The 66,799-nt window shown below is 35.3% G+C and overlaps 12 protein-coding genes and 4 pseudogenes across 14 annotated transcripts in view; 8 read left to right on the top strand and 8 right to left on the bottom strand.

Moving 5' to 3' along the window:
- Window positions 1-664, bottom strand: part of LOC108846002 (uncharacterized) — a 1,455-nt gene extending 791 nt beyond the window's left edge. Inside the window, exons 1-3 of one of the 2 annotated variants that reach the window (XM_056995943.1) lie at window positions 464-664; window positions 186-225; window positions 1-84 (exon numbers count right to left, since the gene is read on the bottom strand). The exon at window positions 1-84 is cut by the window's left edge and continues 23 nt beyond it. In XM_056995943.1, the coding sequence (XP_056851923.1) occupies window positions 1-84; window positions 186-188 (87 nt within the window). In that variant the 5' untranslated portion in view covers window positions 189-225; window positions 464-664. Of the gene's footprint in view, window positions 85-185; window positions 226-457 lie in introns of both variants that reach the window. The other variant, XM_018619208.2, reaches the window with a different exon arrangement.
- Window positions 665-844: 180 nt separating this feature from the next.
- Window positions 845-3,889, bottom strand: LOC108847913 (mediator of RNA polymerase II transcription subunit 17). Its single transcript, XM_018621282.2, has 7 exons — window positions 3,502-3,889; window positions 3,305-3,418; window positions 3,111-3,196; window positions 2,216-2,597; window positions 1,709-2,140; window positions 1,302-1,616; window positions 845-1,212 (listed from the first exon to the last, which is right to left on the bottom strand). Exons 1-7 carry the CDS (start codon window positions 3,796-3,798, stop codon window positions 901-903), a joined length of 1,938 nt encoding a protein of 645 aa, XP_018476784.1. The 5' UTR covers window positions 3,799-3,889; the 3' UTR covers window positions 845-900.
- An 87-nt stretch (window positions 3,890-3,976) lies between these two features.
- Window positions 3,977-5,003, top strand: LOC108847914 (uncharacterized). Its single transcript, XM_018621283.2, has 3 exons — window positions 3,977-4,072; window positions 4,262-4,435; window positions 4,686-5,003. The coding sequence occupies exons 2-3, from the start codon at window positions 4,281-4,283 to the stop codon at window positions 4,840-4,842; spliced, it is 312 nt and encodes a 103-aa protein (XP_018476785.1). The 5' UTR covers window positions 3,977-4,072; window positions 4,262-4,280; the 3' UTR covers window positions 4,843-5,003.
- A 2,615-nt stretch (window positions 5,004-7,618) lies between these two features.
- Window positions 7,619-8,924, top strand: LOC108844038 (uncharacterized). The gene is made up of 3 exons (XM_018617232.2): window positions 7,619-8,210; window positions 8,297-8,469; window positions 8,562-8,924. Exons 1-3 carry the CDS (start codon window positions 7,686-7,688, stop codon window positions 8,710-8,712), a joined length of 849 nt encoding a protein of 282 aa, XP_018472734.1. The 5' UTR covers window positions 7,619-7,685; the 3' UTR covers window positions 8,713-8,924.
- Window positions 8,925-10,613: 1,689 nt separating this feature from the next.
- On the bottom strand, window positions 10,614-12,337 carry LOC130501054 (protein ALP1-like). The gene has a single exon (XM_056995945.1). It carries the CDS (start codon window positions 12,254-12,256, stop codon window positions 10,934-10,936), a length of 1,323 nt encoding a protein of 440 aa, XP_056851925.1. The 5' UTR covers window positions 12,257-12,337; the 3' UTR covers window positions 10,614-10,933.
- A 441-nt stretch (window positions 12,338-12,778) lies between these two features.
- On the top strand, window positions 12,779-14,080 carry LOC130501055 (uncharacterized; annotated as a pseudogene).
- A 709-nt stretch (window positions 14,081-14,789) lies between these two features.
- LOC108846946 (F-box protein At5g65850-like) lies at window positions 14,790-18,371 on the top strand (annotated as a pseudogene).
- Window positions 18,372-21,824: 3,453 nt separating this feature from the next.
- On the top strand, window positions 21,825-24,280 carry LOC108845916 (floral homeotic protein PISTILLATA). The gene is made up of 6 exons (XM_018619116.2): window positions 21,825-22,313; window positions 23,290-23,351; window positions 23,478-23,577; window positions 23,660-23,689; window positions 23,786-23,830; window positions 23,951-24,280. Exons 1-6 carry the CDS (start codon window positions 22,059-22,061, stop codon window positions 24,083-24,085), a joined length of 627 nt encoding a protein of 208 aa, XP_018474618.1. The 5' UTR covers window positions 21,825-22,058; the 3' UTR covers window positions 24,086-24,280.
- A 138-nt stretch (window positions 24,281-24,418) lies between these two features.
- On the bottom strand, window positions 24,419-28,103 carry LOC108846454 (probable glycosyltransferase At5g20260). Its single transcript, XM_018619682.2, has 4 exons — window positions 27,879-28,103; window positions 27,643-27,794; window positions 25,675-26,029; window positions 24,419-25,283 (listed from the first exon to the last, which is right to left on the bottom strand). The coding sequence occupies exons 1-4, from the start codon at window positions 28,101-28,103 to the stop codon at window positions 24,618-24,620; spliced, it is 1,398 nt and encodes a 465-aa protein (XP_018475184.1). The 3' UTR covers window positions 24,419-24,617.
- A 1,070-nt stretch (window positions 28,104-29,173) lies between these two features.
- LOC108844593 (heptahelical transmembrane protein 1) lies at window positions 29,174-31,150 on the bottom strand. The gene is made up of 3 exons (XM_018617873.2): window positions 30,672-31,150; window positions 30,504-30,579; window positions 29,174-29,912 (listed from the first exon to the last, which is right to left on the bottom strand). Exons 1-3 carry the CDS (start codon window positions 30,944-30,946, stop codon window positions 29,292-29,294), a joined length of 972 nt encoding a protein of 323 aa, XP_018473375.1. The 5' UTR covers window positions 30,947-31,150; the 3' UTR covers window positions 29,174-29,291.
- Window positions 31,151-37,455: 6,305 nt separating this feature from the next.
- On the bottom strand, window positions 37,456-38,968 carry LOC130501051 (40S ribosomal protein S8-1). Its single transcript, XM_056995942.1, has 5 exons — window positions 38,866-38,968; window positions 38,671-38,743; window positions 38,009-38,348; window positions 37,754-37,932; window positions 37,456-37,669 (listed from the first exon to the last, which is right to left on the bottom strand). The coding sequence occupies exons 1-5, from the start codon at window positions 38,867-38,869 to the stop codon at window positions 37,594-37,596; spliced, it is 672 nt and encodes a 223-aa protein (XP_056851922.1). The 5' UTR covers window positions 38,870-38,968; the 3' UTR covers window positions 37,456-37,593.
- Window positions 38,969-41,302: 2,334 nt separating this feature from the next.
- Window positions 41,303-42,662, top strand: LOC108845574 (U-box domain-containing protein 51-like). The gene is made up of 3 exons (XM_018618764.2): window positions 41,303-41,548; window positions 41,630-41,751; window positions 41,846-42,662. The coding sequence occupies exons 1-3, from the start codon at window positions 41,303-41,305 to the stop codon at window positions 42,660-42,662; spliced, it is 1,185 nt and encodes a 394-aa protein (XP_018474266.2).
- A 1,246-nt stretch (window positions 42,663-43,908) lies between these two features.
- Window positions 43,909-45,197, bottom strand: LOC130501052 (F-box/FBD/LRR-repeat protein At1g51370-like; annotated as a pseudogene).
- Window positions 45,198-47,115: 1,918 nt separating this feature from the next.
- Window positions 47,116-51,598, top strand: LOC130494232 (protein S-acyltransferase 24-like). The gene is made up of 13 exons (XM_056995944.1): window positions 47,116-47,613; window positions 47,711-47,851; window positions 47,974-48,086; window positions 48,529-48,608; window positions 48,723-48,886; window positions 49,211-49,349; window positions 49,455-49,554; window positions 49,695-49,752; window positions 49,882-49,959; window positions 50,059-50,157; window positions 50,503-50,581; window positions 50,694-50,842; window positions 51,037-51,598. Exons 1-13 carry the CDS (start codon window positions 47,353-47,355, stop codon window positions 51,367-51,369), a joined length of 1,794 nt encoding a protein of 597 aa, XP_056851924.1. The 5' UTR covers window positions 47,116-47,352; the 3' UTR covers window positions 51,370-51,598.
- A 153-nt stretch (window positions 51,599-51,751) lies between these two features.
- On the bottom strand, window positions 51,752-54,823 carry LOC108847442 (protein PHOX3). Of its 2 annotated transcripts, none has more exons than XM_018620685.2 (3): window positions 52,607-54,823; window positions 52,324-52,525; window positions 51,752-52,049 (listed from the first exon to the last, which is right to left on the bottom strand). In XM_018620685.2, exons 1-2 carry the CDS (start codon window positions 54,363-54,365, stop codon window positions 52,371-52,373), a joined length of 1,914 nt encoding a protein of 637 aa, XP_018476187.1. In that variant the 5' UTR covers window positions 54,366-54,823; the 3' UTR covers window positions 51,752-52,049; window positions 52,324-52,370. The 2 variants fall into 2 exon arrangements, with proteins under 2 accessions (XP_018476187.1, XP_018476185.1); XM_018620683.2 differs by having other exon boundaries at window positions 51,752-52,006.
- Window positions 54,824-62,421: 7,598 nt separating this feature from the next.
- Window positions 62,422-66,660, top strand: LOC130501053 (codeine O-demethylase-like; annotated as a pseudogene).
- Window positions 66,661-66,799: the final 139 nt, after the last annotated feature.

The following is a 66,799-nucleotide window of genomic DNA, read 5'->3' as shown; positions in this document are numbered from 1 at the left end:
AGGGAACTGCATCTTCAGATATGTGCACGTGCAGATCACAAGCAACACCACCGTCAAAAATGAATGGAAATTGAACAAAGCTGACTGTACATATCAAAGATAAACAGCTCTTATTAGCTCAAACCACACTATTAGAGAAACAAAAAAGAAGAAAAGAATAGATCTGAGAAGGCAATTATCAATACCATTGTATCTGATGATCACTGAAGAACTCCTCGGATCTGAAATTTAAACAGATCAAACAGATGAATAATGACCAGAATCATAGTTAAATCGATTGGAAGACACAATAATGAAACCTATCGTTGTACAGCATCGAGATTTGTAGAAGAAAAATCACGGGGAATGCTCAACCATTTGTGAATTTTAGTTCTAATTCAAACTCCAAATCATGGGAGAACAAATCAGAAAATCAAAGAGGAAAACATGGAGAAACATCAGAAAAAGGAATAGAAACCTGATTTTTTGAGCTAATAACGATGGTGGTGGGTAAATAAATTAGGATTTTGAAGCTTGAATCTTGCAACCGATCAGCGTCGTGAAGGGAGGGAGGGATCGGTTCGAGTGACAACGAAGGAAGAAACGTTTGAGATAGATTATGTTTTTCCCTGTTCTACCCCTCTCTCCCTTAATATCACTTAACTTTAGACAAACGGGGAAAAAGAGATTATTATCAAAATGAACGTAGAACTTATAAATTAACCAAAATCACACAAGCATCTCCAGAAACTGATTATACCAAAAAATAACACTAATTTGAAGTAGAAAAACATTATTATAGTATAGTATAATCTTTATATATATAGTTTATGCTTAATTGAAGAGTCTTGTTAGACACTGAAAATTATAGAATCGTTATAAAAACACCAAATTAAAGAGTCATGTCTTGTTCTTTTACAATCAGTCTAAAGCATTCCGACCACTACCACATAAGTTGATCAAATCCATAAGAACAGAGTACAACACATCCAGAGACAAATGCCCCAACGACTTCCTACTCTCCGACACCCCTTTCCTCTCCTCAGTGCACCCATTCTCCATCACAAGCCACCACGAGATGCATCCCTTTGCGTCTTCCGGGTTTACTTGCCCCACAAGGCTCACTCTCTCCCCTTCCACTATCTCTAACGACAGAGACAGAAAATCACGGCTCGCTTTTGTCCCTACCGTCCTTGCTTCCTCCAGCAGCCAACACACTATCTGGCTCGCCACCTTCCCAAACAATATTTCCCCATCAATAAGCCACGTGTTTAGAGGAACTATTGCTATAAACATGATTAACATGACAGTTTGAACATTACCTGTTGGAGAATTATCACGGGGAGGTCAGCCAAGTCGCACTCGTATTTGTTCATGGAGAATAAATTGCAGGAAGTGCTTTTCAGTAAGCCAACCACATTGGGTGTGCATTCCGCTTCTATACTGATACAATCATCCTTCACTACCACCTTTGTCCGGAACTGCGTCTTAAGCTTCCTCTTACCATCTGGAGACTGACTTTCAGAACTTCCTTGAGGGATGATTGAAGGAGGAACAGTCATTAAGACAGTCCATGAAGATGTCCGAGAATTCCATGTAGGATGAGATATCAAATGAAGGTACGGGACCTTGCAAACCTGTTCGACAAAGAAGCAGCAAATACTTTTAAGAAAAAAAAGGAAGGATCTAAAGATGACAACAAGTTTCTTAATGCAGCAGGGGAACATACCACGCTTTCTAGTTGCACGAGAACTCTAGCTGAGAAGATTCTATGAGCCAAAGATAAGCAGAAATGGTCAAGAAGCCCCGAGTTGTTGTCTTTTGCGGTTTGATTGGATGATCTGTTGCTTTTTGACTTGGGCTGATCTTTCGTTTTGCCAAAGGCATGCTCGTGAAAAATCTGTTGCAAGTATATTTCATAGCTGGCACGACTAGGGAACCCTAGCTTGTTCACACGATAGTCTCCTTCCGCTGGTTCTGTTTCAATGAGCATGTTCGCAGATTCCGACTTCTTGATGCTTGCGTTTTTGCCCGATGGGTAGAGAGATACAAACAAAGAAGCTCCTTGTCCGATGTTCATTTCCATGAAGTTTTCTCGTATTCCACTGATGCTGAACCCCACACCTTCACTGAAGGCTTCGCGATTTAGCATGTCAAACAACTGGTAAGAAGACCAAAGAAGTGAGACAAAAGCCAATGTAAAGATACCATAGTAGGACGAGATAAATGACCCAACCTGCTCAGCAAAAATAGATTTATGCACCTCCCTAAGTAGCGAATGAGTTTCTCTAACAGACTCGTCGTCACTTAGAGACTCCTTCTCTGATATTAGATCCTCACCGGTAGTGGAGTTTATGTGCGCGTTAGACTCGTTCGGGTTATCAATCGAATTCAAGCCAACAAACCCAAACCGGAGGGAGTACCATGAATCCTGGGGTAGATTAATGGCCAGCATACCAGCTGAATCATGTTCTACGCGAATAGTGGAGAGTGTAGATGGGCGAAAACCAGAAGCGGGATCATATACTGAACCGTCGGAAAGATCAAATGTGAAGCCCTCATTGCTGGCGTTTGAAGCAAGTACACGCTGTCGCTTGACTTTCCAGTTCCGCTGCAACCTATAATAAGCTTGTCAGCATTGCAAAAAAAAAAATTACCATTTGCAAGTTAAAAAAAATCTCTATTCTGGAATATAAAGTCATCTTATCAATTTTCTGAAAATTATAAACAACGTCAACGGAGCTAACCATAGTCCTAAGAAGACCCTACACAACAAGCTGAATGTTCCTGAAGTACTGTATTATGCAGGGTTTAGCAACGAAGACGATGCAGAAATCCAAATATAGGATTCTTAAACACATTGATTAAAGTCACAACATATAACATAACCTATGAGCATAATCGTCCTAGTTGCAAAAAAAGACATCACTTATCTGAGGACAAGAAAAATAGCTATGACATTGTAGTAAGCAACTTAAAACTAGCATAAACAATGCAAAAAAGGAACATCCTCAGAGTTGCAAAAATGCCATTAAAGAAACTAAAGGTTTCCCTAAAGCTTCTTGTTCACAGAAACAGAGCTAACATATAATATAATAATAAAAAAAAAAGTTATTAGCAAATGCACGAACCTGATAAGAGCACCATAAAACCTCGCTTCGCGATTCACTTTCTGCTCTAAAGCTTTTGCTGATTGCTTGAAGTATTTTCCTAAATGCTGCCGAGGAAACAAGTATCCAAAGATGAGACTAATAAGCATCTAACTAACAAAATTACCAGACTACAAGTTTAGCACATTAAGAAAGTAAGCTACTTAGTTATATACCCTGTAGCTCTGCAACTTGGTAGCAGTAGACACAGCAAGATCCGAGAGAATCTCATTAGGCATAGGCTTAGGTCTAGTCATCCCAGCCACCGTTACCGCATCATTAGCTTCCACCTAACAAAAAAAAATCAATTCCATTACTTAAAACACAACCATTCATATTCGTTTAAGCACATTAGTCTCACAAACAAACTCACGGTATTGATAAGGTCTATGATGACGGAGAGCTCCTGATGAGCCAGCTGCAGATTCTCCACCATACCTTTCCATTGCCACTGCTCAGAGATCTCTTTGGACGTCTTCTTCTTCTTCTTCTTGCTATTCAGGTCGTCTTCCTCCTCCAACGCCCACGCGAAGTCTATTCTACGAATCAACGAGACTCTCTTGTCGTCGTAATTAACATCGGAAGGGAAACGCTCCGCGCCATTCTCCTCGATGGATTCTAGTCGTTTTATCGGAAGCCTGTCGAGAGAGATCTCCATGTCACTGTCCATCTCCGTCGTCACAGAGAAAACCCTTTAGATTTTCGACGGTGACGCGGTAAGTGAAAGCGCTTCGCCGCTCCTAATCGGTTTTATTTTAGATCTAACAAACTCCGGGTTGGTTCTTCGTTTCGGGTTAATTCTAAGTAAAATTATAATGGCCCATTTAAAGCCCATTAAAGTCCATAAAAGCCCATAAAGCTCCACACACTCTAAAACCCTTTCCTTTTGCGATTTGGATTATCGATCGTGGGGTTCATCTTCGTAGTCGCCTTCGAATTCGCAGGTAACTTCTTGACTTGATGGGTTCTTATTGATTTGAGTTCTCTCACCGTTCGATTTCGTGTGTGGATCTATCGCGATGTAGTTAAGAGATCGATCTTCAGATTCGTATTCGAACAAGTTTCTGAGTAGACAAGTAGAAATGAGATATGTAGTGTTAGTACAGTTTTTTAATGGTTTTTTTGGATTGCAGAGAGAGAGAGAGAGGAAGAATGAAGGTGAGATCATCTGTGAAGAAGTTGTGTGAGTTTTGTAAGACGGTGAAGCGCCGTCGACGTGTCTATGTTATTTGTTCGTCCAATCCTAAGCACAAGCAAAGGCAAGGATTCTGCTCCATTGCTCATGATGGAATCATTCCTCCTCCCTTGTAAGTCATCTTTGTGTTGCTCATTTTGTGTTTTTTTTTATAAATATACTAAAGAAACCAAAAAGTCTCTGCTTTCATTTGACCATTGTAGATCATTGTCTTTCTGGCATTAATCAGAACCTATTGAACAGTCACTACTATATGTAACCTCTCAAAGCAGAACTGCTGTGCAGAATGAGTGGGGGCTCTTGTTTTCTCTTTGCAGAGTTAATACTGATAAGAAACAAATGTTTTGTGATTATAAATACAGGTTTTCGGAGTCGGTTGCTAATCAGGAGGTGGTGAGGATGCCTGGCCAGGGAGTATCAGCTGGTCTCGCATCGCTCTTACACAAAAGGCCTGAGCCAGCAGCGGTTTTCGGATGGAGGTCAGGTCTTGCATCCGTTCTCTTCAAGCAAGGGAATTAGCAAAGTTAAAACCAGCATTTAATCTATTTGGATTTTCCCAAGTTGTAATCCAAAGTTTGGTTCTCAACACATTTACTTTGGTCAGTTGTAGGCTCTTCTAGACCCCGTTTGATTTGCTTGCACCTTATATGACTTGAATAAAGATATAATATTAAACTTGAGTTTTTTACTTTTTTTAGATTTTCCAGTGAAACATATGTTGCCTTTGTACATTTTATTTTAAACTGTTTTGCTAACATCGGTCGGGTGTCATTTCCGAAAATTATTAAAATGCGGCTGCACAATGCACACCCACTAAAATGCGAATCAAATACAAAGGAGTGGAGAGATACATAGAAGACGAAGACCTTAACGACAAAGACCCCTTCTCTTTCTCCACCGTTGAGCTCTTCGTACGTTGGCCCCGCAGGTGAAGGTCACAGGAAGCCTACCCCAGATGAGCATATCCCTGGGCCCCAACCTTTGGACACTTCTACCTTTGGAATAATGCTTCTTCATTGCTTTTGTATTAGTTTTCCTCCCCCAGTCAAATCGTGAACAACTTGATTTCAAAAGACCACCTTCATCAATAATTGACGCACACCTTTTTTCTTGTAATTTCCACATTTCTTCAGTCATTTCAACCAATTGATATCGAGGAAGGGATGAATGAGAGCTGTATTTCTTTCATACCTAACAACAAAACACTACACGGATAATTATTCATTTTACTTTGTAGACAATTCGAACATGATCATTTTTCAAAGGCTATTTTCTGTATTGGCTGCCAATGAAAATTAACATGATATTGATAGTGGACCTTATTATGCATGGTTGTCTATATAAAAGGTGTCCATTGATAGTTTGATTAATGTTGACGGCATTTTAGTTTATCATAAATTCATAATTGTTAATATTGAATTATATATTTTTCGATTTATAACTTTTATATTCTGTAATATATTTCAAATGGTACTGTAATCTGTAATGTATACATCTTTATATAAAAAGTCTTGCACTTTAATCTATAGCATAGTAAAGGTTACATTCTTCTCCAGGTAATATGTTATATATTTTTTTTTTGGTGAACATATGTTATATATTTAAATACCAATATGAATATTTCTTACCTAAAAAGGGAAAAAGAAACTTCTCACCTCCTACAGTTAAAGCATAAATATATTTTTTTTTATCAAGTAAAAGTATAAATCAATTCTGAATTTTTCATCTTGTATCTATGTGCCCTGATGAGGGTATAAAACTGTAAATCAAATCAAGGTTTGCAGGCATATATGTTGTCAACTTAATTTACACTAATTGTACTATAAAAGTCAGTATCAAAGACAAGGCCATGTTATCAACTTACAATGAGACAAACGAAAAAATATATAAATTGTTATGGAAGTCGATTACAACGTGAGCCTTAATGCACATGGAATCGTGACCCACTCGTACATAAAGAGATTCATGATGATTTGTTTTGATACTCATATAATTAATATTCATTTTGTTTAAAAACAATTAGCATGTTTTGCACGCATCGCATCTAGTATTTTAGTTTCATTACATTGTGGAAAAATGAATAATATGACAATGCATGCATTTATATGCAACGGTTCCACGTGTGATCTGTAGAGAGACACTGGCCGTGGACGGTAGACCATATTTAGTTAGTCGCTGCCGTCCTCTTGCAATTTCGTGACCTTCGGGAACTAACATATTAAAATCAATGACGTAGATGTCGCGTTCGTCACTAGATTTTTTATTTCAGTTTAGCTTTTCTATTAAGCTGAATTTGAATGAACAATTAAAGTGTTAATATGCTTCATTTCTATATTTCTTTGATTTCACATTGTAAAAATGTCTATGCAGATTGTTTGGTGCAAGGGATACGCGTACGATATTTTGTTGTTTTGGTATAAATAACTTGGTGTCAAAGGCTTCTAGCTACTTTGTTCACCAGATCGATATTTAATCAAACGTGTATTTTCTGCAACAAAGAAAAATAAACATTAAAAGTCTAATATAAAGGTTGATATACACATTTTTTTTTTGATTAACCACCTGACGATGCCGATATTTTTTAATCCCCGGAGGCAAAACGGGAATCGTGATCATACTAAATGATCAGGTAGGTTTTCATATCCTAAAAGTATTATTCGTGAATAAAGAGATTCATGATGACTTGTCTTTGAAAATTACTGGTAACAGAAAGATCCTCTTAGTGGTAAACTCATTGCTGGAGGAAGACAAAACAAAGTTTATGTTATAGAGAGGTCTTCTAACACTGAAACCAGCAGGTAAACCAGATGACTGGTTGGAGGAGTTGTTAAGCAAATTTCTAAAAAAAAAAACACAACAACAAGTCAACAACTAGTTTTAACTTTTAACCGAGCTAAAAAACAACAATATGTAGTCCATTTTATGTTTTCCAGCTGGCTATTGTAGAAGTTAAGAACAAATGGTATTCCATGAACTTTCAGTAAATTGAAAGAAAATTAAACTAAGCATTCCTATATGTATACTAACGAACAAAGCAGAGAAATGCGCAAACAACTCTTTTTTTTTGTAACACTCGCAAACAACTCATATATATGAAAAGTCAAAATTAAAAATGATTTTGGTACACAAATTGGAGAACCAAACAAAAAAAAATATCTTGGAGAATAAATAAATAAAAAAATAATTAAAAGTTTCACGTGATGAAAAAGCAAATCGACGGGTGAGATTGTTTCTCCTCCACCTTCCTCTAATCAAATCACTTCACCAGTATATATATAACACGCACCGTCTTTCACTTCTCTCACACACACACACACACACAGCTCATAGGATACAGCGACAGACCTGAAAAAAAAAAAACGATGCTTTTACGAAGCGCGTCGACTCCAATTCTCACCTCGTTGGTCCACGTCTCGAGCCCAATCGAGCCCGAATCTCTTCATCAGATCCAACGGCCCAGATCTCTCACACTCTCTTCCTCCTCATCCTCCTGCTGCTGTTACAGCCCGATGTCTGTGCATTCCAGCGACGGGAAGATCAAAAGAACGGCGTCGGAGAGCGATCTCAAACATCTGACATCGACTAATAAGCCGCCGTCGAGCAAGTTCCTCACCGGCGCTCTTATGGAGGACGTGGAGGAAGGAATCGGATTCGGAATCATACGCGCGTCTTCTTACGACAACAGAGCGTTGAGCTGGGCGTTGGAGGATGAAACCGAGGTCGGAGGCGGCGGTGGCGGCGGAGGAGGGAAGAGAAGGAGCGGCGGAAGATCCGACGGTGGTGGTGATGATGGAGAGGATAGCACAGACGTTCATTATCGTGAGATGATTGAAGCTAATCCTGGAAACGGGATTTTTCTCAGCAATTACGCTAAGTTTTTGAAAGAGGTTAACACTTTCTTCTTTCTAGATCTGAAAGTTTGAAACTTTCGATTGGATTGTGTTTTTTTTCTTAATTATTAAATTTGAAACAGGTTCGGGGAGATTACTTGAAAGCGGAGGAGTATTGCGGGAGAGCGGTTCTGGTGAGTCCTTACGATGGGAATGTTCTCGCCATGTACGCGGAGCTTGTGTGGATGATCCATAAGGATTCGTCTCGTGCTGAGTCTTACTTCAATCGAGCTGTTGCAGCTGCTCCTGATGACTGGTAAGAAAAAGATTCTTAAATTGTCAAGCTCTCTCTCTCTCTCCTAGTACTTGTATGGCTTTTTGTTGCTTATGTATACTTGTTTGCTGCAGTTATGTACAAGCTTCATATGCGCGGTTTCTTTGGGATGCTGAAGAGGAGGAAGAAGATGAAGATGAAGAGAGACACGGAGAAGTACTTGAGCCTCAAACTTCTCGGATTGATTTCTTTACCGGACCTTACCCAATTACGGCCATGTCTTAACTCCTTGTCTTGGCATCTTATAGATTTAGTTAAATAATGTTACTTCTATGATCTATCTAACCCTTTTGTTTTAATGTGAATTCTTTTAATGTTGCCTCCCTTTCATAATATATATGGGTGTTTTCAGTTTTAGAATTTGTCTCAGTTGTAGACTTGTAGTAATATACCACCGGAAGGAAAATAAGTATTGGAATAAAAAGTTTTGCTCTTAATGGATGTAATAACTAGAGGCTGGTGATATGTTCTTTGACACAAATAGCTGTGTGAATCTATGTCTGAGGTTTTCTTTAATAACAGTGAGACACTATAACAATGGAGAACAACAATGAAGATGAATTGCTACTTTGATATCCTTCTGGTGGATGTAACTAGGAACAACGATGAAGATATTCTTCAAAAAAAAAAATCGTCTTAAGGTGCAGTTGTTAAGTGTAAATCATATTAAATTAGGATCGCCTCTATCTTACGGTAGGTTTTTAGTGATTGCAAGGGAGGGGGAAGAAACACATCCTTAGAAAGATGGGATAATTGGCGTCTATGACCATAAACGACCCCTTAATTAGCAGACTACACTTGAAGTGATTGGTGCATTTTAGATGACGATTTTAACCCTACTCCCACCACTCTATCCTATCTGTCTCATTTGGGCTGTGTCAGAAAGACTGTCGGTTCTATGTGATTCATTTCTTTTTCTTCTATGTGGTTCTCTCATCTTTTTTTTTCTTTTTTTTAGCAACACTCATCTTCTTTTCTAACTACTCCATTTTCATTCTCTTATGTTTTTGTTTCTTAATCTACATCTCTTTTTAATCAAAAAAACGCTATCTACCAAACTAAATCTCAATCGATAATCTGTGTCTCCCATTGAATTATTTTATGGGTTTTTTCTTAGTCTCCTAAATTTTTTTTTTATTTTCTTGAGTTGGATCTTTACATTTGTGTGTACAAATTAAAATAGTGGGTACAAGTCACGCAAGCTCATGAATATGCTTCTATTACTGGTATTAGCAAAACAGATAAGTTTCAAACTCATGACTATATTTTTACTACCGGTAAGTTTTGATTTTGTTTTTTTTATTTTACTTTTTTTTTTGCTTGAACGTGTCCTTAATTTGGTCATGAGTGAATATTAATTTACAGTGATTATGTTATAAGTTTGATGTTATTTTTCATTTTTATTGTCTAAACTTGAAATTGATCTAAGATTTATTATATGGTATATCGTTTTATAAATCGTTTATTATCTAGCAATTGATTTTGATATATGTTACATATTGTGTTAGTTGATTCAAAATATGTTGTCATTTAATTGATACATGATTTGTGTACATGATATTTTTGATAGCTTGTACATTGCTTATACTTGGTTTGTAGCTGTGAAATGGTTTCATACATGATTTGTGAGTTAAAACGTTATTTGATACCAAAATATTGTTAAATGTTTTATATCTGATACATGATTTTTATGCGGTTTAGTTTTGTTAAATGATTTGATATCTGATACATGATTTGTTATACGCTATATCTTTTGTTAGGTGACACGTAATTTGATATCAATGAATGAGTAAAGGAGAAGATTCAAAAATGATAGTTATGCCTAAGATAAAAAAAGAGGAGGAATGTGAATCGAAAAAGAGGAAAGAGAATGTAAGAGTGCAAAAGAAAAAGAGTGTATCAATGTGTGAGAGTTAACAAAATATTTACCAGCTAAGAGTGTACTAAACAATATATCAATTATGAAACTATCTAACAAAAAATGTATCAGTTAACAAAATATTTACCAGCTAACAAATTATGTATCTATAAGGCCATCTCCAACCACTACGCTATTTTAGTGTTGAAACTACACCATTTTAGTGTAGTTTTAGCACCAAATTTCTTTTCATCTCCAACCACAACACCAAATATCACACTAAAAAGAATATTCTCTATTATTATATTATTAAAAAAAGATTCTCTTAACTATTTAATATTTTAATACTCATTATTCTTATAACATATACAAGTAACTATTTTTAATAAGAACAAGATTAACAAATTTAAAACAATAATTATAATTATAGAATAATACTTTAGAAATACATATGAAATTAAAATAAAAAAAAACATACAAGCGAAATTAAAATAACTAAAAACATACAAATGAGAATACATATGAAATTAAAACAACTAAAACATACAAACGAAATTACATTGCATAAAAAAAATATGATACATCTTACTAATTATTAGAATTGCCATATTCACCCCACAAATGTTCGATTAGTGCATCTCGAAGTTCAAAATGAGCATCTCGGTCTTTGATTCTATAGTGCCGAGATAAGAATTCTTGAAATTGAGCATCATCACCACTTGTCATCTCAACTTCTGCATTTGGAACTTCACCTTGTTCTTCAATTGTTGCATTGATATCACGTTCATCCTCTATGATCATATTATGCATTATGATACAAGTTGTCATTATATCATGTAATACCTTTTTATTCCACATTCGTGATGGTCCTGCCACGATTGCAAATCTTGACTGCAATACTCCAAATGCACGTTCAACGTCTTTCCTACACGATTCTTGTTTCATTGCGAATAATTTTTTTTTAGGACCACGGGGATCGTGAATTGTTTGGACAAGAGTGGACCATTTTGGATATATACCATCAGCTAGATAATAACCCATGTTATAATGTTTTCCATTAATAACATAATTAGCCGGTGGAGCAGTTCCTTCTGCTAAATTAGCAAAAAGATGAGATGCCTCTAAAACATTGATATCGTTATTAGATCCCGGCAGACCAAAATATGCATGCCAAATCCAAAGATCATAATCAGCTACAGCCTCTAAAATGATGGTGGGAGAACCACTACGACCGGCATATTGTCCTCCCCAAGCTGTTGGGCAGTTTTTCCATTTCCAATGCATACAATCTAAACTACCCAACATACCTGGAAATCCTCGGTGTTCACCGATATGGAGTAGTCGTGCAACATCATTAGCGTCAGGTGATCGGAGATAGCGGCTTCCAAAAACCTCGACAACAGCACGACAAAAGCGCTTCAAACTTTCTAGGGCAGTTGACTCTCCGATTTTGATGTACTCATCAGTTGAATCCGCTGGTAGACCATACGCCAACATCCGAAATGCAGCAGTCATCTTTTGCAAACCAGACAACCCAAGTTTCCCGGCACCATCTCTCCTTTGGACAAAATATTTGTCATGTCTTTGTATCGCATCATAAATACGAAGAAACAAAGGACGCCCCATCCGAAATCGCCGCCGGAACATCGCCTCAGAGAATAAAGGATTCTCTGCAAAATAGTCGTTGAAAAGATTGCGAGAAGCATTCTCCCGATCACGATCAATAACTCTATGACCATGAATCGATCCACCATGGTGTCTCTCGTTAAGTAGGTGTTGAGTGATGAAAAAATTATTGTTTGCAGTAATTTGGCATGCTACTTGCTTTTCAATATCATCATAATACTCATTATCTGAAGAAGAAGAAGAAGAAGATGATACATGAGATGAGCTACCAAAGTTATAATTCATCTTTGATAAAAAGAAATAGAAGATGATGGTCTTATTGTTCAAACATGATACACATTTTATAGGCAAATCATGCCATATTCCATTATCACATTATTAGAAAAAAACGAATCAATCTTAACCGTTCAATTTCTTTGACGATATCTAACCGTTGCTTTGATTAGTCATTTCATGTCATATTTCCACTATCACATTTTCAGAAAAATCAATCTTAACCATTCAATTTCTTTGACTAAAATCTATCCGTTGCTTTGATTAGTCATTTCATGTCATATTTCCACTATCACATTTTCAAAAAAAAACGAATCAATATAAACTCTTGCATTGATTAGTCACTTCTTGTCATATTCCATTATCACATACCAGAAAAAAATAAATCAATATAAACCGTTCGATTTATTTGACCAAGATCTAACCGTTGCATTGATTAGTCACTTCATGTCACATTCACATTATCATATTATCACAAAAATACGAATCACTTCTCTATATAAACATATACTTCTCTTTCAATGATCACACATCTCCAACTTATTTCTTACCACTACTATCTTTCTCAAAAATGACTTCAAGTCGTTCTTTATCATATTCCATTGATGAAGATATGCACTTATGTCATGTGTATCTTGATGTTTCTCAAAATCCAATCATAGGAATAAACCAGTCAAAAGATCAATTTTGGGCAAGAGTTGAAACTGAATACCAAAAGTCTGAGATTTCCAACCAGCAACCAAGACCAAGGAGATCTTTACAAACTCGAATGACTACAATTCTTTCAGCTGTCTCCAAGTTGAGGGGATGCGTTAATCAAATTGAAAACAAGAATCCTAGCGGTGCTTCTGAACAAGACATTGTGAGTATATGTGATTTTCTATTTACTATATTTCATAATTTTATTGTATATATTAACTTATTTAATCTTTGCTCATTATTTAATTAGTTGAACCAAGCAAAGATGTTATTAGCCCAAGATGTCAAATATAAAAGAGGCTTCAAATTCGACCACGTCTGGCCTATCCTCAAAGGCATGGAAAATTTACAAATAACAACGGTAATGCACCTAGTGCATTCCACGAAGAAGGTCGTAATATTTCATCATCCCCATCATTTTCAGTTGATCCTGAGTCATCACCATCCCCCGGTATGAATTCATTTGATCTAAATATAAATTCTGACGAAGGCACTTCTAATTTATCTTCAAGACCTATGGGTGTGAAGAAAGCTAAGAGAAAATTACAATCTGAAGAACAATTTAAACAATTGATGGAGCAAAATGATAAACTTCTCAAAGCTATAACTAAAGGTAATTCGGAACGAAATGAAATTCAAAGGCAAAAGGTCGAGGTAGCAAAAATGAAAGAAGAGAATAAAATATTATTCGCAGATTTGAATTCTATAACTGATCCTGCATCTCGTGCTTATATCGAAAATCGGAAACAAGAAATTATAAGAAAACGAGCTCAAACCAGTCAATCTAACGAACAAGGAGAAGATGTCCAATACCAATATCATGGATCACAATATCGAACATCACAATATCAAGGAGATCAAGCTGAAGGACAACCATCTCATAGAGAACAAGTTCAAGGTGAAAACCAAATGTCACCAAATGATCAAGAAGATTATACCCCGTATTATAATTATCTTGATGGAGCTGATAATAATTTTCCGGGTTTTTAGATTATTATGTTAGTCAATCTAATGTTTTCCAGTTTTTTTTTTTTGGCAAATTTATGTATTTTTTTTATTTCTGCAAATCTATTTTCTTGTATGCACTTTTTATGTTTGGTTGGTGTTTATTTGGGTAATTTTATGTATTTTAAATGATTTTTATGTATTTTAATCCCATTTTAAATGTTTTATTAATTAATAATTTATATTAACTAAAATTTAGAAATCACATTAAGATTTATTAAAAAATAAATTTAATATCACATTACATATTAATGAATTTTATTTGCTATTTTGTAAAAGTAAATATAATGAATTAAGTTATGTAAACAATAAAAGAAAATCAAAAAAAAAAAAAAAAAACTTATCCCGTCGCTACAGTACCTACACTATATTTAGTGTGATACTGTATCAAAAATGACGAAGACACTATAATAGCGTTGCATATAGCGTCTTGTTGGAGATGAAAAGTGAAATTTTGACGGCAAAATGGCGTTATGCCGTCTACGTTGGAGTTGCCCTAACAAACAAAGTTATTTCATAAGTGTAGATTCTAACAAATAAGTTAACCGCTAGTTATTAATTTAACACTAATATTTACATTAGAACGAATTATAGATTTTAGAAATGTTAAGATTTTGCAATCAATTGTAGTCTCTGTTGTCCTTCCTATCAACTAATAAATTAACACTAAAGTATTCTCTTTTTGATACACAATTATATACACATATAAGACCTTAACACTACTTATATACACATAAGTTTTTCAATTTTTTTTCATTGATTGGCTTTACATCACATAATGAATGGATGAGAATATATAGGATTTTGCTTTATTATTAACAATAATCTAAAATGTAAATGAAAACATAAGGTTGTCTACAAAAAAAAAACAGAAAGTCTCAAAATAATAGAGAAAGAAAGAACGTGAAAGAAGCTGAGAATAGAAGAAAAAAATAAATAGAAGAAAAAGAATAAAGTTGAAAGAGAGAGGGTGTCAGAAGCTGCAAAGAGAGTGTCAGGAACGTGCCGAAGAAAGAGAGTGAAAGAGGGGCAAAGTTGTCCAATTCAAAACACAATTGCAGTGAAATTTGTTTTAATGTCAATCGATCGGTAATTCCCTAATATGGACCTCAATTATGGGTAGTTCACTAAATCTCCCTAGAAAGATAGGTAAATAGAATGAAATATACATTTTTATTTTAGTTAGTAAATACTTGTTTTCAAACTGCTTAACAGGCCTCTCTTGACTTCGTTTAGAGGCAGCAAAGACAATCTCAACAGGAAGAATCACTAAGTTATCACTTACAAGGGTACTAATGAGGCACTGCAGTACTGCACTCTCCATGAGAGTGAGCTCTTGAATGTAAGTTCATCTTTTACTTGTTGAAATGGTGTTAGGAATCTGAGTAAGATGATATTAGGCCCAATAGTAGTTTATACAAACCTTTTTGTAAACACTTTGAGATACTGTGCCGAATGGGTTAGTTGATATTAGGCCCAGTAGTAGTCCAAGATTGAGATCGTTCCTTAAATAAATCTAGTTGAAAACTTGAGAATCAAGAAAAAAAACACTTTGCCTCTGTCCCTAACCTAAAAGAGACTCTATCTAAGGTTTAACGCTCTGATCATGAAAAAACTGAAACAGCTCGTACCAGAAGAGGATAACCTAACCATCGTGTCAAGTTTGGAGGAAACCTAATAGTATAATAGTTTCTCTCATCTTATTAACTTAGCCAATAGACTTATTTATACAAATTACATAACTTGTCTAGCAAGTTCTTTACATAATAGAATAGGAAACCTAACTTATACATTAATGATATATTTCCTAATAGTTACATCCAAATATATTCGGGGCGATCTCGTAATCCCCGAGATCTCCCAATACCCTCCCGCAAGCTCATACGTGGTAACACGTATGAGATTGGACAATCATCAAATCATCTTCATGGTGTTTATACCCCACCATAAGGCCATCAGTAGCGTTTATACCTCGCCACGGTCATCAATAGCGTTTATACCTCGCCACGGTCATCGATTTAATGAAGAATACTGTAGTAGTTGTGTATCTTCATCTTCTCATGCCACCATGTGAACTGAACGAACCCATCTGATCCATGCTCAAAGTCCACAGCAACATCATCAAATAATCACTCCACTGGATCCGTATATACCCGTTGGAGTCATCATCTTCGTGACTATATCGAAGTTGTAGTTGATAAATAGCCACATGAAGATCATGATAAAAGAATATTACACAAGTGAAATATGAACGAATCCATCCATGGTCCATGCTCATAATCCGTAGTAATAATAATCAAATCGAACGTCGTCCTCTTTGTAGTATAAGACAACGTCTTTTTTTTTTTTTTTAAATAGTAGCAAAACCAAAAGAAAATAAATCAAAGAAGATAACATAACTGAAACAATCAAAACTCGCTGCGAAGTAAAATAAGTAGTTGGTAAAAAGCAAGAAAAAAATAATAAAACCATAACCCATAGGATTTGGATCTATGGCTCTGATACCATGTCAAGTTTGGAGGAAACCTAAGTAGTATAATAGTTTCTCTCATCTTATTAACTTAGCCAATAGACTTATTTATACAAATTACATAACTTGTCTAGCAAGTTCTTTACATAATAGAATAGGAAACCTAACTTATACATTAATGATATATTTCCTAATAGTTACATCCAAATATATTCGGGGCGATCTCGTAATCCCCGAGATCTCCCAATACATCGCAGAAAGAGAATACACAAAACCAATAATCCCAGTTGATCTTCTTATCGATATATTCTCTAGACTACCATCGTCGAAGTATGTAGCAAGGTTTCGTTGCCTTTCGAAATCATGGGCATCCATACTCGGCCGTCCATATTTCACCGAACTGTTCCTGACCAAATCCTCGTATCGTCCACAGCTCTTGTTCACCGTTTTTGGTTACGGAAAGTTATTGTTCTTTTCTACACCTCAGACTTACAACTCTTCTGTAGTAGCCACATATTATAAAACGCATTCCTCTCATCATTATCATGAAGTAACTTCAACGCTCCACGGACGACTAGTATGTTTTACAGATGGGAAAAGTGACCAGTATTTAAAGCCGGTGATCTGCAATCCCGCCACTGGAGAGTTTCTTACAATACCTGAACCGAATTCATATTTAAGTTATCCAGTAACTTATTGCGGGTATGATCCGACCAAAAATAAATTCAAATTGTTGTGTACAGCTGCGCACTTGAACACCAACCGGGCTTGGGTTCTGACGTTGGAGACTGGAAAACTTCTATGGAGACTGATCGAATGCGAATACCATTATGTTTTGTACCGTCTTCCTATCTGCAATCGAGGTCATATGATTTGCATAGATGGGGTTTTTATTGGAGAGAAGATCCCACATCGGATATATGATGGGGACATAAGTAATATATAAGGGACTTGGGTCATACCACTAATTGCCAATTGGTTTTAAGTGGAAGCCCAAGAAACTTATCATGGTATCAGAGCCGGCCCAATACCCTGACCCTTTAATCCGGTCCAGACAGTGGCCCGATCAACCCATTAGCTGATGGCCCAGAGAAGGTTCAGTTCTTCGAGATAGCTAGAAAAGAGCAATATCTCGGAAAGGTATGATGGATTCTGCGAGATTAATGGTTATACGCACCATTATCTCGAGGGAGGGTATTGGAGAAAAGATCCCACATCGGATATATGATGGGGACATAAGTAATATATAAGTGACTTGGGTCACACCACTAATTGCCAATTGGTTTTAAGTGGAAGCCCAAGAAACTTATCAGTTTTGTATTACCTCGCTTGCACTGGTATCTGCCAGTCAAATAAGTGTCTGGTAGTTTGGTTTGATGTTAAATCTGAGAAGTTCAGCTTTATTAATATAGATGATGAAAATATGTATATAGAAGGTTCTACTTTTTTTTTTTTTTTTAGAAGGTTCTACTTTGATAAACTACAAGGGTAGATTAGGCGTGGTTCGGTTTACAGATAAGAATCAAAGAATTCTCCGCTTGTGGTTGCTAGAAGATGATGCAGCTGGATGATAAATAAATGGTCGATGAATATCTATGAACTCCCTCTTTCGTGGAAGCATCCGTGTACCAAAATATTTCAAATTGTTGGAATGACTCGTACGTGTGATCTTGTCTTGGCGCCATGGAGGTTCTCAGACCCTTTTTATGTTTTTTACTACAATGTTGAGAGGAAGACTTTGGTGGCAAGATCTGAAATACAAGGGTTACAAGAGTTGAAGTATCACGGTCGTCCAGTTTATATCTTTCCAGATTATGTAGAGGATGTGAAGCTTATGAAAAGTCTTTATTAAGGCATTTTTAATGTATTTCCTCTTCTTTTCTATTTGGTTTTGAAGATTGTGTATAACGCAATCTTATGCAGCTAATTATATTTTGAACACTTTTGACTCGACACATTATAATGTTGATCATCTAGGTCTTGTTATTAACATTTTGCAAATCTTGGTTTATTAATTAAACTCATTACTATGCTCTGCCTTTTTGAATCATTCTTGGTTTCCTTGTATTTGCTAAAATCCTATTTCGTCTGTTGAAACGTGATCAATCACTTTCTAATGTAGCCTAGCTCAAACTTAGCAAGGGAAGTGATGGCGGATTTGTTTTGGAGCCAGCAGAAGATCTCGCCAGAGAGCCATCATGTCTTCTTATTCACAGAGTAACCTGTCTTTGTCGCTGGCAAGAACGTATGGTAAGCATATAGTGTTATCAACTAACAAAGTTCTACTGCAAGAACTGCGGACAGGAAGGCCATATACGCCATTACTGTCCAGAGCTGGACGAACGAATGCAGACAGAAGATTTAGATGCAGGGCTTGTGGGAGAGAAAGGCAATAACCAAAGAGTCTTTAAGTCGAAACCAATGGTCACTAAAGACATTTCCACTAGGTACCATCGATGTGGAATATGCGGTGAGAGTGGTCACAATAGTAGAACATGCTGGAAGCTGGTCAGAGTGAAACCCAGTGAGGGTGGTGCTGAAGATGGTGTTGGTGTTGGTGTTGGTGAGAGAGCATATGCTTGTGGTTATGCAAGAAAAAGGGACGACATAATGTAACAACACGTCCAAGTAAACGAGCTTCTGACAGTGGTTAATTTTTGTTTAGAGCTATAAATCCTAGACGCCTAATATGACAACTTGTTACTTGTTTAACCATTAATACATTTACAAAGGTGTACATAAACGCTATGAATACGAAACACCTAATAGTATAACGACCTTACACAGTGACATTTGATATTTTGGTCAGCGCCACATTAACGGTCTCTACCACACAAGTTGTACTACATAGGACCACAAACTTCCAACAAGACTTCGACACGTGGCCTGTTGAAATTAATCAGAAAACCATAAACTTGTTTTGTTTTCCACAACCAGGTACATTTCTCCCTTACTAATTTTAGCATGATAACTCCAAAATCCCAATGGTTATAGCAAAGTCTTTGGTAATTTCACTGCTTCTTTCCTTTTGTTTCTTTCTTTCATATCAATCTGGATTTAACTAAACTATATTTATTTCACTCACTTCCTTGTCAACATAATATCTTCATTTTTAATAATTTCAAAAGTTGATTAATATGGGGTAGCTACACTACTAGAAAACTGCCGGATTCTGAGGGAAATTCCGAGGGACTATGTGTCCGTCGGAATATTCCCACGAAATTCCGAGGAAATTCCGAGGAAACACAATTTTCGTGTTTCCTCGGAATTTCCTCGGAATTTTCCGAGGAAATTCCGACGGACTGGTAGATCCCTCGGAAATTTCCGAGGAAATTCCGAGGGATAATAGAGCCGTTGATTATTCCGAGGAAATTCCGACGGCAACGGCTAGTTGGTCGGAATTTCCTGGGAATGTCGTGGGAAATATCGGCAGATTTAATCTATAAATGCAAGCACCCCTCATCCTCTTCATTCACTACATATCTTCATCCTCTCTCATTCTATTTTGCACACACGAATCTGATTGAAAAAATCATGTCTTCTTATAATTATCATCGCTCTTGGATAGATCGACCTCATATGGATCCGAACACGAGATTGCTTACGCCAGAGTTCGAAAATGGTCTAAAGGAATTCATGGGGAAAGCTCTCAACCAACCGGAAGCTAAATCAGGTATGTTAAGATGTCCTTGTTCTACTTGTAAAAATAGGAAGGTTATAAAACAGTTAGATGTTTGGACTCATCTATATACTCGAGGGTTTACACGGAGTTACAAAATTTGGTATCATCATGGGGAAACTGATTATGAATATGGTAGTACTAGCGAACCTCAACCTGCCGTTAGGTTAGAAGAACCAATTAGAATGGACGTAGATTATGGTGTAGGTACTGAGCAGATGGTAAATGATCATTTTAGAGGGGAAGATTTACCCAATACACAAGCTAGGAGATTTTATGATATGTTGGATGCTGGAAAGCAACCTTTGTACGAAGGTTGCAGAGATGGTCATTCAGCTTTATCATCTGCAACAAGACTGATGAGCATTAAATCCGATTATAATTTGGCTGAAGACTGTGTGGATGCGATTGCTGATTTTGTAAAAGGTGTTCTACCTGAGGATAATGTTGCTCCTGGTTCATACTACGAGGTTCAGAAACTGGTAGCTGGTCTTGGTTTATCGTACCAGGTAATAGATGTATGCAGGGATAACTGCATGATTTATTGGAGGGCGGATGAGCAGCTGGATGCATGCAAATTTTGTGGAAAGGCTCGTTATAAAGATACGGGTGGAAGAGTTCCAGTGCCATATAAAAGGATGTGGTATTTGCCATTGACGGAAAGGTTGCAGAGGTTGTATCTGTCCGAACGCACAGCGCAACCAATGAGATGGCATGCGGAGCATTCAACGGATGGTGAGATTAGACATCCTTCAGATGCAAAAGCTTGGAAGCATTTTCAATCGACCTATCCAGAATTTGCGTATGAAAGAAGAAATGTCTACCTTGGATTATGTACGGATGGTTTCAGCCCATTTGGGAAGCATGGGAGACAATATTCTCTATGGCCAGTCATTCTCACACCATACAACTTACCGCCAAACTTGTGCTTGCGTCGAGAGTTTTTGTTTCTCTCCATTCTTGTTCCCGGACCAGAGCATCCTAGGAGATCACTTGATGTATTTCTACAGCCACTAATATATGAGTTGCAACAGCTATGGGGTCAAGGTGCTGAAACGTACGATGTTTCATGTAAAGAAAACTTCCAAATGCGGGCAGTACTTATGTGGACAATAAGTGATTTCCCAGCATATGGTATGTTATCTGGATGGACAACACATGGAAGGCTATCATGTACATATATATGACATAGATCTCTTGAAATAGCAAGTCTTGGAATTACAAAAGTAAGAACCTGTAAAAAACGTAGTAGTCCTAATTTCGACAGAGGTTATGGTTTAAATCTACAAAGTTGCAATATAAATTATATTTCTTCTATTTCATAATTGCTAAATAGACATATATGGATATTTAGTTGCGAAATGATTCATATTATGAAAATTGTTCTTTGAACATAACTTATTTTTCCTTTTTGTTTTCAGTTTCAAATTAGTCTCAATCTACAGTCCAGCCAAGAAAACATACCAAGGAAAAGACCAGAGGTTAAATCGACACACTATATGAAGCAAGTGAGATAGACAGATATGATCAAATCAAATGAAATCAATAAACATCAATCACAGGCAAAGAGTGTTAAGCAAATTAACTAATTTTGTTCCAAGTTTATTTAATTTGTTCTATACGTTACTTAAAAGTTTTTTTTCTTTTCTTTTTGGTAGTGTAAAAAAGGAGAGAAAATAGAGTTGGCTATATGACTAAGTGAAATAAGAGAACCACAAAAACAAGCCTTTCCATGACTGTGCCATCAAGAAAGTAGCTTTGTTTTCCATCCCAAACTGTCAAAGGTCTCTCTTCTCCTACACATTAATCAAAGAAACTCTCTCTCTCTCATCAATGTTCCTTTGAGACCAATGCTCCTCCCTTTCTTCTTCATATAAACCACATATCCTCTCCTCCATATCTTACCAATTTCATAGCAAACCCTAAAACTGAGTAATAGAGAGAGCTTGAGAGAGAGAGAGATGGGTAGAGGGAAGATAGAGATAAAGAGGATAGAAAACGCAAACAACAGAGTGGTGACGTTCTCAAAGAGGAGGAATGGGTTGGTGAAGAAGGCCAAAGAGATCACTGTTCTTTGCGATGCAAAAGTTGCTCTCATAGTCTTTGCAAGTAATGGTAAGATGACTGATTATTGTTGTCCTTCCATGGATCTTGGTGCTATGCTGGACCAATACCAGAAGTTATCTGGCAAAAAACTATGGGATGCTAAGCATGAGGTACTCTCGATCTCTCTTCTTTCTTTAATAATCTAAAGTTTCTTTGCCTCCAAAATATTCCATGACCAAAACATGTCAGAAGAGGCTTGATATTCAACCCTAGAAGCAGATCTACTCTAGTGTTTTGTCACAAAACAAATATTATGTGCTAAACAACCTGAATCGGTTATTTATTTTCGCTTTCCTAAAATATGTCAAAAAGATATACCATGAACCCTAGATGCAGATCTACAAATTTTTCTTTTGTGTTAAGCCTATCAAGCCTCTTTATTGATTCTCTTGTACTCTCAACAAGACATGGAGCCACAAAACATGGAAGTTATTCTCTTCTTTCCATTATTTTTCTTTTATTCCTGCGTAATTTTAAAGCTCCTGATGAATTCTAGAGTATATCTAAACATATTGCATTCACCACTCTATTTTGAAACCACCAATACAAAATTTTAAGTGATATAGATCGATAAGTAATTTCGATTTTAGGTCATGATTCCTGAGAAAATATCTGAGATGTGATATTAATGATGAGAATGTCTGAACAGTTTACCGATTTTACATTTGTGACTTACAAAAACTAATTAACAATTGGGTACGTAGTACTGTTGGATAACCTTTTTAAAATAGATTTTGTCCAAATATTTGTATATTTATTAATTAGTTTTGACAATGATAAGTTTGGCTCTCACAAATGAGATATATTATACAGTAATAATAGCATTCATAGAGTTGTATACCATTTAAGTGACTGCCTAGTGTGTTACTGTATATACCCTAAACATATAGGGTGAATATATATGTATATATCTGCATGAAGCATGAACATATAGAGATTGTCATGCATAACCAGATCTGTTTCTCCAGTTTCCTTTTCAGACATATATTTATGCTTAGTTTATAGACAAGTGAAATTTTTGTTTGATCTAATTTTAAAAACGACTTTGCTCATCTAACACACATGTGGAATCATTTTGGTCTCCAGAACCTCAGCAATGAGATTGATAGGATCAAGAAAGAGAATGATAACTTGCAACTTGAGCTCAGGTCCATCTTCACCCTCAGTGTCATATCTTTACAGTAGTATATTAAAAAAAAAAAGTATATATATGTAAATGTTTGACTAAAAACATTGAAATATCAAATCTAAAACCATATAAATTGTGAATACAGGCACTTGAAGGGGGAAGATATACAGTCTCTCAACTTAAAAAACCTGATGGCCGTAGAGCATGCCATTGAACACGGCCTAGACAAAGTCCGAGACCACCAGGCATGAATACATTCATAATCAATGTATACTATATATATAAATAGATTCACACAATAACTCTGATTTGGTCTGCTTGGCTCAGATGGAGTACCTCATGACAAAAAGGAGAAATGTGAGCCTATAACCATTTTTCTACTTTACTATTTAGCTTTCGGATTAAAATATGTATCCATTGGTGGTTAGATCAAAGATATTTTTTTTTTGGCAGGAGAAAATGTTGGCGGAAGAGAATAGGCAACTCAGTTTCCAGCTGGTACATATAAATAATAGTCATACTATATAGATCCGTGAAGGCTTTAGGGTTTTTGATTAGATATGAAACTATATATTAGTATGTTTGGTGCGTTTGATGTATATTGTTGGGAAATTGCAGCAACAACAGGAGATGGCTATAGCTAGCAACGCAAGAGGAATGATGATGAGGGATCATGATGGACAATTTGGATATAGAGTCCAGCCGATTCAGCCAAATCTTCAGGAAAAGATTATGTCTTTGGTCATCGATTGATCATCGAGATTTGTAATCTCATCACCAATCTACTATCTATTCCCTTTGTCTTTATGGAATGTGTGTGTCTCCTTTCAATCTCGAGCCGCCTATGTACTCCCTTTAGGCCTTTTACCTAAGCTTATATGTGTGTTGTTTGCTTATGAAAACTCTATGTATGTGTTGTATGCTTAATTAAGCGTTTGAAACTAATTATTGCATGTGTGTGGAAACTAATTAATCCTTGCTAATCAATATAACTTGTTAAGGACCATGCATTATCTAATAAGTGGAAGTTCAAGTTGTATAATGTAATTAAGGTTTAGGTAAACTGAACAAGATAAGATGCCTTCACAGACCAAACGATTACATATGATTGGATAACGTTATGAAAACAAATTACTATACTGAAATGTCTCAAAACTATTTTATCGTAATATTATTACATGTAAACTGTTTGTTACTCTTGTAGCTACTTTCAATGTTGTTCTGTTCACGTTTGTGTTGTATACCAATATTAAAGATTCTTAAAAAAGAACAGAGTTATGTAGAATCACACATGCACCCTCATGTTTAGCCTTCGCAACCAAACGGAGTGAAGTAGCATTCGAAGCATATCAAACGGCTGGGACGGTCTATTGATAACGAAATGTCTCTGGACCTGTAAAACCCTTCTCTGCAACACCTTGTACTCTCTCCACGACACGCTCTTTAGTATCGTTTTGATCTCTGGGATCTTTTCAGAGGGGACATGAATGGTGAACTTACTCCAGTCAAGAACGTCCGAGAAGGGCAAGGCGTAGTGATCAGAGATGATGACAGGAACACAACCTATGTTAATGGATGCCACGACTCGAGGGCTAGCCACTTCGTAGCCACTAGGACAGAGACAGAACCTTGCCTTGGCCATGAGTTTGAAGTAATCTTCCTTCGTTGCTAAGTACTCATGGACTTGGACCTCGTCGTCCTTGTCTTTCCAGTGCTGCAGTAGAATCTTGCGGATATTGCCGTGTTCGCGGCCTGCAAAGAAAGCAAGGATGGGTCGGTCGTGACCGGAAGAATTGGATAACCTAGGTGGGCCCAGTTGGCCCACGGGGATGTTGATCTCCGGGATTGAGACATCTCGTTGGGGCATGAAACCTTCTGATGTGTTGGCGTTGCAGAGAACTCTTATCATGTTTTTCAGCAGCTCCGGATCCGATCCCGAAACGTCTGGTGCCTGCAAGACGTCTTATAAATGTTACTTGTGAGACACGATAACGCTATGGAAGTATAAATTATGATTACAGAGAGGGTGAAAGAAGGGCCGGGTCAAAAAAATTTCGAGCTCTTTTCTTTAAAAAAAAAATTATAACAAAAATAGTATAAATGTGTCTAAATTTTTGTACATATATTTTAAAGCAATAAAGCTAGTTATACAAAATATAAAAAAAACAAATTTTAGTGTAAGATATATTGATTCAACTTTTTTTTTTGCTAAATATTGATTTAACTTCTCAAAAACTAATAAGAAATTTTTATTTTTTTTTAAACTTGACTTTTAGTATCATGGGCACTGGGGCGGTCGCTAATCACCGCCCTTGACTGGTCGTAGGTGAAAGAAAACGTACCCAATCATGGCAAGAAACGAAGAAATGGTCAGCTCCAAGGCTTCTATTCCAATAAGGATACTTGTGAGCCACGACACTGACGTAGTCAAGAAACACATTATGAAGTTGTGCTCTTGAGTAGGTCACAAGCGGGTGGTATAGGTACTGAACGATGTTGGCGACGCTAACGGGGAGGAGGAAGGTGTGAGCCTCGTCAGGGTGGCTAGCCGCGAATGGGCTCATCCCACTCTCCATCTCGTCCACGAACTGGCCTTCGATACTGTATATGTTGTTCATTGGACCTGTGTGTACTAACGGTGTCTCTCCTTCTCCGTACACCCACACTTTGAATCTCTTCTCCATCTCTATATGGCTTCTGAACATTTTCATGAAGAAAGTATTAGTTGGCTTGGGTATGATTAGTTCATAGGAAACATAAATTTTCATTCCTTTTTTTTTTGAACTAACAAAACTTTCATGAAATTTTCATTTATAATTACTCATTTGGACCATTCAATCAAATTCATGAAATTAATTTAATTCTATGTTATTTAATAAAATAAAATGGGAACAACATTTAGTTTAGCAACGTGCAAAGAAATAACTGATTTAAAAGTCAATAAGAAAAATAAGATTTAGGTTGCAATTCGGTGGTAAGAGAGAGACGTGACTACAAATACCAAAGCAAGCTTTAAGTGTGCGCTACGTTTCCTTGACCCACAGTTAATTACTTAATTGTGAACAGTAATATTCATAGATAAGTTGACTATATGCTACATTGCCACACATGACACACTGAAACTAAAATCATACTATAAAACTTACCTCTTAGCCAAAAACTTATCAGTGAATTCGATGAAGTTTGCATAATTTTTTTCGAAGTTAACATAACTTTATGGAGTTTACGTGATTATTTTTGATTTTTTTTAATGAAAGCCCTTTCGCAAAAAAATAAAATAAAATAATATTTAAATAAAATGAAGTTTACGTAATTATTTACAGAGGTGTAATATGCATCAAGATTTGGGAAAATGAAAAAAAAAATCTCATTATTTTGTTAGTTTTACTGTATATATATACCTTTATTTTTGTGTGTTAATGTATACTAGCATAAGAAAAGAAAAAGTATATTAGCTATATTTCTATATATAAATAGTTTTAAGGGTTTTTGTTTGTTTCACAATTTAAATTGTTTTCAAAATCCAACGTAAAATGTAATATAATAAAATAATATTTAATTATAAAAGTAAAATTAGAAGTATAATTTGTTATTGATTATTTTTTCTTTAGTTAAATTTTAAAGTTATAAATATTTTTTTTAAATATTTGTGCTTTTAGTCAAAACTATTTATAATTGAAAACAGAGAGAATATTAACTAGTACTTCGATCGATAGATCAGTTTCGAGTTTAACGAGATGCAGAGTTATAAGGGACGAGGAAGAACTAAACTTATACTCAATCGCTTCGCTTCCCAAAGCAAACGAGTAAATGTATCATAAGAGTTTTGTAGTATATGTAGTGCGATCAAATGAAAATCCATTTTATGACCATTTGAATTATACAATCAAAATTTTTAACTTGAAATCCAAATGAGAAAGAATTAAGGAGTGATTAAAGGGTCACTAATTAATGAAAAAAGGATTCTCCTGAGTCCTATTGTACACATACGAATGCACCTGCTTACCAAATATTTTAAAATCTAGTATGAATTGATACAAAAAGACTAAAACGACAATTACTTAAAACTGAAACTGATAACGTAATAAAATGTAATAACTTAAACTTAACGTTTGACACTTTTCGTAGAAAAATTCCACTGGGAAAAATCTTAGTATTAATTAATTACTAGTATCCCAATTTTATACTTAATTAAGTATATTGTTTTCTAGTTTTTATTGGTAAAATCAATTATATACTAACTTTTGGTGGAAAATAAACTTAAAAATGGTGAAAAAGAAGACAAATGTAGACAAAAAGAATGAAATTACTGATGAAATGCATAAGCGTTTCTGTAAACGGCTCCACGAGGAATAAAAGTTTCTTCTCTCTCAGATGTATGCTTCTTCAACCTAATGGCTTCACGTATTGCCGCTCTTGATTTCACTAAACCTTCCTCTATTCTACTCCCCTTCTTTTCTTTCTTTTATCACAAAAACATAGTTCAAAACGAATCCACAACATAACTGAATAAAACCATTAGGATATAGTTTAACATATATTATACCTTTTGAGAACTCGGAATTAATGTGACGTTTGATGAAGGAGTGCTAAACTCCATGGACATGGACGGTGAAGGAGACGGCGCGAGAGATGTAGCATGGGCTAAAGATGAGAGAGTGATCGAGTTTAGGTTTGGAGAAGATTGGTGTTGATAAAAGAGGAGAACGGTAAGTAGAAGAAGAGCCGGAACTAGAGAGAGTTTCATAGAAACGAAATTTGATTGTTTCATTTTGTTTTGTTTACTAGGATAAGATGATGACCAATGACACATTTGGGGCATGTATTTATGTATTAGGAAGAAAATATTTTTCTAATAAATTATAATATTATTTATAATTAGTTTCTTAGAAGTAAATAAGTAATTAAAATTAGAGAATCCAAGTAAAAACCATTTAAGGTAAAAATAAGGTAAGAAATGGGGGAAAGAACATAGACTGAAAACTAGTAATAGACTTATTGAGAAGGTAATAATATTAATTGTGTATTTATTGCCTTGTAAAATGCTTACAAAAATCTGAAGTTGTTGTTTCAAATAAATCCGCGTTTGGCATTGTTTATCGTTAATACCTATCATATGGCAAAACTTATGTATCCATTACCAAACCGGTTATCCCCATACTGCTAAGTCTGCTGTAACCGGTTTAAGGTAAGATATTTAAATTTTGTTTGGTTTAGCATCGGTTATAACTTATACACCAACATTAAACTTAACGCTAAAACTGAGCCAAAAATTAAGCATGCTAAATTAACGCTAAAGTTGTCAATTATTTGCATGCACCAAGTCTCACGGCAAGACTAAGACATGTGGCTTCGGAAAATTGAAAATAGTTTAGGTCCATGAAATATTCCAGAGTCCAGTTAAAGAGTCAAGCTTTGTTTAATTGCTTTCGACTCATTTATCAGCGTATGCTACAAACCTACAACTTTACAGCTCATACGGTATATAACCTAGAACTCTATATCAAAATCTACAGTCCTCTTATTGCTTCAGAGTTTATTTAACATTATAATTTATAAGTTTGATTATTTGCAGCGAAAGACATATATTTACAATATAAACATATATTTACAGCATAAATCATTATTATTAGTATTAAGTAAAATATAGCACAAGTGAGATACAATTCAATTTAACTAGGACGCGTTGGTCCAGTTAAGCGATAAATGAGTTCTGGCTGGATCTACCGTCATTATGGTTCGGTTAGCATTGGCCACATAGCCGCGCTTTAAATGGATATCGATTTGGTTATCAAAACTTTTAGTATTTGGAGTTACACAGCCTTTGTGATTTCACCAGGGTTATTAAAAAAATAAAATTCAATTTAATAACGAATGAGTCATTGCAATTTGTCTTCACGTGATACAAACACACTAATATTTAAAAATTAAATCAAAAGAACTGCAAAATATATATGGGTTAACAACCAACATGGTCACGCCAGTCCAATAACAAAAGAGCAGCTGCATAGTGGGACAAAGCACCCAACATAACGAACACATGGAAGATCTGATGACTATGCCCCACACGATCAAACCATCCAGGCTTAAGCCTCTCAGGTACTCTCCCTACATAGAAACCTGTCCCAACAAGATAGAACACTGCCATGCCCAGCTCGTACATGAGCGTCACGTTCCTTTGCGGGTTTTCCCAGTTGACTACTATAGCATGGACAGCAGGCACGATCCCGAAAAGCCCCATGGAGGCAAAGAGCAAAGCTCGAAAACCTCGGTACTTGGGAGAGGAAAGTGATGGAGTGAATAGTGTGATGATGGTGAAGATTCCCATAGAGGTAATGCCTGCGAGGTAGATGAAGTACCAACGAGGAGTGCACTGGAAGATGTAGTAAATTGGTGGGAAGAAAGAAGTGATGATCATGGCTGTGATGCCGGCGTAGTCTATGCGGAGGAGGAAGACGTTAAGGTCTTTTGAGTGGCAGCAGAAGAGGTGGCAAATACTGCTTGAGAGTAGGCAGAACATTGAGCCTCCTAAGAAGACGAAAAATGGCCATCTTGTTACATTCCCTGGACTCTTTGCATCCTATACAATCATTAACATTGATACCATCATCAGTGTTGAGAAAAAACATCTTTATTTACTTTTTATTAGAAATAATTAACACTTTATAATTTTAATATTGAGTTGATTTCGAATTTTCAAATCTAACAACTACATTTTGTTGACTTTGATTAAAATATAAATAAAAAGCTACAATAAATATATATAGAAAAGTAGTATTAACTTGTATCTGTGATATTTTAAAAGATATATTGGTTGTGGTTTCTCGAGGTATATAAAATAAATGTGAATTAAAAGATGAGTTACCTATCGTTCATAATCATCCCAACAATTACAAACCGAGGAATATAAATGATGACAAAAAAGAAAGATGACAAAAAAACCCGAGGAATATGAATATGCTATCAGTGATAAATTCATTCGAAATTAAATATATGTTAAATATTAGTCAAAACCAAGTAGGTACATCTAACTTTACAAGATGCATCCCATTTGAATGATTCAAAAAATTAATGTAGTGGTTGCATGTGAACTTCCAGAGACTAAACAGAGATTCAGTATGACCATCTGGTAACATACAAAAAGATATCTAATCTATTAAAGGAGACGTACCACGGGGAAGAATTTATCGTGATGCATAATGTTGGCGACGGTTAGTCCCACAAATAAAATGAAACCAAGTAAATGTCTGTCAAACAAAAAAAGAAAACGTTTCATCAGAATCAAATCATATAATCCAAACTAAAAGTGATACTTTAACATAAAATATAATTTACTAACGTCCAAACGTTGAGGGACTCATTGTGAAAACTGAAGACGCTGAAGAAAGCATCTCTAATGGACCATTCAGCTCTGTAGTAATTCAATATATATTCGTTATCTTTCATATACTCCGGAAGCTCACTAAACGACATCAATTCTCGTCGTTTTCTTGTCTTCTGCGATTTTCTTTTCTTTGGACCGCTGCTTCCATCTCCAGGAACAATCTTGCTCTTGCAACTGCTGTTGCCACACGACACCGTTTCTGGTTCATCCGTCGGACCAAATTGGTCCATATGAGCTCTAATGTCGATTACGTAAGACAATAGTACTTGATTCTTGATCCAAAGATCAAGGGAAAAGAGAAGAGGGTGAGAGAAGGGATATGAGATGAGAGGAAAAAATATAAATGGAAAAGGTTAATAAATTAAAATGTAAATTTAAGTTTTAGGAGTGGGGGAGAGAAATAAGGAGAGAAGATGGGGAATGCAAAGAAGACAGCTACAACATTTAAAGAAATTTTAGAATGCAGGTAGAAGTTGGTATCATGTTTCATCTTTTAGTTGTTAGTTAGGTTATCAATAAATTCTTCTTCTTTTTTTTTTCATTTTATATTATTTTTACACGAAAAGTGATTTTTGTTTTCACACTACAACGTTTTCTAGATACTCGAAACTTTTGAGTACGAACAGAGTAAATGTAGGCAATTTTAAGACCGACCGACTCAGATTTTATTACCGGCTTGTGCCTATTATATATATGAGTAATGCCTTGTACCCACCGGATGGTCCCTGATCGTTTTGGGTTTACAGATAAATAAGTAAAATAGTATTCTTTTGGTTGATTTTATTCAACAACAAATTATATGTGAATTAAGATTGCTTAAAGGTTTGCTGTTTACTTGACTTTAAATATTGAGTATATTACAACATATGCAGTTTAATAGAAAAAGACATCCAAAATACAATGTTGATATAAAAAAATAAACAAAAGATAATAGGTTAATATTTTTTTTGTCAGCAAATAATAGGTCAATAATTGACTGAGGAATGAGGATAGATTCTGTGAAACTACTTTTGACTACTTGACAAAAGAATAATAATCAGGAAACATTCATGCAGTATATTACATCTTGCTTCTCTTTTTTAAAAAAAATCTAATGAAAATAGTAGATGTAAGTTGTTGCATAAACGATTCTACATTTTCTAATAAAATTGTTGCTTTTTTGTCAATAGAACGGATCCCTTTTAAATGCCTCAATAAATAGTGAAGTATTTTTTATGTAAATATCAATATCTCAGTGTACCGTACCTTTTAACAAAATTCATAACTTTCGTTTGTTTAGTTTTTGTTGTCACGTGTACAATTTACACAAATAATAATGAAACTGTTTTACATTACCATCAAAAATATTTTGCCAACTTATTGTGTCTGACAATTATCTACAATTAAAATAGATAATGACATATTGACATGATAACTGCTTATTGTCTTTTGGGATTTGCATCTCCTAAAGCCTTTTTGGGTAAACATTAACAAGGAACGGCTAATCGGCCTTCCAAGTTTCCCCAAAAGAGATAACTCATGAAACACCCCAGCAGAACTAAATCAGGTTTCTAGATTTGTTGGAAAATAGATTATTAAGATACTAATTAATAGGTTGAACAAAAAAAAGATACTAATTAATATAGCTTGTCTTTGTTAAATATAGCTGAGAAGAAAAATTACATTAGCTTTTTAAGACTGATACTTGGTCAAAACATCACAAGTAACCTTTAATTTAGGATAACTGATATGTGTTGGCCTAACTAATATAACAACAAAGCTTTAAGGAAATGGTTTTTATTATAGATACTTGCACAAGTTAAGTAGATAAAAGTGGATGCTAAAAAGACAAACCACAAGGAGAGTTCGGTATTTCCTAAAACGAAGAAACTGGCGCAGCGTCAAGCTTGATAAGCTCGAAGATCGTTGATTCCAAGAGGAATGGCCGTTTGACGAAAACTCGATGACCGTTGATTCCGAAGAATGACCGTTCAAACGAGGGTTCTTGATAATCGTTGATTCCGAAGAATGCCGAAGACAAGGAAAGAAGAACTGAAAGTTCTAGGGTTTTTATAAATTCAATAATCGATCGTTCTTTACAAAGCTATACACATCCTATTTATACTATACAACGTAAATCATAACCGTATCGCTCGAAGACAATCTATAGAGATCTAACCTGATCTTTAAATAAAAGATAATCTAAACTAATATTTACTTGAACAAAACTTTAACCGTAGAAGGTGTTGCAACAAGCCCACGGCCCATGATCAATAGATGCGCTGCATCAGTCTCTCCAGGTGGGAAAGGATTCGCCCACGAATCCGTCACGTCGCTAAACAGAGACAAATCTAGTGGCAGCACTAGATATACATTTGAACTGATATGCTCCAATACCTCCAGCGGTCCTGTCTCCCGCAACTCAGATAGGTCAACCTGAGGTTCAAGACTGTCTACGCTAAATCTTGGAGCAGCAGTCAATTCAGAAGCGTTTCCTACAGTCTGAGACAGAAGCTCTTGGTGAAAATTTCTCTTGTGATCCTTCACGAACTTGTGCTGTTGCCAAGGTGGAGAAACATATACAACTCTCAATTTAGTCTCCTCTTTGATAAACACCTCTGGAGTAACTTCCTTGGCAGTGGCTCCTGAGATAGCCCCATCACACTGAAGCAAGAACTTGTCCTTGCACTGCATATCATCTGGAGCTTCCTTCTGAGATTTCATGGTCACTAAAAATTCTGCAGATGTTCTTGGAACAACACCAGTATTAGGCCTTACACAACATGTCTTCGGAGTCATCGTTTTAAACTCAACATGATTCTCGTCATTGTTCTGGAGCTGGACAGTAGAAGCCGTTAAGGTCCCCCTAACATGAAACTGAATGAGCTGGAGAAACTCCACACAGAACACGATCTGAAAATGGAAACAATTCTTCTCCATTAGACAATGAAGCACACTTTCTAGATATGTGATCTCTGTTCGTCCGGCTCGCTGAACAAGAAGATACGCCACTGAGAACATTATGTGAAAGACAAGTGGGAAAATCTCACAAACTGATATTAACGAAACATTCCAATAATGAAGTTGGAGCGCCACGTTTGCAGCCGAAGAAATATACAACTGCTGACTCGATCCGTACGCAACTTTGATCCAACAAGCACATAACATGGATGTGTAGGTGTGCAACAATTGTTTGCTATTAACAACTCTCAATACCCATGTAAAAAGGCCTTGCATCAGCGTAACTGGAAACTGTATGTTAGAGAGAGTCGCCTTTCCTGGATCTGACAAGACATGAAGAAAAAGCACAAGACCCCCACAAACCGAGGTTAACGCCAAGTGGAGGATGGTTTTCGAGAGGTCCCCAAATGATGCCATATAATGCAAAGCGACCCACTTGTACTTATGTCTGGACATAAAGCGAGTATTAGGTCGAGCACAGTGTGTATCCGCTGGCGTGGTAAGATCCGAGCCTCGAAAGTGCCACCATCAATGAAGATTATGCCAAAATAATCCACTACATCCCAAGTATGAGGCTCCCATCGTAGTCTAGTCGCGACCCTTTTGTGTGTCCATTTTGGAAAGAAAAACTTAAGATTTTCCTTTGCCTTCAAGATATAGGTCAACAAGAATCCCGTGTGATATCTTATGCGTTGAGAGAAAGAGACACAACATGTCGTAATGTGGACTTGCACTAGCTGCACTTTGTGGGTGCCCACAGAAACCACCATAATAATCATGAAAGAATTCCCGTTGACTTTGACTGCAAGTGTCTCTTGGAGAAAAAAATTCTCACAAATGAAGAGAGTTAAACGTTGGTGATGGTGTGCATCCATTGTGGCTCCAAAAATAAGTACAATATCATTCAGCTGTCTTATAATGTGCAGAAGAAACCAAGGATGAAAAAGATGTGGCTTCACAAGCGGTAGGGATGCTGAAAAATATAGCTGTTTGTAAACCCTGTTCCCAATTGTAGATGATGGTGATTTTTGAAAAATCCACACAAAGAGAAATCAGCGATGCACATGTCGTAAAGTGATCCCATTATTAATCTCATGCCAAATGGGCCAAGCAGCAACGCATGCATGCTCCACAAACTACAACTCACGTGCACACATGATGGAGAGATCAACTTCTCTTGTAAGAACAACTCCATATGAACTTGTAGACACATTCGATGTTGGTGATTGACCACGAGGAAGATTACCCTTGGTACCAAATCCCTGTGATGAATATTATCCCCCTTTGATAGAAAATCTTCTGATAATCTACTTGTAGAAACATCAACAACTTCTTCTATGCCACATATGAGATGAGCCGCCCAAGGAAATGATTTTAATAAAGAAAGTTGAAAGAGAAACACACCACTTTTAGTGTAATATCTGTAGATGTCCACAGTATCTCTCCTTTCGTGTACCATGTCTCGCATCTCCAAACTAGGGAGAGTATATGGAATATCTTCATGTATGAGCAGTCTTACTTCACACTGAGAACAAAGGAGACGTCGAACGCGGAAATATGTGTTAGATGGCACGAAAGACGGTTGGCATGTATTTCTTCCTTCACAAGTCATTTGCGCTACTGCTTTAGACATGCTGCTGAAGACATGCATGGACTTACAGGTCGTAGAAGAATGCCACATATGTTCGTGTGAAAATAGCCACAAGATTGTGGAACTTGCAACACTCAAATCCACCATATACTTCTTGTTTGTGTCAAATAAATCCATGACCAGGTACCACTGAATGGGGTTTACGAGAGAGATGTGCCCATTGGAGACTTTAGATCGACTAGAAAATGACAAACTCATGAACTCGAAAATTGACTTCAAAACAGTGTGAAGACAACGAGAATATAGTAGGTCGTCTTGCCCAACAACACAAGTTTTGAACTCCATTGGTAAATTGCAGATACGGGTGTATGTATCCTTCTGGTTTGTCATGTAGCTATCATAAACATCTTCGCTTGTTCCACCTTGACAAAGAACTTGAAAACAACAATAACCGTGCCGAACACAATATGGCAGTTCGAAGTCACTGTAGATTGCAGACCTTGGGTCCACGTAGAGAGATATATGGATCTCATCTTGAAGAAGAATTTTTTTGGCACAACCCCGATCTCGTAGCTCGCTAATGACCCCTCGACCATGATTTGCAAAAACAATTTCGTCATAACCTCGACCATAACTTCTCGTAACCAGATAGGTATTGTTGCCCATCATGTCAAATTTGCTAATCTCCTGAACATGGTCAGTAGGTGTAAACTTGATGACATCCATGTCTTGAATTCCAATGAAATTGTAGTTGTTTTCCTCATCAACCATGTCGGCGGTTGGATCTTCATCCACAACATCATGATGGACATGATCACTATCATCATAAACATCAAATATCGGGTCTCCGTCAATCTCTTTGAGAAGATCAAAGCCTTCTCCAACCTCGTCATAGAAGAACATATCACTTGCACTTCTTTCTTGAAGGCCGTATAAGATATCTGAAGTATCTCTACCATCGAACATTGGAACTCCAAAGCAAAAAGACTCTACAGAAAATCCTTTTCCTTTACCAGATATTTCTTCATAACTAATATCAATAGCTAGTTCTTCTTCATATCACTTGCACTTCTTTTTTTTTTGTACGTGAAGAAGTTGGTCGTGCTTGAGTGATTTCATCGCAACTCTACTTTTGCGAGTGCGTGTTTGCTGTGACCCCAATTTTTTTGTCTCGTACAATGATTGGCGAAGAGATGAAAAGCTATTCTCTTGCGACAAAACGAGCTGATGCCGCAACTCTGCCCATTCATTGATTGTTTCCTTGTTGCTTTGATTTGTATTTGTTGTGAAAGTCATGATAGTACGATCTGGTGGCAAACTCCCACAAAGAGAAAGTAAAACCAAAGAAGAAAAAAAATTCCGGACAGGAACGTGCTTGTTCTGATACCAAATTGGCGCAGCGTCAAGCTTGATAAGCTCGAAGATCGTTGATTCCAAGAGGAATGGCCGTTCGACGAGAACTCGATGACCGTTGATTCCGAAGAATGGCCGTTCAAACGAGGGTTTTTGATAATCGTTGATTCCGAAGAATGCCAAAGACAAGGAAAGAAGAACTGAAAGTTCTAGGGTTTTTATAAATTCAATAATCGACCGTTCTTTACAAAGCTATACACATCCTATTTATACTATACAACGTAAATCATAACCGTATCGCTCGAAGACAATCTATAGATATCTAACCTGATCTTTAAATAAAAGATAATCTAAACTAATATTTACTTGAACAAAACTTTAACCGTAGAAGGTGTTGCAACAAGCCCACGGCCCATGATCAATAGATGCGCTGCATCAGAAACAAACCAAACCATGTGGGGATGTGTTGGTTAGCTCTTCAGCCTAACCCTTCTGAACCGGTATAATAAAATGTGGGGTTTGCAGTCAAAAAGAAAAAAAACAAACCATGTGGTTTGTGAAGAAGAATTGTTTACGTTTGGTACCAACAATCATTGTTGATTGGGGATGTGTTGGTTTTTGTTTCAGAGTTTCTCACTCTTTCAGAAGCTTTAGTTTCTTTAGAGCATCACGAACACCCGTCTCAGTGGATGTGTGGACCACGTTGTTGCTCTCAAAGGAGATCACGTCAGTGAGTTGTTGGAAAATCTAAGAGCAATTCTTATAGGTGCTTAGTTCGTAATATCATATCCACATGAAAGATGTCAAAATTAAACAAAAAAATCAGAGACAAAAACATTGTAGAGCATAATTAACTGATGGGGTAGTTTATGAAATATCATTGCAAGCTAATCCAAAAGCATCTCGGGTTCTCAGACAATAGTAGAAACTGAAACTCAAAACATGTTTGATGATAAGACAAAAAAAAAGTTTGAAAGTAAAAAAGTGAAGCTTTTAAGCGGCACCCTTTCCCTTCTTCTTCTGGATCTTCTTCTGGTAGAACTCTAGCTCTTTGCCTTCCAGAATGTATCTGCACAACAACATTTACAAGTTAATAAAGACCAGGAGATTTCAAACAATGACAAAAATGGATCAAGGGGTAAGAGATAATTACCCATCGGCACGTCCACACTGGCCTGGCCTAGATGAGATGCAAGCCAACAGACGTCCGCTAGCGAATTGATCCTCGATGTGGGAATCAAGGCTGCGTCCCTCTTGACGGCTCTCGATCTTCCTCAAGACGTGGTTACTCTTCTTGGTCTCCTCAGGAGCGGCAGCAGCTTCTTCACCTTCCTATAAATTTCAAAGAGTATTACCATAAGCTTCATTCTACTTAACGGATTCAAATATAACATAACAGAATCGTTACCTCTCCGTCCTTCTTGGCGGAGACAGAAGCAGCACTCTTCTTCTTGCGACCAACCTCAACACCGTAATGCTGCAAGTACCACTGCTTGAAAGGAGCGGCATCGACCTGAACAATAGCACTCTTAACAAGAGTCTTGGTCCTGACGAGCTCGTTGTTGGAAGCGTTGTAGACAACATCGAGAACCCTAGTCTTGCGGGTAACAGCTTCACTTCCCCACGAGTAGTTACCGGTGTCGAGCCTCAACGCGCGCCACTTGACGTTACCTCCACGGACTCGGATTCTTCTCACCGTCTTGTTGCTTGACAACTTGGTGTTGGCTGGCTGCCTTCCCATCTCGTACCTAACCAAACACACACACAAAGTATTCCAAATCAAAAACAATTGTCACAAACATAGAGAGTACAATAAATCAAACAAGCCACGGTTACAGGTACACAAGAAGATGTTGCATACTATGAACACGTGTACTAGTTCCATTAACACTAAAGTTCAAAGAGATTTAAGAGTTCAAACGTTCAGTAACTAACGGATTAACAGATCACAGCATCTCATAAGCTAAAATGTTCAGTTAACATTCAACAGTATCATAACCGATTGAAAACAGAGCAGTAAAGATAACATTTCGATATAGATCTGAATATATATGTCAAACGAAAGCTTACTTTCGCTTCTTCCTCCATCCCTTCTGTTTGCCTCCAGTGGCACGCCTCTTGTGGATGGAGTCACGAGAGATACCTAACACAGAGATCAAGTCACAGATTAGATTCAAGCATCACGAAATGCTGCAATACGATATACAGAAGAGATGAAAAGAGATTCATCGGATGGGGAGCAATCGCGAAGGAAAGAGATCGTACCCATGGTTGCCTCTTCCGCGAGATAAACTTCTCAGCTGCGCCGGTAGGAGTTGGAAGAACGAAGAGAGAGAGAGAGATCTATTATATGGGGACAAGGAGTGTATAAAACCCTAGTTATCTCGTGCCCTTTATAAGGCCTTTTAACTAGCCCATCTAATTATTTGGGCCACTATAATACAATACCCAAATTTCTAATTACTTGGGCCCATATCCAAACTTGTCTTAGTTTCGGCTGTAATCCAAACAATACTTGTAATCTCAGTCAACCATAAATTATAGCTTCTCAAAAAATGTAGTATGTTTACAGTAATGTGCGTTTTTTGCTAGATAAAGAGATTATAATAATAAGCTTCAGCACAATAATAATTACTTTGAGATGATTTTGAATAATTAACATAGTCTATTCCTTCTTAGATGTATAAATGGGGCAAACTAAATTCTGTTTCTTCAATCTGTTTTTGCTTTTACTCTTATATTATTATATACTAACCAACCACATCAAACATCACACTAGACCAACTATGTATATTAGGAATTTGGTTTGTGCTTAGGCCACTTGCCTGATGAGCCTTCATATCATATGTAGCTCACAGAAGAGTGTAATGTGTTTTTGGTTATGACTATGATTATTTTTTTTTTAAATAGAACTATGATTATTATTATAGGACTTTGAATCATCGTTATGCTTTGGGTGAAAATGGGTTTTTCTCTGTGTTATCTATTTTATTAATTCTCCAGCATGACCAGTTGATAAAAGATTGTGTCCAATTTAAAAATATAACTGCCTCATGTAAAATATAACTGCATAAAAGTGTATTACGGAACTTGTGTAACCTCCTGCCCAAAATTCATGATACCAACTTCTTTGTTTGCTGACAGTTACGTATATATAACAATTATTTCTTTTTTGGGTTTATAGAATACAATTGTTAACTTATATTTTTTATTATATTACAATTATGATTGAAATCTATTTCACTATATACTTTTTTTGACGAACTATTTTACTATATACTTGAATCATCAATGTAATATTAGCATGTTATTCAGTTACGGTTGCTCATTTTGTCGGTTATGTATTCCATCAAAATTATTTCTATATGTTATTCAACAAAAATGTAAAATAAAAAATATACCCGCCCTTTTAAAGGCGGGTCAAAATCTAGTTTAAGAGATAAAACTCTACCAGGCTCATTTGTGGCTTTGTGCCACGTGAACCTAAAAGATTCTTCTCTTATCCTAACTGATCCATTGTCATTTTAGTGAAGCGATCAGGAATCGCTGATAACGACGAGTGTCTGATCAATTATATACGTATATATATGTGTTATGTGTAGGGGTGGGCGTTCGGGTACTCGTTCGGGTTCAGATCGGATATTTCGGATTTTCGGGTATTTCGGTATAGGAGTATAATACCCGTTCGGGTATTTCTGAACTTCGGATCGGATTCGGGTATTTTTAGTTCGGGTTCGGTTATTTCAGATCGGGTTCGGATATTTAGATTTTAAAAGAAATAAAAATAAAATTTTCTTTTTTAAAGTTTTTTATATTTAAAAATATAGATTTTACTTAACTGATATTTTTTTTCTTTTTATAGATTGAATGATTAATAGATTTGGAGATAACATTTCCAAAATAAAAATATTAATTTGGCTATTGTTTTTAAATTTTGGATGTAACTTTGGTTAATACATGAAATAAAAAGTTTAACATGCATTTTAAATGAATATCAAATTATTTTCTCCATAATTATATATATATACTATATGATTTTAAAGTATGTCTAACATCAATATAAATATTTTAAATAAAATGAGAGATGTAAACTAAAAATATAAGGGTAAATATACACATGTTCGGTTATTTTCGGATATCCATTCGGGTTCGGGTATTACCCGTTCGGGTTCGGATATCCAATCTCTCCTAACTTAATACCCGTTCGGGTATTTTACTACTTCGGTTCGGATTTCGGTTCGGGTTTTTCGGGTCGGGTTCGGGTGCCACTTCGGATATCGGATAAAGTGCCCACCCCTAGTTATGTGTGATATACAACATCAGGTCAAACAGATTTGTATTTAGAACAGCCAGAGAAAATTTGCAACCGTTCTTCAATAATCCATTTATGATGCTGTTTAAAAACTTACTGCTGGTAGTTATTTGTTAATTAACAATTCTCTGGTGGCCTGGAGTTAGTTTTGCCCATGCATTAACAATTGTCAATAACAGTTCTATTTTTAGTAAAACGTGGTTCTCCTCCTAAACCAGAAGGGTTTTAAGTTTTTTTTTTTTCTTTTAATATTTGTTTCTCTACAAATCTTTTGTCTTTGCAAATCTTATATTGCCTCCACTCAGATTCCTCTGTGTTCTTTTAAGAAAAGTCTTACCTCTAAAGTTTCTTAATACATTCTTTGCCAATATAACATTCTGAGAGGAGAATATGGAGAGAAATGAAGTAAGGGAAGGGCCTATAGCTATTGCAGTTGACAGAGATAAAACAAGCATCCAAGCTCTTAAATGGGCTTTAGAGAATCATATTCCCCAAGGAGAAACAGTAAAACTTGTTCATGTCATCCAAAGATCTGCAAATGGACCTAATACAGATGATGAACTGTCTGAAAGAGAGCAAAAACATAAACAAGTCGCTCGATTTCTTCCATTGCGTTGTCTTTGTATGCGACAAAATGTAAGTTTCTGAGGTCTGTTTTTCTTTTCCTTAATTTTAAACCTGTCTTTATGTCTCACTGATCGATGTCTATTTTTTCAGATACAAACCGAAGTAGTTTTGCTTGACGATCAAGATGTTGCAAAAGCATTGATCGAATATATCAGCCATAACTTAGTTTCCACATTCTTCATAGGTGCCTCGTTAAAGAAGAGCATTACAAGGTTACACAAACTTATTTCCTAATCCGTTATTTAATTGTTTTGGTATTGAAAAATTCTCTAAAATGTTTTTTTTTTGAATGATGTTGATTTGAAGGCTGTTCAAGGTTGATGACATTCCAAGTAATGTGATGAGATGGGCTCCAGATTTCTGCAATGTCTTAGTAATATCAAAGGGAAGACTATCGAGTGTACGTTCAGCCACTAGGCCATTACCTCTAGCATTACCATCTCCTTCTTCAGGGACTGCACCGTTGTCACCACTCAGCGGCACCGATGAGCTTCCCTCTGAAATGTCATTGTCAAGAGAAGACGACGGCTTTTTTGGGGAGTTCTCATCACTGTCTAGAGACTCTACTGCGAATCTCAGTGATAGGATCAGTACAGATAGTTCGGGTCTCTCTTTCTATAAGAAACTTGGAGCTCCACAGATGTTGGATATTCCTAGATTAATCTCTGGTCTGGATGATGAGAAATCAATGTTTTCGATGTATCTTAATAGTCCTTCTGATGAAAAGAATTGTACATTAGCTTCATCATTACTACCACCAATGGATAACGCGGATGATGAGAAGAGAAGGCTGAAGAAAGAGCTGAAGGAGACAATGAACATGTACCACGCCGCCTGTAAAGAAGCCCTTGTGGCAAACGAGAAAGTAGCTGAGCTGGAAATATGGAAAAAGAAAGCAGAGAAAATGCTTCGGATGGCTGAAAAAACAGCAACAATGACCATCATGGAGATGGATAAGAGAAAACTGGAGGCAGATACGAAGGTTGTACGAATGAGAGGGAGTGATGAGAGAAAGGTTGTTTTGGATGATCTTGGAGAGTCTCGTATAGTGGTTAAGTATGAGAGCTTGCTCCATATTGTAGTTGTTCTTTTCGTCTTCTGTTTTTATTTCACATTCAGATAGTTATCCTTGTGGTCGGAGTTGGGCGATCAAGTCTGTGATGATATCATTTCCTCAAGGACAAGTTGTTCAAACATTCTCTTGTAAAGATCAATCATATTTCATTTGTTCACTTTTCGCAATGGCACACATACAAAGCAAAACTAGCATAACGTATTTGATATTTCTTTGTTGATTATTGTTTGATATATGGTTGAGTTAGCATCAGGTAGGACCTTCCTATCATGCTATGGGTTCAGTTCAAGCATCATCTAAACATATAGTTATTATCTTCACAAGAGGAATTGAAGAAAACTTGAGACTCAAGATATCCTTCTCTCTCTAATTAAACAAGTTTTTCCAATGGTAGAAACACCATCTTTCTCCTCTCTCCCGAACCTTTCAAGTCCGATCAATGCAGACTTGAATTTTTTTTTTAACACATGTCAGAATTTTAAATATAAGATTGCCATATGTAAAACATGGAGTTTTCATCATGTTGGATAGCATTTGATCTTGTATTTCATATAAATCAAATGCTATACATAGATGTTGGAGATTCATAGATTAATCTCCAATTTTTTTACAATACAAACAAATATATTGTATTGTAAACATAAGATATTTCTTTCATACTATTTGTATAGAAATTATTTTATTTACAATGTTTTGTTTCTCAAAAAAGGAAAATTTCAATTAAATAATTATTTATATAATTTTTTATTTAACATATATTAGAATTTTAAATATAAAATTGTCATGTGTCACAATCATGTTAATTAGCAATTTAAAAAACCAAACTTTATCACAAAATCGTTTTAATTATCGATTTTGAAAAATTAAGTTTTATATAATAAATTTTAGTTAAAAATTACATGTTAACAACCACCAAAGAACATAAGAAATATTCAAAATTATTATATAAAATAAATAAAAAACTTAAAACTGCAATATTTTTCTTCTGGCTTTAAACCCTCACAAGGTTCAGTAATGTCAGCACCCAAGATAAACTCAAACGCAATGTTCAACCTTTGTAACTAAAGAACAATGATTTCACGCAATGTTCAACCCTTGTAACTAAAGAACAAGGATTTCACAGTCAATAGAGAATTTTGGCGTTGAAAAGAGTTCCCCAAGGAGGGCATCCTTTGCCTTTATCATACGATAATTAGAAATTCTTAGGGTCAGTTTCTTAAGGATTGTTGAATTCTTCAGGAAATACTTTACTAGCTTCATTTCAGTTTCATATCCCGAGATTGGTCTTTTGAATTCAACAAACTTCAGTGACGATACCAAACACGGAGGCACTGTTGGAACCATCACCTTCGTACCAGCCACACCAACCAATAATTCCTGCAAAACCAGAAAGTGAACAAACAAAAAAAAACAGGAAAGAAATATTAGTAAAGAGATACAAAAAGCTTTCATAAACGATATGGATTAGGGAGTAAAACAATTTATCACCAAGAAGAGAGATTCTAGTTTTGGACAGGTCTCAAGAAAGGTTGGCAACATGCCGGAATAGGTGTCAAGAAGATGAAAATGTAAGTGAGACAAGTAACAAAACTGAAGCGGCGGTTTCAAGTATTCAATCATGACCTAAGTAAACCAAAAATATAAGGTGAGAAACGTTTTGATGGAAAAATATTTACATGCATAAATTAATGTTAACATGATGAGTACGTACCTTCCAGGTATTACTACTAATATCTAGATCCCGGACCCTCAATATTTCAGTGAAGATATCGTGAATCAAACCATGATCGCACAAGCCGCGAAAAGAAATATCTGCTTTGGCAGAGAAACCCGAGTTGGTGATCTTAAACTTCTCATGTACGTTAACGTTAGCTCTTAAACACTGGAGAAGAGGAGCATCAATTTCAACTTCACCCGAGAAATTTATCTCGATTCTCTTTAGTGTCTGAGATTGCACATGTAAAATCTTCTCAACATCTTTAGGTAATGATAAGGATATGAGCGTTAAATCTTCCAAGAGCAGAGAGCTTGAGATAAGTTTCTCCATAGTGGCCGCCTTATTGGGATACGTAACTTGTTTTAAATTGAGGATCTTAAGACAAGGCAAGGAAACAAACTCAGTCTTAACCAAGGTGACCCAACGGAGTCGTAAGTGCACAAGTGTCTTACAAGTATATATGCTCAGTGGTAGCACCGTAATACTTGAAAGTGCATTAGTACGAATATCAAGATGCTGAACCTTGCGCGTGGTCGTAGAGTCTCAATCCATGGGTTAAGAAAAGAGTCATAACCATCATGACCCCATCCAGAGATATGTAAAATGAGTTTGCGTATCGAGGACCCCCTCTCGAGATCAAAAAAACTGTTAGCAAAACTAAGAAACCCACTGAGAGTCTCGAATTGTTCGGAGTCTAAGTCCAATCCAGGAACCCGTTGCCAAATATTTTTCCATCTCTTGGACAAAACACTAGTTTTAACAACATCCTTAGTTGAAATATGACAAAGTATGTCACATATCAAAGCATCCGGTAATTGGCTTATCCGATCTTCTTCAGGATTTGTCAAACTCTTTATAACCACCATTTCCTAGTAACCACACTATAATGCAAATTTAACTTCTTAATCGTCCTACTCAGCCTCTTCCTCCACGGTCAGCTAGCTTCTTCTCTCTAAATAATTATTTCTTTGAAATGTATATATGACACTAAGAGCAACAATGCAATATATATCAAACAAAAATAATAATCCAACATATCTAATAGATATAAGAGAAAAAGGAAAAGTATTTCAAATGAGAAATATCAAGATACTCATGAAATGTTTTGATGACATGTGTTTATGCATAAATGGTTTACACTTTTCAATATTAAATTTTAATTAGTTAACTACCTTTTTCTTAAATCCTACTATATTAATTTGCTTAAGTGTCAACAGTATGTAACTTTAAGAAAAAATGTTATAGTTTGATTGGTTAACAATTTTTTTATTTCAACCAAATCTAAAAAGGCAATCTTAAAACAATTAATATCAGTTTCCAAACAATCTATATAATCCTTTATATATTAATTGAGAAGCATTATAACCTTTGAGTGTAACCACGTCTCATAACCATTGATGTTTTTTTTATTTAGAAAATAGGTTGATCCATCTAAAATATATATTATATTTTTTTTTTATAAAATTAACTATCAAATTGATTAGTAATGCATAAAAATATTCTCCATTAATTCTTTAAATAAAAAACTACAAAATTACCTTATATGATTTCAAAAAAATGTTAACATATATATGATAATTAATAATTTTGAATAATAAATATCTGATAATAATTTTTGCATCCACAATAATTTTTGTTTAAATATGAGATTTTAAATCACATTAATCATATAATAAAAAATTAGATTTTTTCTTATATATTATATTAGATTTTTTAAAACGACTATAAAAATTAATAAAAGTGTAACAATGAAACTTTTTGAACATTCTTTTACATTTTTGTTGTTATAAAAGATTTAAATGATCATAAAATCATATGAATATAAAGTATCATTTAATATACATTCAGAATTTTAATATATATTTTGATATCTTTTAAATCAAACTATATGCCATATAAAATATATAAATACATTTATTTCAAAATTTATATTGAAAATATATTGAGATCTGAATATTTTAGTTTTGAATATTTTTTCATATAAGATATTCTAAGTATATCATTATACATCATGGTGATATAATATTTGATTCTTACTGGTGTTAATTATTAGTTTATTATTTCTTGGTACCTTAATTTCAGTTAATATTATTATACAAAGAATCTATAATTCCTTATAATATGAAAATTTTATATTACTTGAAAAAGAAGTCAGTTAAACTTAGTATGGCATGATTTATAGTTAACATAAAAATACAATATATGAATGTAATATATATACACAAATGCCTCCCATGAATTTTAAAGTCATATTTATTTTTAACAAGACAATAATGTATTGTGCTTTTTCTTGTGATAACATATTTTAATAATTTGTAATTCAAATCCAATAGTAAATACAATGAACATTAAAATTTATTATTTCAACATAAATGGCTTTTTAGTTAGCAACATTATATACAAGATCCAACACTATATACAAAATGTAGAGTATAAGTATAACACAAAATTTTCAACCAAACATTATTAGCAAATTTCAACCCGGGTTACCAACTAGTTTATTTCTTAATTATGTAGTCTTCATATTTCTGTTGATTATGTCCTGGATTATCTTCTTCTTCTTTTTTTTTTGTTTTGTTTTGTTCTTTTCTGTCTAAATTGATTTTAATCATTTTATTGATAGATCGAAGTACAAATCAAGTTATAGAATTGATTTTCCCATTGTCTTTTTATTTGATATTTTTCCCATTGATTTACTGATATTTATTTTCTTAAATTCAAATTATATTCAATTGAATATTTTTTTTTAAAATGATGATGTAAGAAGGATGAGATCTGAGTGGTCTGACTCTGACCGGTCCTCTTGATTCCGTTTCATTTCATTACATTACATTACACCGAGTCAACAACGACCATTCTTCTTCCTCTGATTCTCCAGAAAAACCCTAATTGCATCCATCCTCTCTCATTTCTCACGAAGACAGCATCATGAAAGCTTAAAATCGAATCTAATCGAATCGAATCGAATCCTCGCATACCCACACACACAATCGCGATCCATCTCTAGGCCGAGAAAAAAAAATGTCGTCGGAGATCGAGGTGGTGGAAGAAGTCGAATCCAACCCCAAGGAGAAGGGCGAATCCAGTTCGTCCAAACCGATCGAAGACGAGAGCTTGAAGAACGACGTCTACACCGCCTCGGCTTACGGCGATTTGGAGAAGCTTCATAGATTGGTCGAGTGCGAAGGCTGCTCTGTTTCCGAACCCGATGGTCTTGGCTACTACGCTCTTCAGTGGTCCGCCTTGAACAACCGCTCCGCCGTTGCTCAGTACATTATCGAGGTTTTACCCCAAAAATAAAAAAGTTCAATCCTTTTAAAGAATTTGAGTATTGGTAGGTTTGAACTGAAATTGATTTGTGTTGTTTTTTTTGTTACAGCACGGTGGAGATGTAAATGCGACGGATCATACGGGGCAGACAGCGTTGCATTGGAGTGCTGTTCGTGGTGCGGTGCAAGTTGCGGAGCTTTTGCTTCAAGAGGGTGCAAGGGTTGATGCTACGGATATGTATGGATATCAGGTTTTTAACTACTTCCTCCTCTTTTCTTGAAATGTGTAGATTGTTATTTTTGTTTTTAATCCTATCAAATTTCCATTCTCTTGTTTAGTTATTAATGGATGCGTGTTAATAACTGTTTGTAGCCAACACATGTTGCGGCACAGTATGGCCAGACTGCTTTTCTCTGCCACGTCATCTCAAAGTGGAACGCTGATCCTGATGTCCCCGATAATGATGGAAGAAGCCCCTTGCACTGGTAAGGTCGCCGCAAAGTTGAACACAAGCTTGCCTTCTAGTACTTGTTACTTTCTTAATGGTTTTTCACTTTTTCGGCTTCTTTTCATATTTACTTGTTATTACTTAGGTTTGCATGCTCATTTGCAGACTGGAGAGTTGATTTGATTTGTTTTCTTTGCATATTGCTCCCCTAGGTTGTCCTAGTTGCCAAATTTGCTTTCCCTCGTTCTTTAGTTTTTTTTTCTTTTAATATCATGATCTGTGAAATATATATTTCTTTCTCCATTGAGAACTAAATAGACTTAAGTTATATTGGTTATCTTTTCTCGTACTTCTATGGAGATTTCTCATCTATTGCATGCATTGTTCTGTTAACCTCCAAATTCCATCGCTATTTTCATTAATTAAATATTCAGGAGACAGTTATAATTGTTTTTCTTCTCATGTTTTGAGAAATTCAGGGCTGCATATAAAGGTTTTGCAGATTCAATCCGCCTTCTTTTATTTTTAGACGCATATAGAGGACGGCAGGACAAAGAAGGTGGTTTGCAGACATAATTTTTCTTTTGACATCCTGCTTATTTATATTAGTTAGATTAGAAAACCAAATTTCTTTTTATAATCTTTTCTCCATTCTTTTTAATTATGTTATCAGGTTGCACTCCTTTGCACTGGGCTGCCATTCGAGGTAATTTGGAGGCTTGCACTGTATTGGTCCAAGCTGGGAAGAAAGAGGATTTGATGATTACTGACAATACCGGGCTTACCCCCGCACAACTTGCTGCTGAAAAGAATCACCGACAAGTTTCTTTTTTCCTTGTAGGTATCCGTTTCACTTTCTCTGTTGGGCACCAATTTTTAGCTAAACTGTTAATTTGATGCTTTCCTAGTGGCTGCTACTGCTAGCAATGTATGGTAGTTGAATCATTCTATTGGCTCGATGTTGATTGGCAATGATTTGCATCACATTAGACGTTTGCATACCTGGAAACAAATTACTGTTTGTAGCTGCACCATGTCAAGCTTCTTTGAACCTGGAATTTTTTTTTAATATTTAAAATCATCAGTATCATGCTTGGAAGTTTGAGAAAGTTATTTTAAATATTCTATCTGAACATTTGTCTGTTAAACACTCCATTGCAGGGTAATGCTAGAAGGCTGCTTGAAAAGCGGTGGGATATAAGCAGTCCCCTTGGAAAATTGTCAAAGTTGGGACTTGCTCCGTTTCTTTGGTTCATGATTCTTCTACTTCTGCTCATATATACTAATTCTGTTGTTTTGGGTAGTTACCTTGGCCTTCTTGAATCTCTTTTGTGTGCAACATATCTAGTAACTATGTTATGCATGCATGCTTACTTATTAATGATGAACCCTTTGGTCACTGCAGCATCCAATCTGCCGAAGCTAACAACTGGGATTGGTTCGCTTGCATGGTTGGGATTCCTTCTTGCAACAGCAGGGCTAGTTTTGTTTTACCGTTGCAGCAAGTACATACTCATCCTATCTTACTTAAATTAGACCTTTACTTCTCTGAAGCTATAGATTCTATAGTGAATTCCTTGTTTTTCTGTGTAGTAGTACGAAACTAAGGTTTTCTTATCGTTTTATATATAAATCTTTTCTGCAGAAAGGATCCAGGTTACATCAGAATGAATATCCATGATCCACAGACCATAAAAGATGATGTTGGTACCATTAACTTTATTAGTTCTCAAGTTTGAGTGATGCAATTGTCTATAGTTATGATTAGAGATGATCTCGAGCGCTGTTTTTTTCTTTTCAAGTGTCATTACAGTTTTCTTACCCCTTTACAGGAACCACTGTTGAAAATAGAGTTAAACAACCCTGCTTTGCTTGCTGGGAATTGGACGCAGCTCTGTGCAACATGCAAGGTACCTCCTCAACTTCCATTTGATGTCTGGTAAATATTAACACCAAGTATATAATCATTGATGCACATTTTTACGTCCACCTTGTTTCTTTTTGTTCAGATTATCAGACCTGTTCGAGCTAAGCACTGTTCCACCTGTGATCGTTGTGTAGAGCAATTTGATCACCATTGTCCTTGGGTGTCAAACTGTGTCGGAAAAGTAAGTACAGGTTCCATCGCCCCATTTTAGTTGCTGGAAAATATAAGTTGACAAAATAGGATAGGACGGGATCAGGCTTTTGATACTAACATTTTATAACTAAATCTGCATTACTCTCTCTAGTTTCTTTTGATTTTGTCATACGTTACTATTCTTCTCAAAAATGTTCACGACAATGTCTGGGTTTTATATTTGGGTATAGAAATCAACAGAGATGTTTCTTGGTGTCGCATTACCTCTTATATTTATTTTTGCTGCTAGTGGTTTCATCTCTTAGTTTTGCATCTCGAGCATGATACTGATATGTGGATTGGATTTTGTTTTCTTCACTAATCACTCGTGCAGAAAAACAAGTGGGAATTTTTTCTTTTCCTTCTGTTTGAAGTACTGGCGATGCTGATAACTGGTGGCGTCACTCTTGCAAGTATGTTTGTGTAATGGAAAATGCTCTTCAGAGCTTATCCCTGATATGTAAATCTAAAAAAAAATACTTTGAGAAAAAAATGTAAACGATGCATTATCCATCATCCGTGCAGGAGTCTTGAGTGACCCTTCAGCTCCTTCTTCGTTTGGAGCATGGATTAGCTATCTCGCTAGCAATCACGTTGGTGCGTTATCCTTTCTGGTTGTGGAGTTCTGCCTCTTCTTCTCAGTTGCTGTCTTAACTGTCATACAAGCGTCTCAGGTGAGCTCCACATCCTTTTTTTCTTATTTGCACGTCTTTATTCTTCTTATGATCTTAAACGGTACAAAGACTGTGTTATTCTACAGTGGTGCTAGAACTAACTAAGTAGACTAGAGAAGATTAATCTATTTTCATGATCGAATGTTTTTGTTCATCTAGTTTGAATATTATCTGTCTCCTTTTTTCCTTTACAGATATCGAGGAATATAACCACAAACGAAATGGCTAACGCACTGCGCTACAGCTACCTAAGAGGTCCAGGAGGTGGCTTCAGAAATCCTTACGATCACGGTTGCAAAAGAAACTGCTCGGATTTCTTGGTGAAAGGTTATAACGAAGATATCGAGTGTCATGAAGAAGACACAACAACACCGAGGCAAGAAGGTATCAGCATGATGCAGATGCAGCGGGGTTCTAATACTCAAAACGGTAATGGCCACGTTGCTATCGATGTAAACCCGATACATAAATCTCAGTCAGGACATGTTCATTCTTCCAACTGCAGCCATAACCATAGCAGTAAGTAAGTCCTAGAGTGATTTGCCGGAACCCAACTCCGACCTGTTGTACCTCCATGATATATTGTTATATGGTCGTGTGCCAAATGTTCTTTAAATCGAATGTGCATTTGTGTTGTAAGAATCACGTTTGTCCTCTTGTTGAGTTTTGATAACATCTCATTTCAAGTGAAGATAGCAGTTAAACCGAAATGTTTTCTGAGTATGGAAGTTTGAATCAATAAAATAGCTTTAATTATCTTTTTGTTTTAATCATTTCCAAATGCAAAATAAGCGTCACAACACTCAGCATTACAGACTTAATACTGTACATGTAACAACGAATTACAAGAGAATGGCTGACCATCTCAAATTAACTATCTGCACCAAAGTCTTGTGGAGGTTCCCATAAAAAAGGAAAATAATTTTGTTTTTCTGTAATGAATGTTACACGCCAAAATGAGATCTAAGTCAAAACCAATGAATAAAGTCACAGCTCACCTGGTGACAAAAAAACAAAAAGAACTGCAAGCTATTTGCTTCACTAGTCGCCAAATCAATTGTATGAATGTTACACAAAAAAGATGTAAACATATATGTATATATGTTTCTTCCTGTCTACAAAAAAATCTGAATCTGAAATCCTCTTAGTACCACAAGACAAAACCTGCAAAGAGAGATGACTTGGCTCAAATACTGGCATCCAAAAACTGTAGCAATCGGTAAGAATAATAGTTAATTTATAGTTTATGACAAGAGCATTGGATGTTAAAAAATGCAGCAGAAAGCATAGGTCGGTCTGATTAAGTCACTTCTATATCTTGAACTAGTGCACATAATCATAGAGGTGAGAGGCTCAACCTAACAATGGTTACTAGCTTTCTTAGTTCTTTCAAACCTATTCTTTTCCAGTTTCTAATTAGCACGAAATATCCTTTAAGTACATTGCAAAATAATAGATCTCAAGATTCCTCATATATGTACCTTGTAATGAAGCTTGATCAAGATAATGAGTGCCACTTTTTTTTTTATCATGTAGTAGTAGTATGTGATACATGAAATATATTTGCAATCCTCCTCTTCAATATCTCCTCAAACTGATCTGAAGGGATCCCATTTCTCCATTCTTTCGCTTCATATATCTCGTGAAATATCTGTAGTACTTCGTCCACGTGAAACCTTAGATCTACACTCATCAAACAAAAAACATATTAGATAATAATGGCCTGATGTGTCTTAATACAACTCGATTTAAAAAGCTAGATACCTCGTAAAGTATTGTCTGTCACATAATCGTCCCTTATCAACGCAGCAACATCCTCCTCACAAGTCCCAGCCAACTCGAGAATCACCACCGCGCCTTCTAGATTCTCCTGCCAAGTCGGCAGGTCGAGTCTGTACTCCATCATCGACCTCTCGTAGAGCACGGCACACGACAAAACGTCAAGCCAAGATTTCAGCTTCGCCGCTTTATCCAGTCCTTTCGATTCAGGGTTCTTCAGCCCTTCCATAGACTTCTTGATATTGCTTTTGGCGCTTCGATAGAGCTGCAGCACATCTGCGTACGGCCACGTTTTCAAGTCCACGTGGCTAACAAGCGCGTAGTACCACGAGAGCCTCGCTTCCTCGAAGTGCTGGAGAGCTAACGCTAAAAACACTTCTAGCAAATCAGGTTTTACTCTCATGGCCTCTTCGTACTTCTCCTTCGCTTTCGCGTGCTCTGTTAAAGCGCATTCATAAGCGGTTTGAACTTGTTCTCCGGATCGTAGGAGGCTCAGCCTCTTCCTCGCACGTGTCATGTGCACGTGCCCCAGCTTAAGCAGCGACCTCGCCACGAGCTCTTGGAACTGTTTCGCCGCTTTTTCGAAAGGTAATTGAGCTTCTTCCGATGTCACCACCTCCTCCATAGCTTCCGAGTTGAGCTTCATCCCGAGCTCTTGGAGGTTCAAGCAGGTAGTATCGTCGGAATCCGCAATATTGGCTTGGATCTTGAACAGCCTAGCGAACTCCACCATCCAGTCTTCGATCTTGCACCTCCCTTTCCCGTTCGCCTTCGCTTTGAATGAATCGGCCGTTATTCTCAGCTTCTTCATCTCCACTAATCTCCCGAAAAACGGATCCTGCTCGGGGCTAACTTCCACCACGTAGAACCTCATCTTTTCCAGAGACGATGACACCTCCTCGCTCATTCTTAGCTCTTCATCTGTTGTGATCGTCACGAGATCTCCTTCTTGGTCCTTGTACTTTATGTGAACCGCTCTCAAGCTAGGGAAACGCTCGTGAACCACTTCCCTGAGGTGAAAGAGAGTGCAGTTCAACGGGAGCTCAGCCAATCTCACGTCGTCAGAGTACACAAACTTCACACTCTTCTTCACATTAATGATCTTCTCAGCATTCTCAGCATCACTCTTCGCTTGCACTTGAATGCTTCTGTTCTTCTTCTTCACTCTCGCCTTACCTTTCTTAGCCCAAAGCGCGAGGTGGGCCGCAACGGGCTCGACGTAATCAGCAGGAAGCTCAATCGCCGAATCTTTAACCATCAAGCCTTTACCCTCTAACGTTCTCTTGAGCTTCACAGCGATCTCAGACGCCATGGGGTTGTTAGGATCGAGCTCAGAGACCAAACAGACATCTCTCAAAGCCGAGTCGAGCTTGTTCAACGCCTCGTAGCACCTAGCCCTTTTCAGCAGGGCCTTGGTGTAATCGGGAGCGATGGTTAGAGCCAAATCGCATTCGTGGATGGCTTTCGCGTACTCTCCGGGTTCGGAGTGCATGTAGCAGGAGGCCATGTTGGATCGGATGTGCGAGACTTCGACGTGGCTATCCGGGAGCACCTCTATGGCTTCTCTGTATTTGAGCATCGCGTTCTCGTAGTCTCGTCTTTGGAACAGCTTGTTGCCTGCTTCTTTTAATGATTGGGCCTTTGAGATGTAGTCTGGAGGTTGGAGATTTGTTGAATCGTCTGATTGATGATGGCTTTGGCTTGTTTCGGGTTCTTCTTCTAGCTTTCCCTTTAGCTTCTCCATGGCAAACAACTCTCAGAAGCAGAAAGATTCCGGAATAAAGATTACAACTTGGAACGGGACATGAGATGCTTTCTATGTCTTAATTTTCACAATGCACCACAGAAACGAAGGAAAATATATGGTACAATATTACGTGTTTTATAATTTACAACAAAAAGAAATGCCCTAAGGGTAGAACACGAGACGTGTCTACCTCTTTGAAATCGAGATCTTCAATCGCCGAGAGATGTGTGTGTGTGTGTATGTGGGAGATGATGATAATCTGAAACGGGTTTTTTTCTCGGGAAATGGATTTGTAAAATTTCTGGGTAGAAGGAATGGGAGGAGGAGGAGGAGGAAGAAGCGATGGAAAGAGAAGGGAGGAAGACGAGGAAGAAGATTATGAGACCATGTGAACGAGATAGCTTTGTCTTTTTTTTTTCTTTTTTTTTTTGGGCAAGAGCTTTGTCTGAAAGGCACGACAAAGGGTGTAATGGCAGAGCCAACATTTTAATAATATTATTCTATTTACATAATAATCTATTTAAAATAAATAAATGAGAAAGGGAAGAAGAAAGAATTAAATGACGTCGAAATAATAAGGAAAGTAATTATTCGAATCAAATAATCTCGTTATGGTGTAGGGACTCGTGTCGAATATGTATTTTTTCACATGAATTTTTTTTTTCCAGGAATATTATTCAGTGCTCTTTATTGTCGTAAGAATTTTATAATTTCTATCATCCATTTAAAGAAAAGAACTGTTTATATGTTGTTGCATTTTGTTGGTAAATGTTAAATTTATGGGCCTACAAAGATTAGTATGGGCTTCGACCTAGATACTCTCTTCATTCTCATCTGTGCATTTCTCTTTGACCAACAAAACAAAACTCAAAAAGTCTTTGCATGGGGAAGTTTATTTTTAAGTCTACCCTTATTAAACAAAGCTTGATTTTAATAAGACATCAATACAAAACCGTATTTTGTTACCAAAAAACTGGAATACAGTAAAAGATCCAATTTTTCAATATATTAAATTATATTGTAACCCACAACAACAGATTCTCTAATATATATTGTAAAAAAATCTATAAATTAAGATTGGGTAAAGTAATAAACATAATAAATTAATAATTTTTTTGGTCTCACATTAAGCGTTGTAAAATATGACTTAATTAGATAAAATAATAAGATGTAATACTTTGAAAACGTTTATATAAATATAAGATCTCATTTAAATCATAAAATTAATAGTTGTCATATATATAAATCTTATATAAATATATACAATTTTTTTGTTGTTTATCTTTCTTCCAAAGAAATTTTATCTCTAATCTAATTTATAATTTTGTTGAACTACATATAAAAGTGAACTTGTATTCTATGATATGTAAGCATCATACATAAAATTCATAAATAATCTAATAAATTAGTTAAAATTTATCTCTTTAAACTTTAACCAATATATAATATGAAAAATGAAATATTATTTTCAGTTTTCTACACTAAAAATATTGTTCAAAAATGTAAATCTAAAAAGGAATTTTCCTTTAAATTAATAACTCTATAAATTAATAAATTTATAGAACAAAGAAATAATTGTACTTTTTGCTTTTTATTTAAAATACAAAATCTATATTTATATAAGAACAAAAAAATAACTGTATTTTTTGCTTTTTATTTACAATATAATTATCTTTCTATTTTTTTTCATTATATTTTGCTAATATTTTGCTAATATTTGGTAAAATTATATCTAAAAAATATTTAAGTTTAAAAAAATATTTTGTATACACTAAATAATACAATGGAATAATATGAAAAGCAAATTTCAAAAATTTAATTAATATATACGTTAAAATCAACTATTTTTAATAAAAACTATATTCTAAAATAGAAAATCCAAAAATTTGATCCAAACATTATTGATTTATAAACTTTTTATTGTATAGAAAAAACTCTGAATAATTCTCAATTCTCGGTATCTTTTCATTCTTTTTATGTGTAACATGGTCAACACTGAAAAGAAAACTTTATCCTCGTCTGATCATGTATTTAATTACTGCAGAAGAAAGTAGTAGATTGGGTAGCATATGATCCACCTATGTGTTTCTGGATGATACTAGATCACTTTGTTTGTAAATGTGGTTGAAATCCTTTGTGGTTGCAATTCATTTACTATCTCTTTGGTTAATGATAAGTTGAAGTTGAGCCAAAAAATTACTGCAGAAAATAACATGCAGAACGTTTTTTGCATTTAAATACTAATCAACATTAGAAATGCATAAAAGTAACAATAATAAAATATATATGGAATTGTATGGATGATAAACCTATGTGATAAAAAATTGTCATGCATGAACAAGGAAAAAAAATAGGTGTGTGCAAGCTGCCTTTTAATTATTTTTTGAGTAACTGTTTTGTTTTTTACTTTACCTATAAATATTAAATACTAGGGCCGGCCCGCCCTACGGGCGGGATTATAATTTGAAAATAATTTAAATAGTTAGAGTAAATATTTTTGTTTTTTGTTTAATATCTTTTTTATTTTAAAATGTTATATTAATATAAATTAATTTTTATTAAATGAATTATGATTACTTTCTTTGATTTTATGATAAAAATGACAAAAAAATTTGTAATCAATTATTCATATATATATTATATATATAACACTTCACTTTTATTAATAAAATCAAGAGTTGACATAATCTTCCTTTGAAGATTTGTTATAATCTGCGAACTGAAATTATAGTATTTATAAAGAGTTGAATGAATTGTTGTAGCTTTGGCTAGGAAGATGTGTTCCTAACCAATAACCTGATTTAACTGAGTAAATATTATTCATATATAGCTTTTAAAAAAATAGGCTGGTAGCATAAAATTTGATATTGTTTTTTTATTGTTTAATATTTACAAATATATCTTAGGTTATATATTTATGTATTATTATCTTTGAGAAAAGTATATTCATGTTGTTTTTTTATGTTTCTTCAAACCCACATTAACAAAATTTTGAAAATAATGAATTCTGTAATTTTTTATTTTTTTATTACCAAAGTTTAGGCTAAACCAAAAAGATAACAGACAACCAACTATATGATGTATTGTTAGTTATAAAGACTATATGATGTATTGTTAGCTATAAAAATTATTTATGGAGCATTCGCTGTATTGTTAATATATGTGGTTCAATATTCAAATGTTAAAAATGTGAATTTTATTATACATTTTAAAATTTTACACTGATGTATCATGTTTTCTTTTCTCATTTGTTGAGATGGTGGGAAAAGTTGTTCGAACTTATAATACTACTTATTTTATCATGATTAATGATTTAATTAAGTTTGGACTTATCCAAGATATTTTTTCGTATTATATTATTCTTACTATCTTTTTTTACAATTTTTACTATCTATTATATTATCATTGTTAGAAATCATTTAGTAAACTTACCACCAATTTATAATTATTTTATATTGTCATCAATATTTTTATTTTTGACCTTTTTAAAAATGTTAGTCAACTGTACTTTTTTCATACATTTTTCTGAGTTTTATATGCATATTTCAGTTCATAATGATCATTTTAGGTTGCATTTAGATGCATAATTGCATATTACAGGGTTTTAAAGTGTACAATTGGAAGTTTTGGGGGCCATTGCAAGGTTATTTCTGCAAATCAGAAACATCTGAGGTCTAAACGAAATAAGATGAAACCACACGACCAGTGTTGCAAATTCTGGATACTCGTTGGGTCTAGATTGCATGATCAGAAATGTTTGGGGCGGCATCAATAGAACGTTTCTGCACGTGTTAAAAATTCAGGGGCCTAACTTAAAGAAGCCAGAAGACGAAGGGCCAGATGTGCAAAAGAGGAAGAAATAGCCATTAACGTTGCTCGATCTTCTTCTCGCCGGATCTGTTGACAACGACAATCCTTACCAGAGTAGAGCACGACTCCGGAACTTCAAGATGCCTTATCCATGGGATCGAGATGAGGATTAGTGACGGCTTGGGCGGTGCTATCACAATGGCGTGGAGCTTTGATTTCGGTGGGTTGCGTGGAGGAGATGCTTGGGAAGGAGAGGATCTTCGAACGCGAGCTGAGATCCCACGACAATCCACACGATGCGGAGGAGCATTGGGCCAGACACAGCCAAAAACACAACACATAAACAAAATCCAATAAAAATGATGCACAGCATTTAAATAAATGAGGACACGTGTTGTCCTGTGGTCGAACAACTTAGTGATGTGTCATCCTATGTGTCAGCAGGAGAGAACACACTGTACTTTATATATATAGACTAGTTTGTTTATTTTCCACAACTAAAAAAATCCTATTTAAAAGTAACTTTTCCGTTTTATATAGAAATTTAGTATAATTTTTATACTAAAATATATAAAATGATATATGTTGAATCTAATTTTGGACATTTTCTTAATGGGTCGAGTCAAGAGAATGAGCCGCATAAAGAAAAGCCCGCGGTAAAGATACGAGTTCGAAGAAGAAGTCTTCAAAAGCCTGGAAATCGCGGAAGAGGTTGAGAAAACAACAGAATGGAGCAACTATAAAGGAAGAGAGAAGATCGAGAGCAATACACAGTCGAAAACTCTAGAAAGAACACACTATTCACATTGACCTCTTTTCACATTGTTTTAGATCTATCCTTACTCGATTTCCTTTGTAGTATTGAATCTCATTTCCATTCATCGTAACCGATCTCTTATTCAATAAAAGTTTATTTTTGTCAATCGATTTCTGATTACATCGTTGTGTTCTAAGGATATCATTGTCTACATCTTTTTCATTCCACAATTTACATCACAAACACTATCAAATACTTAGTGTAGATTTTAGGATCTATAATATATTCTTTACATATATATATATATATATATATATATATATATATATATATATATATATATATATTAAATTTTATACAGTTTCACAAACACATATATACTTAATTTGATATTCTAAATTTTATATAGTTTTTATGTAAAACATATTATACAATATTATGTTAAATGAGGATTATACGATAACATATATAAAAATCGATAATATTAATTATATAGTTGAACCAAATCGTAAGAAAGAAAAATAATTGAATAAAAATACAAAAATAAAAGTAAAACAAGAATACTCTTTATAATTTTTGCAAACATGATGAATTTTCATATAATTTTAAATATCACTATTAAATGATGATATTTATTATTATTTTTGTTAATATGATATTTATTACTTATTTATAAGTTGTATTTTAGATATTTAATTTTCATTAATTTTTTAACATTTATATAAATATAACAATTTATTAAACTAACATGATTTGTATTTGTTCTTCTTGATTTGCTTCACTGGTTCAAAGCTTTTGCTTAAACTTTAAGCTAATAGTTTATAGGTCATCACAGTTTATGACTCCCCTTATTACATTACACCAAGAATAAAGTTTCTAATATTAAAACAACTATTTAAGCAGTGATGTGATGCATAGCTAGTCAGAAATTTTGTTAACCAAAAATAGTTTTCTTCGTACGCAAGAAATAAGTCAAAGTCTACAGAACCTAGATATAAAATCTTGATCTTTACGTAATGCATAGAAGCGGTTAGGTTGTGGCCGGAAATCAAACCGGCGACCTATATGAAGAGGCGGCGGTTTAACCATACTCGCAGCTAAAGATTTCCTCAATCTCTCTGCCTCCACACTCGTGATCCTCGCGAGCCCAATTCACCAAAACCATTTTTTCTCAAATTTAATCCTGAATTGCTCGTCGTGTTAACACACTTGCTTAGCTGCGTCTGAGAATTTAGGGTTCTGTTTTTCTCGTTTCTAGACAGCGGTGAAAAGCGCACCGGAACGACCCAGGGTGCGTCGTGGGAGAGCACATACACTTTCTCTTCTGATGATTGGGAACGGCGACGGAGGGTTTTGGGCTGTTTCTGGGATAAAACGTCTTCAAACAACAGAGAGGACATAGGACTGATGAACTTCTTGATCTTTCGGTAGCCGCCATGAATGCAGTTAGAGAGAGAGAGAGAGAGAGAGAGAGAGAGATAAGCGTTTTGGTTATTTAAATCGTTCTGTTGAAGATTCAAAGATTCTGTTTGATACACATGACCTCTATTTATGAAAGTTAATGCAAAGTTAATGCAGCGGTTGCAAACCATGTCCAGGGTCAAAAACTACTAGTACAATTTATGATATTAAATGCTAATTTTCTTATTTTTTGAACGCTTTATTTTTCCTTTTTTTCTGAGCAAATAAACAAGACTCCAAACCGAATTGAAACCGGAATGCCCGCCTCATCACCATAACCATGCAAAAACTAGGTTGACTAAGTTAAGTCCAACTGACCAACTATATCACAAGTTGATCCGAATATGAATAGTTTCGGAATGGGTTCGGCCCTTAAACCAAAATACTCTGAAAATCCAATATATCCAAACTGAACGCAATCGGATAATTCAAACGCCTCAGTGTAAATAGGCCAATTAAGAAATTACCACTTCTCTCTCTCTCTCTCTCTTTTTACTGGAAACTATTTTAATTCGATTGAATTCAGAGGAATCAAACCTTGCGGATGAACTTCTTCTTCAGGATTTTTAAAATGGACTCTAAAACATGAATCCATTTCCGTATTAGGTGAACAGAACAACATGATTTAATTTTGGTAGTAGAAAAATCGAATCTAAAACGTGTTTGCATCCCAAACCCGTCCACTACCATCCGACCACAAGATCCTTGTTCTCTTTTTTTTTGTTGCATTGATAATATACCAAGTTTCCCATTTCTTTTACTTGTACATAACCAAAGTCTCCATGTTTATTTTTATTTCCTTTGCCTCAAGAAAAGAAGAACAAAAATGGAGTCATCCTTAGTAAACTTCTGAGGCTTACTACTTGCAAATGCCGACCATACATGATACAACCGTCCACGCTAAGTAGAAATATATTGATGGTAATAGATACAACTACACCACAATCAATCACTTTGAGCAAAGAACAATTCGTAAAAACACTGAACATCATTGGAGGTTATAGTTAGCAAACTCACAGTCCACGAATTAGTCAAGGAGATACACTGTCAAGGCCACACCTACAATTTCAGAGAGATTATAGTTTAGAAGAATAATCATTTAAAAAAAAAATTCGATTATAGCATTTCCAACAAACTCACAGTCCACGAATTAGTCGAGGAGAAACTCTCTCAAAGCCACACCTACAATTTCAGAGAAATTATAGTTTGAAGAATAATTTTTTTTTAATTCGCTGATAGCATCTCCAATAGTCTCTGTATATTCTCTAAAAATTGGAGTATTTCTATATATTTCTACAATAGATTTTTTTTGTATAAGAAAATATACAAAGTGTGTTAGAAATGATATAATGAGTTCATTTTTCTAGAATACATATACTCCATGTAATTGTGTTTTGGTCACTGCATGTGTATATAGTTTTCCGTATTTTTTTCTTTGATCATTATTTATTTGTATATAAGTTCTCTTTTTTTTTCTTCAAAAGTGAAAATAAATTAAGTCTTTTTTTTTCAGGGACATACCAAGTTTTGTTTTGTAAATTCTCTCCGCTGACCCCATCGGCCACAGAGAAACGTACTTAATGCTATAAAGTGGATTAGCCCGAAAATGTATTACAATGCATGATCATAATTTTTAATACCTTCCGACTAATGCCATGGTGGACCGATATCATTTGTTGCGCATATAAACTATTTGATGAACCACAACTCAAACCTAGACTAGTCAAGTAGTAGTAGTGATAATTTAGTTCACAGAGGAAATCGAACCCAGAATTGATGGATACCACCAATTGGTTAAAAAAGTCAGATATCTACATTTGACATATGACGATGAGTCATCCACGGATCACAATGTTCATCTAAAATGATAACTGGAATGTAATGTTACACTACTTACTGGGACTTGTAATTCAGTGGCTTATGTTAATATTGTCGTTTTACCCTCCCTTTAATCCAAATCCGATGTTATGCATTTTGTTAACAAACCAAAAATACTTTTGTTGCTCTTTTTAGATATAAAGAAATTTGGGATATGGTCCTTATAAACAAATACGTTCAAGATTTTATTATCTTTGCTTTTATAAAAATGCCAAGTTGACGGGCAAATTCAAGATTCTGGTCCACAATTGTGGTTTTCAAAATCGTTTTTGGTCTACCTTTTGTTTCAAGTTTGCCGTCTACTCTATTATATAAGCTCTTTTGTCCCATAATTTTCATCAAACCCTTTTTTCTTCTGAAATCAGTGCAAATAATGGAAGAGAAGCCAAAGTTCAAGACTGTCCAAGAGGTGGTTGCAGCCAACGAAGGACTACCAGAAAGATATCTCCAACAACTCACCGGAGACCATGAAGATCAGCCTCTTAATGGTCCAGTGCCTGAGATGGATATTCCATCCATTGATCTCAGTCTTCTACTTTCTTTTTCCGAAGAAGGTCAACAAGAGTTGAGTAAACTTCACTCGGCGCTCTCTAAATGGGGAGTTGTTCAGGTTTGACAATTTTAATGAATCTAATCTCTTAGCATGTGCAACTGAAACATTCAAACAATATTACTCTGTTGGTAAAAGAAAATAACCTTCAAATACAAATTTAGATACACAGTTACACACATATTAAAAAGGGCTTGTATATAATTAAAGGAAAAATCACATTTAAAACCTCCAAAGTGGTCATTACTCCTATTTTAAACCTTCAAATTTAAAATTTCTAGAATAAATTTTCAAATTAGTAACACTCTTAACAAAAACTATGAAAGTGGCCCACGTGTGTTCTTTATTATCATGGTGAAGATAATTATAAACATCGTTGACGTGATATGCTTAACTCAATTAGTTTAACTTAAATATATATTTTATTAAAATAAATAAATTATTATTTATTATTATTTATTTTTATTTAACTATAAATAAACTAATTTAAAACCTCTAATTGGCTTGTTATGTAAAACAGTCGTAAAAATCTGAAAAGAACAAAAATGTTTTTTTTTTCTAACAAAAAAAACTCTAAAAAATTTGTGTATGTTAGAGACTATATAAAGTAGTGACATTATTAATAAATCTTCTTAATCCATATTTATATGTTCTAATGTGTGGTGCTTCTTCAGTTTTTTGTGTGGATCTTTCTAAAAATTATAGAATAATCGTTTCAATTTAATTTGATTTGTAAGAGTAAAATAATTTTAGGTCGATATATTTTTTGTATACAATTTTTTTATTATGATAAATTTTATTTGTTCACATTGTAGCGAAGAGTACACAATGAAAAAAATAGTTTATTAAAAAGAGAAAATTTAATAAAGCATATGTTGTTTAAGTAAAATAAACTGAGTTAATCATCATGTCAATGGTGTTTATAATTTTGTCCACCATAATAATAAAGAAACACCTAAGCCACCATTTTTATTATTTTGTAAGAATGTTATAATATGAAAGTTTATTATAGAAATTTAAATTTTGAAGGTTTAAAGTGAAGTCATGACCACTTTGAAGGTTTTTAATGGAATGTTCATAAAGAACCAAATTTACTATGTTGTGATTGGTAGTTGATGTAGGTGTTGTCCACAGTCCTATTTACTTATACATCAATAAATTAAGAGCAATTAAGCTTTAAGTTTTTATTTAAACCACAATTCTTGAAATAACGTATAGTTGTATAAATGTTTTGCATAGCCAAATATCCAAAGCATTTTTTTAAAAAAAATTTCTATAAAATTTACATAATAAAATCTAAATCCACATCAAAAAGTTTACAAATTATTCTTTACAGCAAAATGTTAAACCTACGGACATTACCAATCGGACCCTACATTACATATACACTTAATAAATAAATAAAAACTATGAACACAGCGTATGATATTTTATTGAAGCAGGTTATGAATCATGGAATTACAGAAGCGTTTCTCGACAAGATCTACAAGCTAACGAAGCAGTTCTTTGCGCTTCCGACAGAAGAGAAGCAGAAGTACGCAAGAGATATTGGCAATGTCCAAGGATATGGAAGCGACATGATTTTTTCAGACGACCAAATTCTCGATTGGATCGACCGTTTGTTTCTCACTACTTACCCTGAAGATCAGCAACACCTAAAATTCTGGCCTGAAGTCCCAACCGGATTCAGGTAAATTCCATACGTTTCAGTTTCATCATGGTTCACTCATTTGCCTTTGGTGATTATGACAAACGTTTCTTCAGGGAAACGTTGCATGAATACACAATGAAGCAACCTGCAGTGATTGGACAGTTCTTTAAAGGCATGGCTTAGATCGTTGGACTTGGAAGATAAGTCTTTCTAGAGATGCATGGAGAAAATGCTAGGATGGATACAAGGTTCAACATGTATCCTCCATGTCCAAGGCCGAACATGGTTATTGGGCGAAACCACATGGTGATGGCTCAGCTTTTACTCTTCCTTACCAGACAAAGATGTGAAAGGCTTCAGTTCCTGAAAGATGGGAAATGGTATAAAGCTCCAATAGTCCCTGACACAATTCTGATCAACGTAGGAAGATCTGATGGAGGTAAATAATATATCAATCATGTAGATATGAAAATTGAAATAATGATTGATGGAGAATGAGCATATATAATTATAATCTCTCGTTGGTGTTCAGATAATGAGCAATGGGATCTACAAGAGCCCAATTCATAGAGTGGTGACTAACAGAGAAAAAGAAAGGATATCTGTTGCAACATTTTGCGTACCGAGTCCAGACAAAGAGATTCAGCCTGTGGAGGGGCTTGTGTCTGAGACAAGGCCAAGATTGTATAAAACAGTTAAGAAGTACGTGGAGCTGTACTTCGATTCTTATCAACAAGGTCTGAGGCCTATTGAAGCTGCACTAATCGAAAGAAAATTCAAGTCTCTTCTGTAATTTCTATTACTTAAAAAATAAAAAATAAAATAATACGTTGCTTTATCTGTTTTGACATGTGATGCTGGCATGCTGCATTGTACTGGATTGCATTTCTTGAGACAATAAAGATTTTTGCGCACATATTTTATTATAATTTTTCCCCTTCAAAACTACAAGAATAAAAATATTTTGGAGTTTAATTTTTAACGAAATCATAATATGTATAGTATAAAAGTTTGTTTTAATTTTGTAACTTTTATTAATAAATGTTTTAATTGCATATGTTATTGGGAAGAGAATACATGATAAAAGGAAACTAAAAAACAAAAATTAATAATATCAATTAGATAATAATTTTTGTTTATAAGTATATCTTTATAGTTAACTGTCCAGTAAGAATTATTTTTTCACTAATAATATAGAGGACTGCTCCTTTGATATTTATAATTCTCTTTTAGATGATGTATTTATTTTCGGAAAACAGAGCTGCTACCAAATGTCTTTGAAGTAACTTCAGAATGTTCAGAAGCTCTTGAAATGATGCTTTTGTCATGCCAGTTCAAGTTTTCATAAGACTACAATGAAAATGACAATGAGCTTGCACCCAATAACCAGCGTGTGTTTTAGTCTCACTACACACATGATCGTAAAGTTGACTGTTGAAAAGTAAGCTTTTGAGAGAGGGGACTTTCTCTTTCTTCCAAAAGTCCACAAGTTGTTGGAACCAACATTTAGTGTCCCCCACGACTTCATTATTAGTTGACTGCATTTTTGAAACTTGGATACTTGTAATATCTCGAGTTATGATATATAACAAAATATTTAAGAAAAACAATTTTGGTTACATATGTCATCAAAGTTGATTAACTTTTCTGTACATATCATCATTTAAAATTCTAAAGCTAAGTATGTTTGGACTTGAATAGCGAAATGACAAATGACCTAACTGAAAGTGATCGCAATACCGTGTGAATGAGGTCAAAATACTGAAAATATATGAGTGGTAATTTTAGAGTCAGTAAAACAAAATTCTATTCTTGAAAAAAATAACTCAAGACCCGGATCGGATGTGGATGGTCTATTACCCGTGGGAGACGTGGATGGTCCATTACAAACCTACTTTCGTATATACCTTCAACTTCCTTCCGTTTCATTTGGTTTACCCGTTGCAGCATGAAGCTCTCTCTTTCGCTTGCTGTCAATGCTCTCATTCTTCTTAAAGCTCTCGTAATGATCTCTGCTCAAGCCAGGTTTTCAAATGAGACTGACATGAAAGCTTTGCTTGAGTTCAAATCTCAAGCTGCGAAAAAACAGAAGGGAGGTTTTGGCCTCATGGAACAACTCCTCTCCACTCTGCCAGCTGGATTGGAGTCAGATGTGGCCGCAGACGAGAAAGAGTTTCAAGTCTAGACCTCGGAGGATTCAAATTAGCCGGTGTGATCTCACCTTCCATTGGTAATCTCTCTTTTCTCAGATCACTTAATCTTGGAGACAACTCTTTTGTTGGCACCATCCCTCAAGAAGTTGGAATGCTATTTAGGCTTCAGTA

The sequence above is a fragment of the Raphanus sativus genome, unplaced genomic scaffold (genome assembly GCF_000801105.2).
Source record: "Raphanus sativus cultivar WK10039 unplaced genomic scaffold, ASM80110v3 Scaffold0087, whole genome shotgun sequence".
NCBI lineage: Eukaryota > Viridiplantae > Streptophyta > Magnoliopsida > Brassicales > Brassicaceae > Raphanus > Raphanus sativus.
This window is presented reverse-complemented; position numbering and strand designations above follow the sequence as displayed.

What these genes read in the sequence shown, in the direction of transcription:
- LOC108847913 (XM_018621282.2), bottom strand. Translation starts at nt 3,798, where the DNA reads ATGGACAGTGACATGGAGATCTCTCTCGACAGGCTTCCGATAAAACGA. An exon ending in TCATAGACCTTATCAATACC is followed by an intron (nt 3,419 to 3,501) that starts GTGAGTTTGTTT and finishes TTTTTTTGTTAG; the next exon opens with GTGGAAGCTAATGATGCGGT. An exon ending in CCGTGATAATTCTCCAACAG is followed by an intron (nt 1,213 to 1,301) that starts GTAATGTTCAAA and finishes TTGTTTGGGAAG; the next exon opens with GTGGCGAGCCAGATAGTGTG.
- LOC108847914 (XM_018621283.2), top strand. Translation starts at nt 4,281, where the DNA reads ATGAAGGTGAGATCATCTGTGAAGAAGTTGTGTGAGTTTTGTAAGACG. An exon ending in GGAATCATTCCTCCTCCCTT is followed by an intron (nt 4,436 to 4,685) that starts GTAAGTCATCTT and finishes TTATAAATACAG; the next exon opens with GTTTTCGGAGTCGGTTGCTA.
- LOC108844038 (XM_018617232.2), top strand. Translation starts at nt 7,686, where the DNA reads ATGCTTTTACGAAGCGCGTCGACTCCAATTCTCACCTCGTTGGTCCAC. An exon ending in ACGCTAAGTTTTTGAAAGAG is followed by an intron (nt 8,211 to 8,296) that starts GTTAACACTTTC and finishes AATTTGAAACAG; the next exon opens with GTTCGGGGAGATTACTTGAA. An exon ending in GCAGCTGCTCCTGATGACTG is followed by an intron (nt 8,470 to 8,561) that starts GTAAGAAAAAGA and finishes TGTTTGCTGCAG; the next exon opens with TTATGTACAAGCTTCATATG.
- LOC130501054 (XM_056995945.1), bottom strand. Translation starts at nt 12,256, where the DNA reads ATGAATTATAACTTTGGTAGCTCATCTCATGTATCATCTTCTTCTTCT.
- LOC108845916 (XM_018619116.2), top strand. Translation starts at nt 22,059, where the DNA reads ATGGGTAGAGGGAAGATAGAGATAAAGAGGATAGAAAACGCAAACAAC. An exon ending in ACAAAGTCCGAGACCACCAG is followed by an intron (nt 23,578 to 23,659) that starts GCATGAATACAT and finishes TGCTTGGCTCAG; the next exon opens with ATGGAGTACCTCATGACAAA. An exon ending in GGCAACTCAGTTTCCAGCTG is followed by an intron (nt 23,831 to 23,950) that starts GTACATATAAAT and finishes GGGAAATTGCAG; the next exon opens with CAACAACAGGAGATGGCTAT.
- LOC108846454 (XM_018619682.2), bottom strand. Translation starts at nt 28,103, where the DNA reads ATGAAACAATCAAATTTCGTTTCTATGAAACTCTCTCTAGTTCCGGCT. An exon ending in TAATTCCGAGTTCTCAAAAG is followed by an intron (nt 27,795 to 27,878) that starts GTATAATATATG and finishes TTGTGATAAAAG; the next exon opens with AAAGAAAAGAAGGGGAGTAG. An exon ending in AACGCTTATGCATTTCATCA is followed by an intron (nt 26,030 to 27,642) that starts GTAATTTCATTC and finishes GAAAATGTTCAG; the next exon opens with AAGCCATATAGAGATGGAGA.
- LOC108844593 (XM_018617873.2), bottom strand. Translation starts at nt 30,946, where the DNA reads ATGGACCAATTTGGTCCGACGGATGAACCAGAAACGGTGTCGTGTGGC. An exon ending in GAGTCCCTCAACGTTTGGAC is followed by an intron (nt 30,580 to 30,671) that starts GTTAGTAAATTA and finishes TTTGTTTGACAG; the next exon opens with ACATTTACTTGGTTTCATTT. An exon ending in ACGATAAATTCTTCCCCGTG is followed by an intron (nt 29,913 to 30,503) that starts GTACGTCTCCTT and finishes ATGATTGTATAG; the next exon opens with GATGCAAAGAGTCCAGGGAA.
- LOC130501051 (XM_056995942.1), bottom strand. An exon ending in GGATGGAGGAAGAAGCGAAA is followed by an intron (nt 38,349 to 38,670) that starts GTAAGCTTTCGT and finishes GTGTTTGGTTAG; the next exon opens with GTACGAGATGGGAAGGCAGC. An exon ending in CAGTGTGGACGTGCCGATGG is followed by an intron (nt 37,670 to 37,753) that starts GTAATTATCTCT and finishes GTTGTTGTGCAG; the next exon opens with ATACATTCTGGAAGGCAAAG.
- LOC108845574 (XM_018618764.2), top strand. Translation starts at nt 41,303, where the DNA reads ATGGAGAGAAATGAAGTAAGGGAAGGGCCTATAGCTATTGCAGTTGAC. An exon ending in GTCTTTGTATGCGACAAAAT is followed by an intron (nt 41,549 to 41,629) that starts GTAAGTTTCTGA and finishes CTATTTTTTCAG; the next exon opens with ATACAAACCGAAGTAGTTTT. An exon ending in TTAAAGAAGAGCATTACAAG is followed by an intron (nt 41,752 to 41,845) that starts GTTACACAAACT and finishes GTTGATTTGAAG; the next exon opens with GCTGTTCAAGGTTGATGACA.
- LOC130494232 (XM_056995944.1), top strand. Translation starts at nt 47,353, where the DNA reads ATGTCGTCGGAGATCGAGGTGGTGGAAGAAGTCGAATCCAACCCCAAG. An exon ending in TTGCTCAGTACATTATCGAG is followed by an intron (nt 47,614 to 47,710) that starts GTTTTACCCCAA and finishes TTTTTGTTACAG; the next exon opens with CACGGTGGAGATGTAAATGC. An exon ending in AGCTCTGTGCAACATGCAAG is followed by an intron (nt 49,960 to 50,058) that starts GTACCTCCTCAA and finishes CTTTTTGTTCAG; the next exon opens with ATTATCAGACCTGTTCGAGC.
- LOC108847442 (XM_018620685.2), bottom strand. Translation starts at nt 54,365, where the DNA reads ATGGAGAAGCTAAAGGGAAAGCTAGAAGAAGAACCCGAAACAAGCCAA. An exon ending in GACAGACAATACTTTACGAG is followed by an intron (nt 52,526 to 52,606) that starts GTATCTAGCTTT and finishes TGATGAGTGTAG; the next exon opens with ATCTAAGGTTTCACGTGGAC.